This window comes from Mastigoproctus giganteus, chromosome 1, assembly GCF_048544385.1.
Source record: "Mastigoproctus giganteus isolate SK-2022 chromosome 1, ASM4854438v1, whole genome shotgun sequence".
Lineage (NCBI taxonomy): Eukaryota > Metazoa > Arthropoda > Arachnida > Uropygi > Thelyphonidae > Mastigoproctus > Mastigoproctus giganteus.
Window position 1 is genome coordinate 159,617,996 of NC_143575.1, and position 60,948 is coordinate 159,678,943.

Below are 60,948 nucleotides of genomic sequence, written 5' to 3' on the forward strand. Positions count from 1 at the left end.
AGGTGCATTTATTTTTGAATTATTGTTGTCAGATATTTTTTATAAAATTTTGTTTTATAATTTGTTTGTTTTGTTGTCACAATTAAATGGAATTGAAAATAATAAATTCCTTTATAAGTTTTTTTCTTTAGATGGGGGCCCCCAAATTCCATTTTGCCTTGGGTCCCATGAAGATATAATGCACCACTAAGCTGTAGGAAGGTGGGGCTAGCATCTCAACAACTGCAAGCATTGTTGGCTGGTCAAGGGCCACTGTAGTGAAGATGTGGCAGAATGGGGTGGGGGGGCACAAACCACTCAATGTGTTGGGACAGGGGCACCACCACATTTGAGGTGAATGCCATCTGCCATGCTATCCGGAACCACAACCAGGATGCACACAGAAACATTTCTGAGCATGCCACCCAGCAGATGCTCTTGTGGATAGGCCTATCCACTAGACCACAAAATAGACATCTGCCTAGAAAAAGAGTTGCTTGGTCTGATGAATCAAGATTCTAGCTACATCATACCAATGGCCAGGTGTGTATTCAATGGCAAGCAGGTGAATAGCTGGAACCGGAAGGCATGAATGGACAAAAATATGCTGGTGGTATCAATGTTTGGGGGGAATGTTTTCATAAACATTACTGGGTCATCCTACCGAACACACCCTCGATACCAGATCTTCCCTCGGCATTGTGTTGGACCAAATTTTGCCCTACATGGTAACAGTGAATCCAGATGACACTAACTCTTTCGACAAGACAAAGCCCCACTTAAATCTTCCTTTTCCAAAAAAAAATTTAAAAGAACATCAGTTTCAAGCAAGGGTTGATCCACCTATGGGCACAGAGCACATGTGTTTCCCAACTCTGTCCTTATGGATGTGAAGCAAATTAGCAGCAGGTAAAGTTGGATTGTAGCAATGACAAATCATCATTTGTCATCCTGCATGAGATTACCAATGTGTCTGTGCACCTCATGTCCCCAAATCCTGGATCTGCCTTTGGTTTAAAAAAAAAAATCATATTGTGTGAATTGGACATGTCAGAGTATAAAGTGCACTTTCAGGTTGGGAAAGGGGGGAGGAAAGAACCTAACTCTCTTTCCAGTAGATCACTATACTTTACTAAGAAATCTAGAAATAATGACAAGCTTTTTTTTTTCCTTTAGGCAAATCAGTTTTGTGATTTAGAATATAACCGAACAATTTAAGTTTATTTGCCTTAAACCACATGCAAGGGCAGCACATTCATATGGCTATTGTTAATGTGGCAAACAATTTGATAAACTAAGAATAAATAAGAACTATACAACTCATTTTATATTTATAAAATTCCAAATCACCTCTTTTACTCAATATATTAGAAAAATAAATATAAAAATTAAGAAGTCTTACTTTCATAATCCAGTATACTGAAATTCAGAAGAAGAAATAAGAAAATGTATTAGGCCAGTAAATTACAACTGCTGCTAACCATCTTGTATAAGCTTACACTAACCTTAAATGCAGTGGCACACAGGCCCAATTAGAAAAGCTACCTACAGTACTTGTATGTGTTTGAAGAACTGGCTAAATTTGTTAGCTACAGTCACTGTGCTTATAAGACAATTTCCTTGTTGACTGTTCTTGGTAATATAATTACTTCTGAAATGAATAATGACAAACTGAGAGAGTTAGAAATCTCAATCTTTTGTGAACTGTGAGCCACATTTAAAATTCAAAATATCTGGTAAGCCACCATAAAATATGTAGATTATGAAAATAAAAATTACCACTGAAAATTCACCGTAAAGAACCTTTTATTTACACTTTAATTCATATGACTATAACATTCTTGAACTTTTCAAAAGTTCACTCTCCTTATCTTTCAGAAATGCGACCTGACAGCATCTATTGTATTTAGACAATACTGCATGCCTTCCTGAACTAAAAATTTCTTTTTACTCAGTTACAACATAACATATTTCCCCCTCTTGTTCAGAAGAAAAACTCATATCTTCATGGAGTCCTTAATGTGTTCCAGGAAATGCTTGAGATGACTCTGCAAGCTGCTAATAATAGCTCTGTGAGCTACATGTAGCTTGAGAACTACACATTGGGGAACCCTGTGATAAAGTTAAAAATTATTCATGTTTGATTAACCATTAATTTAATGTTTATCAATGAAATTTAAAGAGATTCTTGGCTAATTTTATAAATTAAAAGGAAAAAAAATTGTTACTTGCTGTTGTTAGTTTGAAACAGCCTTAATAATGGACACACATGCACACTGAGCTAATTTCAGTTGCACAGTGCTGGGGGAAGATGTGTTACAAGCCAACATATTAGGCACTTGTCAAATGTTAGCACTCCATCATGGTTGCATACATACAGAACAGAACTTCTTGTGATTTCAATCATGTAATCTTTGTTTAAAAAATCCCTTCCCACCACCAAGACTTGATTAGCAGAACAGTGTGGGAAACCCCCACATTTAGGCATATCCTTAAATCAATCTGAGAAATAGGCCAGAAAATTTCTGTTCAAATAGGCAATTTCTATTAAATAATCCAGTGCAAGCATGTTATCTATGGGTTAATCATGGCACCTCTTATATTTACTTGAATTAACAATTTAAAAAGTCTTGGTTTAAACCTTTTCAGAGTGTGTGTGTCCCTGTGTATATATATATGTATACACACTCACACATATATATGTGTGTGTCCCTGTGGGTATGTATACATTTTTCAAGGTTCTTTCAGTAAGTGTTACCATCACTTATTAAGTTTATAACAGACTGCAGCGTGAAAATAGATTTTAAAATTGAAAAAGGGTGTTCTGTCAGCCATTGTTTGATTGAAATCAAATAACGCAATACATAAAGCGGTGATAGTATTAAAGAGTATTTTGCAATTTTTTTGATATTTTAAAAATGCTGATTTGATTTTTGAAATAATTTCACTCTGAATACTGGGATAACCACAATAAAATAAGAACAAATTAATACTGAAAAGCATTCTTGTGCAAAGATTTCATTCTTACACATTTTCAAAATTCCATGAAAAGAACTTGCTACTCCACACCGTGCTCATAAACTTACTCCCGAAAGGATTATAGAATGCATACACTATTATATATGTGAAGTCAGAAATAAACATATTTCAAAATAATGATGGAAAAAATATATCCCTAGCTATAATTTTCTTCCTTTTCCTATACAGAACTGTGTGTAATTTTTTTTTTTTTTTTTACTAGACTGATAGCTGATTTAACTAACTTTGAAAAAATATTTTTGTTAACAATAACCTGAAAAAATATTTTTGTTAACAATAACCTTACTATACAAAGAAGAAAACAGCAATCAGAATGTGTGGTTTCTGATAGTGTAATATGTTAAAACTACTATTTAAAATTAATCATTGGTTTATTGGAAATAGCTCAATTTCTCTTAAAAATTGCTACCATAAAGTGCTAGGTCATTCCAATCACATGTTGTAACTGGAATGAGCAGTCTTCAGCCATGTTGTCTCACAAATTTTGAGGGTAAATTTGAAAGAATTATTTTTAATGTACTTTTCCTACAATTTGTCTTTAGAGAAACTTTAGTTTCTCTTAAAGACAAATTATGTCTTTAAGGAAATATGTATCCCTGTCATAAAATTATGTGGGAAGAGGTGGGAGCTATTTACTCTTAATCATATGAGTTTAAACACTACTACTAAATAAAAATTTTAATTAACTTATTTTGCTACATTTGTGAAGGAGGAGATTTATATACTGAAAACCTTCTTGACCCTGTGAAAAGTGTTGGACAAATTCATATAGTCTACATAAAAAATTTTGCAAAATAACAAGCTGAATTTATATGAATTAAAACGACTTGATTTATAAACTTGCATAATGTTAAAATTATTATTGATAAATGTGTTATCGGTAAAGGAAGCTTCTTTACCTCTCTATACATTAAAAAAGTTTTCCTCCTAGTAATATTTATTTGAGCTAATGGGAGAAGAGGGCGGGGCAATTATATCACTACAAATGCACAGGTAAATAATTACAAAGGTCATTTCCTGATTAGATTTTGATCAGTGCATTATAACGTTATTATACAAATAATAACGTTATACAATACAAAACTATCAAATATTTAAAAAAACTAAACTATTTACAATCATATCTCTACTATATTGGGACGATGGGCCCCTTCATCAGCTGCCATTAATATACCAAAAATGTTACAATAGAACATCAAATGATGCTGGATGTGGTCATGTATTAGAAGCACAGCACATGGTTGGTGAATGTTAAATGGAAAAAACAAATGGATTACTTGGCAGAATCAGACATGTTGATGATGCAGAGCATGTACATAGGGTGCACGCCAGCATTCAGCACATTGAAAGACAGCTGCCTCCATAACGTTCAACCTCGTTCATGTGTTCACTGTCCAATACATAACCAGCCCAGCATCATTTGATGTTCCATTGTAATGTCAGCTGATGAGGGGACCTGATATAGTTTGTATATTTGTAAATAGTTTAAATATTTGTATAGTTTGTAAGTATTTCAGTTAATATTTTAGTCCTGCTCTTTCGAATGCAACAATATTCCTCATGCATTATGGAACCCAAAGCAAAAGGCCTTTTCCTAAGTGACCTATATAAACACAGGTAAATAATTACATAGTGATATTTATTTTACCTTGAAAATGCCACGTGGTGGGGTAGTCAATGGAAGAGGGGTCACGTACAAGTGGATGGGGCAATTACGTCACTACAAATGCACAGGTAAATAATTACATAGGTCATTTCCTGAGTAGATATCGATCAGTGCGTTTCAACAGGTGTGTCTTTTATGTAGAAAAGCATATGTGGGGGCTGGCAAGCAGGGGGCGGAGTCGCCTCGTTGTTATTATTATTAAATACTAAATAGTATTATTAAATACTAAAACTTTTTTTTCAGACAATGCATACAATGTATGTAATTAGTCTGCAGAAATTATTTAAATAAGTGATACTTTTACTTTTGAGATGCAGATCAAATTATATAAGATTTATTAAAAAAATAATATATTAGCCAATTTTTAGATATTTTTTCTCTAATGCATCACTGAGCTAATATATTCAAAAAATATTCATAACTAATGGTACATTTAAGTAAACACCAGAGGTAAAACTATAAATTCTGCCCCTGCCTCTTCCAGTAGACATACCAAATCAGTGCCAGCCGGGTGGGTAAAGTGCCTACCTGGCAACCCAAAGGTCGCGAGTTCGAATCCTGCCTCAGGCTTGGATCAAAGTACTGCAAAAATCTTGGGAGGTGCATTATAGCCATAGAAGCCGATGCGCCAAAAACTACAAAAAAAAAAAAAAAAAAAATCAGCTGTCAAGCCAGTTTCAGCCATGAACCCTACACCAAAAGTTAATGTGCAACGGTTACTTTGAAAAGAGACCTGTCACGTACCACATGGTACCACATGACTACCGTCAGGTTAATCGTGTGGATCACTTGAAAATTACTATATCATGTCAGCTTATCAAATATCTAATGTTTTTTTGTTTTTTCTTTTAAATACAAGAATTTTAGACCTCGTAATCAGTGCTACATTGAAGACAAGAGGAACTAGGGTTGATAGAGCTACAAAGATAAATCTGTAAACTCACTAAGTACTTTCAAATTCAGTTGGGGAGGGGTGGGGGTTTCCTCAACACAGTTCAGAGCTCAAATTAATCAAATACCATACATGGTAATTTTGAAATTTACAAAATATTCAGTTATCAGCAAGATTTTGTATAGTTTTATTCATTCATGGCTACTGAGATAGAAATAACTGCAGTATGTTTTTTTTTAACCTAAGGCAAGGTGAATGGCCACAAGTAAAATGTGTGAATATACCCATCCAACTAGACAGCTCATTCAACCGGCACATTCTAAAAATAATATATTTAAAGAAGACACTTGTATGAATTGTTTTTTCATCAACTCAGTATCAAAGAAAATGTGAATTAAATAATTAAACATTACATAAAAACAATAATGATTAACAAGACAGTCTACATTTAAAAAAAAAAAATTAACTTAATCATCCGTTATTGTATACAAAATTAGATCAGAAAGTTGTTGAAAAATACAGATGTACCTTAAAACAGAAACTGGATATTTGTAGGAGGCAAAAATTAACATATTTATAAAGGAGCATGATCTTGGCTCTTAAACAATTTATGTTATAAAAGCACAATAGGTAATAAGTTTTCAGTTTTAAGTATGAAAAGAAGTATTTTAAAGTTGAGCCAAAAGAAATAAAGTATAATGTATACACTGGCATGACTAAGTTGACTGTTGGATACACTATACAATGAAATGCCGCAACAAAGTTTAAACACATTTACTGCTTCCTGAATGTACATACAGGCTTCAGATTTTCATCCATTCACCATACTTTTAGAACTTCATCTTCCCCTGCGACAGAAGAAAAACTGGATATTTTTGTCAAGCAACCTTCACCAGAGGCTGATTAATTCAGTCATAGTGAGAAGAAAGCCCAAAAATGTTTCTGCCCTTTGCAATCCAGATTGGCTCAACCCATGGTTTTCAGTCCTAGGCCAAAACCATTGCCAGAAAAGCCAGCAGAAAGTTGCTAACTCCACAATGTGAAGTTTAACTTTATGTTGTATAGTGAAGGTGCTTATAAGAGTAATGCTCATGCAATAAGCACCTTCTAATCCCTGTAGATTCCAGATAATTAGCCTAATCTAAAGATCTAGAATTATCTAGAATCTAAGAGTTATGTAAAAATTACAGTAATTCTATATGTAGTACTACTTAAAAAAAGTTTAAGAGCCTTTAACCAATCATTTACTTATGAAATTTAGTTTATCTTTACCTTCTATCCATGCATCAATACATCTGCTGAAATCAAACCTTTTGATCTGTTCAGTTATTTAAATTTGCTTGCCTTAACTTAATTTTTATTACATTTTTCAAAGATACAATGTAGATTAAATTAATTCTACTATTACATAAGAATTTCTTAAAAACCAGGATGGGGGAGATGATATGAAAAACAGATATGCAGTAATTAAGTAGTAAATAGTTTAATAATCTCATTTTGAGGAACATATCTCAATACTGCATGGGAAGTATACTGGATCACTTACAACATAGCTTTACCTACTATTATTTTATAAACAGTTTTCACAATTAAATCATGACAACCCTTTAAAATACAGGCAATCCTCAACTTTGGTTGAATTTATGTCAATCCACATTTATATTAAAAGCAAATTATCACTCAGTTATTTGTGGCAAACTGACCTGCATCTTTTTTATTATTATTGTATTATATATTTTTTTATATACTACACCAATACAGGCAAAATAAGAATAAAATTTATATGGGTGGAAAATAAAGATTTTAAGTTTTTAAAAAATATACTTAGAGCAGTCTGCTTGCATTTATGGCATAATGCTTACCACAAGTTCTGGTGCTATAATCTGCAGAGTAACGCTCAAGTTTTCAGAGTTCAAATTTGTAAAGAAATATAGAAAGGCCATTATGTTATGAGAACAATAATAGTACTTAGTGAGAATGGACTGTTGAAGTAAAGTAATTAAATTAAACACTATTACATATTTTATATATAAGTATGTAGCTAAATAAATATGCCATCTGTATTCATAACTATAAAAAGTTGCATATCTGACTCCCTGGTCAGGGATGTCATTTCTTTGGGGGGAAAAGTGGTTTCATCTTAGGGTACCTTGTATAGGAACTTAAACTGTTGTAAGTCTGAGGAGTGGCAGTACAAAATTTTAAATTTATGAGCCTATACATTTTCTGTCAGCACCTAAGAAATTTGGAGGGGGGGGGGGACTTATCTTTCAGGTACCTAACATCCCATGACACAGACCAATAAATTATGAAAACAACCATAATATTTTCTTAGTATAAACTACATACTGTCTTGCATATCAAGAAAAATAAAATCAGATCTTAACTAAATACGATGAAACGGAAAAAATATAATTGCTGCTTAAATATATAGGCCATCTTGGCTCAGATTTTCCTTGGTTCCTGTAAACCAGGTACAAAGCAGTAAAAAAAAAAAAAAAAATAACAACATTAAAAAACAGGAATTCATAAATAAATAAATAAATAGCATATAATATACAAGCTCACCATATAATTTGATCAGAAAATACTATGATAATTTTCTTTGAATACAGGGAAGCCTTACTTAATGTCACTGATGCATTCCTGGAAAATGGGATGCTAACTGAAATGGATTTTCCCACATACACAATGTAATAAATTGGAGCTGCATTCTCAACCAACTGATTGGAAACATATTTTCTGGACAAATAAGGCTGAAAACCTTTCCAAATGAAGAACTCCTAAAAAAGACAATTAATCTTTAATATATTCTATAAAATTCATAAAGCAGGAACTTAAAATAGCTATGGAATGACCACACTATTAATCAGAGTTTTTACAATTAGATCAATAAACATTAAAAACAGGGATAATTATTTATTTATTTGTTATTTGATTTTTTTTTTTTAGGAGCATTAGCAACTAAGGCCATATTGCTCCGGGATATGCGGTGGTCATTCCCTGACCTTTCCGCATCCTCCGTATTTGGTGGTGACGGGCTCGAACCCCGGTCTAATCGAGAAGCGTGTGCTACGCACTGCTGCTCCTTCCCACCTGGCTACGGAGGCGCCAAAAACAGGGATAATAACCATCTCTATATCAGGGGTGCCCAACAAGTCGATCGTGGATTTAATTTCTGTCGATCACGATGAATTTTAAATATACAGTCATCCCTCGATTTGTGCACTTTGTGCAATGAAATTTTTGCGATGGTAGATTGTGGCACATTTTAAAGGAAAAAAGTAGATCGCATCACAAATTAAGTTGGCCAATCCTGCTCTATATCAACGACAAACTAGTGACATATACAGGAATGTGGCCATATTTTTTTCATTTAAAGATCAATCTAAAAAGCTGATCTATTAGCCACACCTAGCAGTGAAAAATAAGTGTAATCTGTGCAAAATTAAACAGAAATAAATTTTTTATTAAAGAGTTAAGTATTTTTAACTTTGTATAATATCAATAAACATTATTTACTAACTTTCACAAACCACCACATTCTATACATTAAGTTTAAAAACAAGAAAAATACAGTTGCAACTATAAAACTGTCACAGCTTTCCAAAACTAGCTTGTTCTCCTATGTTAATCAACATCTTTAACATCCTCTCATTTTGACTGGCAGCTATTATTCAAACTTTATTTGCCTTAATTTATTTTTTAAACTTTTTGAAGCGTAGTATGTAATGCTTGGAAATTTTCTTGTAACTGCTGCTTCATTTTGTGTATATAATTTTTTTTCCCAATGGTCTGCAACAATTATATTTTTTGCATGCAAGAGGGAAAAGGATTATTACCAACTGCTCTTTTTATTATATTATTGTTTAAACTAAGATGCATTTAGGGCTTTAGCCCTAAATGCATCTTAGTTTAAACAATTAAGGTGGCATCGTTTTAAGTTATATCTCATATTGTGGATACCTTCACAACAAGTGCACTACTTTGAATAAGTAACACTGGGGAGAAGACTAATGTTACTTATTCTCAGATGGATACCACCACCCAGACGGCACCATTTCAGGGCTATTTTGTATTTGTGTGGGATAATAAATTGACTACCCAGTTGTCCCTATCAGACTTAGAAAAGCAAAAAGGTAGAGGGAAAGTAATAGTAGGAGTGGAAGAGGAAAAGAAATGGTGTAGCAGAATGAAAGGGACAGTAACTCCTTCAACTCACACCACTCAAAAACTCAAACTCCTCAAATAGGCAACGCTTCCCCAGTGGAGAAGGCTGTTGTTACCTATTCTTGGAAACTCCGGACATCATCATCAGGCTACCCCTGGTGCCGTTTCAGGGCTATTTGGCCCTTCTTCGGTGGGTGGGGAGGTACCCAAGTGATGCAATAATGGCAAAATGATTATGAAGTATAACTCCACAATATGAGAGATGTCTGATGGTGTATGATGTATTTAGACTAAGATGCATTTAGGGCTAAAGCCTCAAGCTGCAATCAAGTTTAGACTGTGTATATAGTCTAAACTTGCTTGCAGCTTGCTTAGTCTTCTCCTCAGGTGAAGCGTTACTTATTCGAAGTAGTGCAATACCATGGCAACTCTTTGTGAAGGTAACCACAATATGAGATATAACTTTAAAAAGATGCCGCCTTATAAATATTCTGTTAATTCAGAAATAGCTGTGTATTAATGATCCTATTGCACTTAATATATACATTGTTTTAAATATTAAGGCCATTAAATATGGAAAAATAGATGGAAAACCTACTACATGTCATAGTACAACTAATAATTCATCATGTTTAAGCAAATAGATTAACCATATTATACAATTCCATGCATATTTCTATACATATGGTAATAATTTAATTTACAGATTCTAAGAAAATATTCTGGTGTAGAGTAGCACTTGATGTATCAAGGTATCTGACATCAGTAAAAATATTTTACTGATTAAAAAATAATAATTTTAAGCATGTTTAAATTAATGTTCATGTTTATACTCTGGAATGACCACTAGGTCGGCAAAATTTACAATAAATCATCAATATAAATGTTAATCGTATTTAGCAGACACAGGCATTTTGATTCTATATAACAAAAAGTAAGAGTGCAATGTGCTTATACAAACAATTCACCCCCAACTATTGTATACAAAAGAGAATATTAATATTAGAATATGATGCAAGAAAAAAGGTTCTAAACCATCAGTCAAAAAAAAAAAAAAAAAAAAACCCACTTCACCCATCCACACCCTGCAAGAATTTGTCTAGTTCTACCTTGAATTTATTCAAACCACCACACTCCCATAAAAAGAGATGGAAGTTTGTTCCAACAATTAAACACAAGCTAACTGAAAGCAAACCTCAACACATCTATCCTGCAACCATCCTTCCTCAACTTAAATTTATGGCCCCTCATCTGTAGGCTCAGTAAGAGGAAGAATGCCATATCAATTATTAGCCTTATAGTGTAAATAAGCCCGAGACTTATGCTACAACAGCCAAAAAAAAAAAAAAACAATTCTGAGATACCCTGTGTGTGTGTGTGTGTGTGTGTGTGTGTGTGTGTGTGTGTGTGTGTGTGTGTGTGTGTGTGTGTGTGTGTGTGTGTGTGTGTGTGTGTGTGTCAGAAGTAGGCCTCTGGGTTTGCCAAGCCCTTTTTTTTTTTTTTTTTTATATGAAAACCCCAAACACAAGAGGTATTAGAACCTATAGTGCTTAGTACTGTGCTTGGTTTGAAGGTTGAGAAGACATAAGGAGATATTTGTTGATATTAGACTTGAACTTCTGTAGACTGTAATTTTCAGGAAATATGTATGAAGGAAGGTTTTTCCAGAAAACGGCAGTTGAATGAATAAAGGAGGAAGATGAAAAGTTGGTTCTGTGAGTTTGAAGTTGGACAATAAATGAATGTTGGCTGGTGGCAGCACGTGTTCGGACTGTTTTGAAAGAGAGAGCGGGAATTATAGAAGCCAATTCAGAAAAACAGTGCCCATGGTTGTTGTTGTTATTTGGTTTTTAGGAGCATTAGCAACCAAGGCCATATTGCTCCGGAGATATGTGGCAGTCATTCCCTGACCTCTGTATTTGGTGTTCACGGGCTCGAACCACAGTCTAATTAAGAAGCGTGTGCTACGCACTGCTGCTCCTGGCTACTGATGCGCCCCGTGTGCTCATGGAAGTATCTGTAGAAAAGGCATGCAGCAGAAACAGTACATCTATGAGACAGCGAGCGAAGAGACTCTGTTAGAGAGAAGTCATTAATTAACCTAACTGCCCTCTTCTGAATGTAATCTAGATGCCTAAGAGAAATTTTGGGGGTACCGCTCCAGATGTGAGAACAATATTCCATGGCAGTGCAGATTTCCGATTTGTACAGAGTCAACAGCTGTTTGGAAAAAAAGTAACAACCAGAGCAAAAGAGAAAACCAAGTTTTTTAAATGCTGAGGAAGCAATATTTGTAATATGCTTGTGCCAAGAGAAATTAGAAGTCAGGGTAATCCCCAAAAGAGAGATATAATTTTCCCTAGAAATTGGAGTGTCACCAAAGATAAGCATAGTAGCAGAAGAATCCTTTTTGCAAGATATAAGACAAGATTGAGTTTTAGAAAGATTAAAATCAACTAAACTGTCTTTGCCCCACTGGAGATCGGCATTTAAGGAATTGGTAGTGGATATTCAAGAGGTTGAAGATGATTGGGCAGGGCAAAGTTTCTCAAAATGGAAAGTGGAATGCAATGTGCTATCATCAGCAAAACTATGGATAGGATTTCCAGTCAATTGAAGAAGGTCATTAATATACAAGACGAAAAGAGTTTGAGATAGAACTGAACCTTGGGGGGACACCAGCATTAGTGGAAAAGTTAGAAGACAGCCATCTACCATCACCCTCAGTGAGTGATCAGAGAGAAAACTGGATAACCAATTACAAAAAACAGTTGGCAAACCATAAGATGGAAGCTTGTTTAGGAGACCTTTATGCCAAACACGATCGAAAGCCTTTGGAATGTCAAGAGCAACTGCTTGTGTTTCATCAAACTTTTCCATTGAATTTGTCCATAAATGGGTAACATAAGTCAGAATATCACCAGTGGATCGACAATGACAGAATCCGTACTGGCAATCATTGATCAGAAAGAAGGTTTCTAGTTAGTTTAAGAGTTGGCGGTTAATTGATTTCTCCATTATTTAGAAAGAGTAGAAGTAATTGCAATAGGACGGTAATTGGGTGGGAGGGATTTGTCACCCTTTTTAGGAACTGGCTGGATATGAGCAAATTCCCAAACAGAAGGAAAAACATCTCTGAAATAAGAAAGTGAAAAAAGGCGGCAAAGAACAGGAGTAAGTTCAGGAGCACAGGTTTTGAGAACAAGCTTTCTTAGCATCAAGATTCGTCAAAATCCTTTTGATGGAAGACTACAGGAGGCATTGAATGGAGCATGGTGGGAGGTGTTTACCAAGATCATTAATACAGAAGTTGGAAGAAAAATGGGATGCTAGCAGGTCAGCTTTATCCTTGGCTGAAATGACAACAGAACCAACTGGTTTTGACAGAGTTGGGAGCAGAGATGGGCAAAAGTTGCAGCCAATAGCTTTGGTAAGAGAGCAAAATGCTCGGCTACCAATAGAGCAAGAAGCAAGTTTTCTACTCTTAGCCTGTTAAAAATCTAGTTTAGAGGTGGTAGATGACTTTCATCAACCGGTGAAATACCACCACTTTGCTTATTGGAGGCTTGAAGTGGTGAAACCCATGTTTAGTCTCTAGAGCAAAGTTTCCGGCATCCCCCTCCCCCCATATTTCTCCTTCAACCCATGCATGGTACTAAGTACTATAGGTTTTGATACCTTTCGTGTTTGGGGTTTCATAAAAAAAAAAAAAAAAAAGAAGATTAATAACTGCTTTACAATTGTTGTGAGCTTTGGTGTAGGCAGAAAATGAAACTGAAGATTTGGAAACAAGCCAATTATGATATGCAGTGTTCTCTTGAACCACCTCAGCACATTTATTGGAAAACCAAGGTTTAGATAAAGGACAAGATTTTAAAGTGGAGTGTGGAATAAAGGATTCCATTCTTACAAGAATAATTTTGCTGACACGATCTGAGCAAACATTGACATCAGAAGTTTTGAAACAGTAGTGAGCCCAAGGAAAATAAGAAAAGAAATCTTGCAGGTCATCCCATTTTGCATTCTTGTAATAGCAAACAATATGAGGTTGGGAATAGCCATGAGATAAAGGCTCCATTGGAGAACAGACAATCACCAAGTTCTGATCTGAGGTGCCTAAAGGACCACTCACTTTGATCATGTACTTAGAAGGGTTGCTTGTGAGAAAAAGATCAAGTGTGTTGGCTGCATGGTTAGGGTTGTCCAGTATTCTTGTAGGTAAATGAACACCGTGCAAAGGTCATTAGTAATTGCAAAAGCCTCAGCATCTTGACCAGCTGGGTCGGTGTGACTAGAAAACAGAAGCCAGCTGGAGTTGTGAACATTAAAATCACCAGGGAAAATTATCTCACTGTTAGGAAAGTTGGACTGGAAAAATTCAAGTTGGAAGTCAAAGAGCACCAAGTGATTAGTGGAGTTGGGAGAATGGTAGAGACAACAGATGAATATGACACAATGAGGTAGAGAGATTTTAAGCCAGAGAAGATCGAAAAGAGGAGATTCCAAATTACCAAGTCTGTGATAGGGAATATCGGAACGGTCATATGCACAAGTACCACCTTTGAGGCGAAAGGAATTATACAGCAAATAATTTGGGCAACTGAGATGGGCAGTAGTTGAATCAACCGATTTTAAATCCCCAATTTCTTCACATTCTCTGTAACCAACATACACAAAGGCGTTTCCCCTTGGCTGTATTATGTCCTGTTCCAAAAAGGTCTGCAAAAATTGCACAAGTTGCACATTTTTTTAGGCCATGATCTGTAGGAGAATCATTCCTCAGTCCCCCCCCCTACATCCCCACCCCCGAGTCACAGAACTCCCACTACTTTGTGCCCGTTGTTTTGCTGCTCTAGTCTGGGGCATGATTTCCATTTAAATACAATTTAACTGATTAATATTAAAAAATTAATCAATTTAACTGATTAAATGACAGTACTATGCTAACCTAATGGAGTCATAAATGCAATAATATGTATTATGCTATCAAGTTTATGTTATACCTTATTCCAATGGTTCTCAACTTTTTTGGCCAAGGTACCATTTGGAAGTTCGGCAAGGTATACCCTAAGATTATTGTAGGCATAGAACGCTAAGAAAGGGGTGTTTTTTTCTGATTTTCCCAAGACTATTGTATTATAGTGGAACCAAAAATAATCGCTACTCTTAAAATTTTAAACTAAAAAAATAATAAAATAAGTAAGTTGTTGCTGTTTAAGGGTTTTAAGACACAAGGGCATCAAAGGCCAAGATCTGTCTTTCTGTTGTTTTTTTTTTTTTTAACGGAAATCAATTTTTTTCAGATTTGGTTGTGAAATTGGATTTGCTGAATAAAATTAAACAGTTCATCTAGATTTACAGAGTTGTCTAATATCTGTTGAAGGGTAAGTGGATTCTGATTATTGCATAAACTCTTGTTGCTGAAGCATGGGCATACCAAAAGGATGTGTTTTACTGTAATCTGAACTTGGCATTGAAAATAGAGAGGAGGATTTTTATTAGCTAGTAAATGATAATGTGTCAGATGGGTGTGGCCAATTCTTAGTCAGGCAAGCATTACTTCTCTGTGATTTTTCCTGATGCTTGAGTCCCATGTTTGTGGATTTGGCTTATTTCCTGCAGTTTATTGTTGATTTGATTTCTCCATATCTGGACCCATTCATCTTCACATGCTCTAATAATAATTGGTCTAAAATCAGAGTATGGAACTATCATTGTATTGCTTGGCAGTTCAGAAACTGACTTTGCTCCATTATCTGCTTTTTCATTGCCTTTTATTCCAGAATGTCCTGGGATCCATCAAAGAGTTATTTTAGAGTGGTTTTTTGACAGAGTTTGATTAGAGAGTCAATTTCTAATAGGACAGGATGACGAGAATGATGATTACCCTGTATGGCTGACTGTGACGGCATGTTTGCATTATCAGGGTACCTGCCCAACCACCAATGAGTAATCCAACAAGCTTCAAAATGCGTCTGGGTGGTGGTGCCCACTGAGAATAATAGTAGCCTCCTCTGTATATGTGTTATTTATTTGAAGTGGTGCAATATCTGGTATTCCATTGTGAAGGTAGCCACAATATCAGATAAAATTAAACGATGCCTTTACATTACGTATGTATTTAAATTTGTGGGTAAACTATGGTGTATCTACATTCAGTAACAACTTATGCAAGACTGTAATCAGTTATAACTGATTACAGACCTACAGACCAAAGTGAAAATTTCACCCTCGTTCACTTTACTTTCACCTCTCAGAGCCTGATACACTTCAATCAAGTTTCTTCTAGGGTGCTTAGTTTGCAAGCTCTGTAGCCCAGATATTTGAAGTCTTTACTCACATGGATGCCCTTTTGATGATTCCACCAGGTGCATAGAATGCTAAGAATGCTTATGTTAGCTTAAACTGAATAATCATTAATCACAACCTTCTGCTTCCTGCCCTAGTCATCCTGTAATCCATCTAAGGATCCCAACATGTTCCAGCTCATTCAGTAACAACTTATGCAGGACTGAGTCAAATGTTTTGCTGAAACCCAAGTAAACAACAATTTGAAAATTATTTCCTTCATCCAGCTAGGTTAGTTAAACATGATTTTTCCCCTTTCAAAACCATGCTGTGTTAAATGATCCTGTATTGCACTGTTGATTATTGTCTCCATAAAATTACCCACTTCACTCTTAGCAGCACCTTTATGTATTGAAGATACATTATTGCAGTGGTTTTCAACTGGGGTGCGATGTAATTTTTTAAAAAAATGTTTAAGTTACTTAAACATTTTTTTTTTAAATTTATATATTTATTTCATTATAAAAAGGTACGTCCTTATCTTACCTATGTGAGTAAGAATTTTCTGTGCTTACCACTCTAAAAACTAAGAAGAGGGAAAAACTACAAATGATTGATAAAATGGGAGCATGTATCTCCAATATTCCACCTAATATCAAAAAGATCTGCAAATCACACCAGGTACAAATATCTCATTAAAAAGTAAACCAAGGGTTTAAATACTTTACAATTTATGTTATCTTTTTAATTTTGTGGTGATCTATAACTGATGTTTATTTAGTACCTGTATATAAAGAATAAAATTATTATATACATATATATAATTTGTATTATGAATTGTAATTTTGTTTATAATTATATTATTATAATAACTATCATGTTTTTTTTTTTTTTAATATTAGATATATATATACAGAGAGAGAGAGAGAGAGAAAATCGGATCTAATAGACAGAATATTGAGCAGGGGTGCAACAAAATAAAATACTTAAGGGTGCCATTATTAAAAAAAAAATGGTCGAAAACCACTGCATTAGTGCTTCTCTAATCCAAAGGAATCTTTCCAGGGTCCTGTGACACTCATAATTAACCTTAATGGTTCAATGCACTCCCTTTCCTTCTTCCTCAAAATTATTGGGTATAAGGCCATCAACTCCAGGAACCATACTTGTTCTTAGCCTCAAAAGCTTTTATAATAAATCATCTTCTAAAATTTCAATATTACTAATTTCATGCTTTCCAGCTTCACTTGCACAGTTTATGCTAACCATGAAGGATCATTCTTCTGTAAATACTGATGCGAAGTATCTGTTCAATTCAGAGTTGGGCATCCCTAACCTAGATACCATAGTTTATCTTGGTCCAGCCAGCTGCATAAGCTTGAGGTCTCTGCACTAGTCCCTTTTTTTTTTTTTGGTAGTTGTTGGCGCATCGGCTTCTGTGGCCACCCAAGGTTTTTTTGCAGTACTTTGATCCAAGCCGAGGCAGGATTCGAACCCGCGACCTTTGGGTTGCCAGGCAGACACTTTACCCACCCGGCTAGCCCAGTCGGCGCACCAGTCCTCTGCTATGCTGCTGAAGGGTCAGCTCAGTGTGATGAGGTCACCAAATGTTCACTCTGGGTGCATCTCGCTGAGGGCAGTCAGGCACCAATTATCTCAGTGTGTGTGCCAGGATGAGCGACTGAGCTTCACTGCTCACACACACACACACACACACAGTACATTTGAGAGAGGGTAAAGGGGCTTTATGGTAGCCTACAGTGATTGAGACATAAAGGAGAGCCCTCCATCTCCTTTATGATAACAATCTTTTCCCCGATAGTGACATAGCAGCTGGAGCTCGTGGGGGGGGGAGTCCATAGTTCATGTAAGCATGGGGGGATATCTTATTTCAGCACAGAAGTTCAGTCTGTGCTGAAAGAAGGTAGAGGTTGACTCTTCTGGATATTACTCGAGCATGTAGAACTGTGGCTACAGAAGCTGTGTTCATTCTTGCAGGGAAGGTCCTAGCAGACCTGTTCACAGCCAGGTCATGCCTAATGTGTTGTCTGAAGTGGGATATCCACAGACAAGTTGGTTGGTTGGTTTTGATTTTATTGGCGCATTAGCTACTGAGGCTATAATGCGCCAAGACCAAGTCATATATAAAAAATTTTAAACTTTCAGTGACCCAATTACTTAGGTCACTATGTCAAAATATATAACAATGTATAAAGGATAAATAAATAGAAAATCACAATAAAATGTAAATTTTATATATGAGCAAAAACGTTTATTGATTTTAAAAAGCTAAAAACAGCAGACACATCGTCATTTTCGGATAAAATCTGACTGAGTGTATAAGGCTCAGCTGGATGACTAAAAACGGTAAAATATAAATCACGTTCTTGTCTAAAACGTGGACACACGGTTAAAATGTGATGAATAGTTAAAATGGTGCCACAGTTCTCGCACATAGGACAGTCATCCGCCCTCAGCAGAAAAGCATGTGTAAGATAACAGTGTCCTATGCGGAGATGATCTAGAACAACTTCCTCTTTGCGGTTCCTGCGCAGACTAGACTGCCAGTGTTGGATTACAGGCTTTATCTGATAGAGCTTGTTTGTGACTTGCTCATGCCAAGATTGTTGCCATTGGGAATGTAATTTAGTTTGTATTAGCTGCCTTAGTCTGTATAGGGGACTGACAGGCAATAAGTGTTGTGTGGTTCTGGTGATCTGGCCGCAGCATCTGCCAGTTCATTTCCCCTGATCCCAATGTAGCTCGGAATCCAGCAGAAACGGATGACCACTCAAACAGGGAATGTAACGTCTGCTGAATCCGTGTCACAATCGGATGAGGATTATACCTCATCCCCGATAAAGCCTGCAGTGTACTTGAAGAGTCAGTGTATACCATACATCTTTTGTGCTTACGGGTTTTAACGTAGTCCAAGGCTAGCTCAATAGCATACAACTCAGCTGTGTATATGCTGCATTCGTGGGGAATCTTCCCAGAGATAGTACTATCTGGAAAGATAGCAGCAGATCCTACAGACAACTCTGATTTCGAGCCATCTTACCGATGGCTCGAAACACAGGCAAAAAATCAGAGTAATCGGATCGGCGGGCAGCATAGAGTTGCTGGTAGACAGATGATGAGGTCCCAGACTTTACCCATTTCTTAAGGGAAAAGTCACAGGATGGGATATGAGCATGCCAGAGTGGAAGAGTTTCTTTTGGTGTTTTTGCAACCTTGTCTACCGTTATGTTAAACTCTCTGGGTAGCTCTTGGACACGAATACCAAAAGGTCGATTGGCAGTCTGACGGGTATTGTACAAGTTTTCCCAACGTGGCTCGAAAACGGGTGTCCACGTAGGATGGTCTGGCAGGGATTTCAACTTTAACGCATAGTTTAAAGACAGCTGCTTACGTCGAAGGGGTAACGGTGGGTCATTTACTTCGACGTATAAGCTCTGGACAGGAGATGTTCGAAATGCTCCAGTAGCAATACGGATAGCCTGATGATGGACAGGGTCCAACCATCGGAGGACACTATCTCTGGCTGAGGAGAATACCCGGGACCCGTAATCTAATTTGGTTCGTACAAGTGCACGGTAAAGCCGTAGTAGGGTGCATCGATCTGCTCCCCAACGCATGGAGGAGAGAGAGCGAAGAATATTTAGTCCCCTCGTGCATTTTGTACGAAGTTGACAAATACGTTCGAGAAAGGTCAACTTTTTATCAAACACAAGTCCCAAGAATTTTGTGTCTGACACTACTGGAATAACATTTTGTCCGAGCCTTAAATCAGGTTCAGGATGAAGATTACACTTGCGACAAGTGTACGCAAACGGTCTTCTCCGGCAAGAACCTGAAGCCATTAGCAAGTGCCCAGGAATTCAGATTATCAATGGCTTTCTGCAGTTGTCTTTCAATAACCCTCATGTTGCATGACTGACAAAATATGCTAAAGTCATCAACATAGAGGGCACTGTTTACAGTTGGAGGAAGTTGTTCTGTGATGGAATTTACTTTGATGGCAAAAAGCGTGACACTTAATACTGATCCTTGTGGTACTCCCTCCTGTTGGCTGAAGGAACGAGAGAGTGAGGATCCCACACAAACTTGGAAAGATCGATTGGCTAGAAAGTTTTTAATAAAAATGGGGAGTTGCCCCCTAAGACCAAGGCTATGCAGATCTTTTAAGATGCCAAATCTCCAAGTTGTGTCATACGCTTTCTCTATGTCAAAGAACACCGACACCAAGTGTTCGCGTTTTAGGAAAGTATCCCGGATGGATGCTTCCAATCTAATTAGATGGTCAAAAGTGGACCGGTTCCTTCGGAAGCCGCACTGGATGTTGGAGAGAAGGTCATTTGATTCTAGATACCATATTAAACGAGAATTAACCATTCTCTCCAGGATTTTGCACAGACAGCTAGTCAGAGCAATAGGACGATAATTGGTGGTGACTTCTGGATCCTTTCCTGGCTTAGGAAAGGCAAGAACGATTGCCTTTCGCCAGGAGTCCGGAAACTGCCCTTCAATAAAGATTCTGTTATACAGAAGGAGCAGACAATCCATAGATTTTGGTGAAAGATGTTTAATCATTTCATAATGGATGCCATCTGGTCCAACAGCACTTGCTTTGGAAAGAGTGAGGGCTCTTTTCAGTTCCTCTATAGTGAGTGTCCCGTTGTAGGGATAGAGCCCCTTGGACTTAAAATTAAGTGCTTGTTTTTCCAGTTTATGTTTCAGGACCAGGAACTCTGGGGAATACAAAGATGTTGCGGAGATGTTAGAGAATGTTTCCCCAAGAGCATTGGCTATTGCAGTTGGATCTTCAATAGTGCATCCATTATAATCTAGAATTGAAGAAGGCTGGGATGTATATTTTCCTTTCATTTTCCAGATTTTATCCCAGACTACCTTAGAGTTGGTAGACTGGTTAATAGATGATGTAAAACGGATCCACGATTCCTTTTGACTCTGACGACGGATGTAGCGTGCTTTGGCTCGTGCACGTTTGAAGGCTATAAGGTTGTTCGTGGTAGGATATTGGCGAAATATCCCCCACGCTTTGTTTTGAGCCTTTTTTGCTGTTGTGCATTGTGAATTCCACCAAGGTTTGGGAAAAGGTGGAAACCGGGCAGATGTTTTTGGGACAGCATTCGCAGCTGCTTGGACAATGATTTCTGTGATGTACTTTACTGCGTCATTGATAGGCTCCCGATTGACTGTACTGAGGTCAAAATTTGCCTGATGTTGGAAGGCATTCCAGTCACCGTGATCAAACTTCCACTGTGGTAACCTAAAAGGAAGACATGGCCTCCCACTGTGTAACAAGGTTATCACAGGGAAGTGATCACTTCCGTATGGATTCTCCTCCACTTCCCAAGTGAGTGAAGGGAGTAGAGAAGGGGAGCAGATAGAGAGATCAATGGCAGAAAAAGTACGGGTAGGCATGTGGAAGAAGGTGTTTGTTCCAGTATTTAGAAGGGAAAGGTCATTGTCATTGGGCATACGCTCTATGACTCGTCCCCTTCCGTTGATGTTAGCACTACCCCACAGGGTGTTATGTCCGTTAAAATCCCCGAGAAGTAAGAAAGGGGGAGGCAACTGCGTTAGAAGATCATCAAGGTCTTCCTGGGAGATGTCAGTCCCAGGTGGCAAATAGATAGAGCAGACCGTTAATAAAAATCCCACCGTAAGGCGAATTGCAACAGCTTCTATGCTAGTTGTAATTAGCAAGGGCTGCACTGGGGTCTGGTTACCCACAAGGATAGCCACTCCCCCATGAGCAGAGCCATCAGCAATTCTGTCCTTTCGAAAAATTGTGATGTTGTGCATGGTGGGATCATCATTTGCCTTTAGATATGTCTTCTGCAAGCAAAAGCAAACTGGCTCGTGCTTTTGCAGGAGGGCCTTGATGTCATCAATATTTCGCTGGAATCCACGACAATTCCATTGTAGGAATTTAGCCATTATTTTGGCTAGGTGGGTCCATCAGGTGGCTTCCGAGGTGCTGAGGGCTTACTTTTATCAGTCTTGGCTTTATCTTTTTTGGGGAAGAATGGATGCTGTCCCGTCTCCATTTCTTCCTCCGCAAAGAGTTCCAAGACTGAATCTTCGGGTACCTCCTTCTGCTCGACATCCGTGTTTTCTTGGGTACTAGGGGGGACTTCCCCTTTCTTATTCTTTTCTTTCGTAATTACCTTGGTTACTTGTGGAGCATTAGGAGGTACTGATATAGCAGTGGCAGCTGATTGGTTTTTCTGTGCAGGTTTTTGAGAACTTAAGAGATAACGCGCGATGGGAGTGAAAGACTCCTTTGGAGGAATGGTCATGTCCGTCTGAGTTCCGACGGAACATCTCCCTGTTACCTTCTGGGCGTAGGTAGGTTTGTTGGTATTCAGGGATTTCACCGATTTCCTTGCCCCCTGGTATTATATATTTAGCTCTGCCTTCAGCCGTTGAATTTCTTTTTCTTCTTTCCACCTCTGGCATGCTCGTGAGTAGGCCGGGTGTTCGCCTTCACAGTTAATACAGGTGGATTTTGCGGCTGAACATGCTGTTGTTTCGTGGTCCTTTGCAACGCATCGAGCACATGCAAGGACTCCACGGCAGGCCATTTGAGAATGTCCATACTTCTGGCATTTAAAACACCGTAAAGGGTTCGGAACGTATGGACGCACTGAATTGATGTATCCAGCTTTAATCTCGTCAGGAGGTTTAGGAGAGTTAAAAATCAGGATAACGCTCCTGGTTTTAACAATTTTTCCATCCCTTCGCGCAGTAATTCTCTTGACGGCAATAACTCCCTGTGGTTTTAATTCGGAGCAGATTTCCTCCTCGGTTACGTTGAGAAGGTCCCACTCCGAAATGATGAATTGAGTGTTCTGTGTGGTGTCACTGTTATGGGTACTCCTCCGATTGATGTTACTCGGAGTAGATGTTCCGATTGCCTGTCATTTTTAGTTTCAATTAAAAGGTCTCCAGAACGAAGCCTCTTAACTGATTTGGGTGAACCTGCTAACCCTTTTTGAATAAAAAAGGGCGACATTTTACCAATCGGTAAAATGTCCATTGGTAGAATGCATGATTAAGAACCTTGGGACTGGCCCTGATGGTAATTCGGTTCGCTGCCTCTTTTTAGTAATAATGCTATCTGCATCTTTGTCAATGGTTTCAGATAGGGACCGGGTTGGGGCCCCTGAAGAAGTTAGTTTATCAGGATTCATGTAAATTTTAAGTGGTTCAGTGTCCGGGCTCCCCACCCACCACGGAGCCCAAAGGGACGCCCACTACCCAGCATGCAATAAATGCGCTCAGGAGTGGAACGGCAGGGCTACCCAGACACTATACCCGCACCGCCGCCAGCCTGAATCCTGTCCCTCGGACCATGAGGATAGGGGCGTGGCATTGACACGGTTGACCCTCGCAGGCGAGCCTACTATCCGATTGATTCTAGCCGGGCCTTCCAGGACCTCCCGTCTTGTCGAAGCAGGGGCCAAAGTGGTGTATTGAAGCTGGGCCCCTCAACCACCAGGATCCCCCTTTCCAAATTTCCATGGGTCGCAGCGCACGGCAAACACGCCGGGTTCCATTGATGTAAGCCTGGAACCTGGGCTGTGGGCGTTGGATCCCAGTGATGCTAGTCTGGAAGTCCAGCAGCATCACTGGGAGGTCCCCTCACCACGTACAGGTGCCCACGTCGAGGGGTCCACAGCCAAGTTTTGTGCATCTTGACCAATGGCCTGGTGATAACATCTGAGCAGACACGGATTGTTCTGCAACATGGCAGAATCAGTGGAATAATTTTGAGAAGGGAAGACTCTTGTATATTTTCCTCCCCTCCATTCTTACTGTCGGCCACAGGCTTAGGACATGGCCACAATCTGGGCTGTGGGCTTGTTGCACCAGACATGGCTTGAGGTCCAGGCTTTTTCAACTGGGCTTACTTCCTTCAGACTTTTGCTCTTCTGGAGAGCTGGAGACCAGCTCCACATTATGCTTCACTCTCCAGTTTATGTGGACTTGAGGCTCAGCATGAATGTTGTGGGGGGGGGGGGACTCTTGCTCTGTATGATGATACTGTGTCTTGCCTTCTTAACAGTCAGGAGATGTTCAACCAGTTTTTCTGGTTCATTAGAACATTTTTTTTTGGCAAAGAATCAGCTTGTTTATAGTAGAGACCAAACTTCCTTGTGGTGGAGTTATGTTGGCCTGTCCCCAACGTGAAGACAATGGTCGCTACTAGTTTAGAATCACTTGGTTATAGTTACATTTATATTTAAGTTGACCTATGGGGTTTCTGTTATTGATGTTTAATTTTACCAACCAACTTGCTAAGTTGTAAATTATAACAGATGAGAGCTTCAGTAGCATATAGGTGGGAGCCCAGGTGGCAGCTTGATGCAAGTTCACTTAAACGTGAATGAAAATCTCTGACCTAGATTAAATAGGCTGTAAAATCTGCTCTTTGTACGAGTGTAGTACTATACAGACTAGGAAATCCTTAAAAGAGGACAAATAAACTAAAATCATGAATGACTTGGGTTCATAGTGCATGAAAGAAATTTAGTATTGCAGCAACCAAGACAGTTACTATGCTGCTGAAAGGCAGCATAGTAACAAATAAACTAAAATCATGAATGACTTGGGTTCATAGTGCATGAAAGAAATTTAGTATTGCAGCAACCAAGACAGTTACTATGCTGCTGAAAGGCAGGAATTGCTACCTAATCACCAGTTAGACTGGGTATTTCTTTGTAGAATGCGAGACTGTTTAAGTATCTCAGGTTGTGGCCTAGATGAGCAACTGTTTTATAAAACATGTTAAATATCTTTAGAATAAAATATCAAGACTCTATACACTAAGCTTTGGAAAGTTATTAAAGTGGATTGAGGTATCAAGAGTCAATCCTTAAATCTGCTTTATGAATGTGCCTTTGTATCCATAATCATGTATGTCTGGGAGCGTGGTGTGCTAGAGTTGGGAATGTCTCTGTATGAAGGCACCTGCTTTCTGTTCAGCATTTTGCTCTTTTGGGTGTGACCCAGGCATGCTAAACACTCTCCACTGAGGCCTTCCAAGTCATTGCTGGAAAAATGCCAGCTGACCTCATTTTCACTCATGCTGGGCTGCTTTTTAAGGCCAAAAGAAATAATCCTGATAGTGTTCTGGGGGATCGAATTGTTAAGTAATTATGTTGAATTAATTGTAATGGGTAGAATCAGAGCAGTGGTTTTCAATCAGGGTGACGCAACAACATTCCAGGGGTGCCACGTAATTTGGGTTTAACTTACTTAAACTTATTATTTTTTAATTTATATGTTTATTTCATTATAAAAAGGTGTACAGTATCTTTTTAATTTTGTGGTGATCTATAATTGATGTTTACTTAGTACTTCTATATAAAGAATAAAATTATTATATACTGTATATATATAATTTGTATTATGAAATGTAATTTTTATAATTATATTATTGTAATAAATATCATATAACACATATTTTTTATTATATATATATATATATATATATAATAAAAAATATATATATATAAAAAATATTATTAGTATTAAATACACTAAGTAGATGTTTATGCATAGAAATGAACTAATGAAAATACGGTGTACCCTGGGAGCGATATACATTGTGAATGAAGGGGGAAGAAAGGAACTGGAAAAAATAATTGTAACTATAGAAAAGTTTTATTCAAAATTTAAAATTGATATTACCACGTGGACTTTGACATACAGAACATGTCGGAAACAGAAGTAAGAGCATTGCTGTCTTTTTCATGATTTTGGTGGATGACCTCTGATGAAGACAAAAATTATGAAAGACACTGCAATGCTATCTCCAGCTAGGTCGTCTCTTCAAAAAAATTCATTTGGTTTACTTTTCTATAGTTACAATTATTTTTTCCGGTTCCTTTCTTTCCCCCTTCATTCACAACGTATATCGCTCCCAAGGTACATCGTATTTTCATTAGTTCATTTCTATGCATAAACATCTAATTAGTGTATTTTATACTAATAATATTTTATATATACATTATGGCTGTAGGGTACTTTTGCGATAGCAGTGACCCTGATCCATAATTCATGTTATTGTAATTCAGTCTTATCTATTCTTATTTAATCTAATTCCTAATTTTCTTTCCCCCTATAGCATATAACTTCTCTATTGTACTATTCTTGATGATTATATATATATATATATATATATATATATATATATACGGATATATACAAACAGAGAATTGGCTCAAAGAGGCAGAAAATTGAGTAGGGGTGCCACAAAATAAAATAAATTACTTAGGAGTGCCTTTATTAAAAAAAAGTTTGAAAACCACTGAGTTAAGAGTATTGAAGATTTACTGGTCGGGAGGAAGAGAATAAATAATGAATTGATGAAGATATGGCAAGAAAGATGGATCACTTCTAATAATAGAAGAACAAAATTTTCCTTTATTCCTCAATCACCATACCAAAAGGAAAACCTGATTACAATTTAATGTGCTTGGATGTTCCTGCTCCTGAATCATGGCTTCAATGTTAAACTTAATTAGCTGAGAATGTCTGAATCAACATTATGTTTATGTGGAGAACCCAAAAGGGGCATCCATATAATGCTGAACTGCATGAATTATGTTGACCTTACAGCCTGGATTTGGGGGAGGGGAGTTATGCCTTTGTGTGAAGCAAACCTCTCCATATTGTCCAGTGTCCAGTTATATTTTGTCTTTTTTTTTTTTTGTTTTTATCAATATAGTGTTTAAATGAATATAGAAAAATAAACTATGATAGTTTTTAAACAATGGTTACCTCTCACCTTCATGTTAGCAAGGATGGTAATGCCATGTGGTGGTGGGGGAGGGAACACAATGCTCCTTATTGCATAGCAGCTAAATGTAGTTGGAGCATACTGTGAGTAAAGGTTACTAACCATTTATTCATTATTTTTTAATAATTATGCTGAATTAATTGTAGCATTGTAACTAACATTGTTACTATAATGTGAATTAAATGTCAATTAAGATGATATAAGGTGTATGTTGGTCTTGGCTCAGGCGGTGCCCAAAGCATTAAGTGTCTGAAAGTAGCCTCAAATGAATTCCTTGTCTACAGTAGAGTGTGTTTAGTGTCAAACGGCACCAGGGGTTCCCCCCATCTCCAAACAGCACACTGAGAATAGTTTAATAATTATAACACATCCAGACAATGGCAGCCCAATGGCTAGAAATAGCTCGCTAACGTGAGATATCTCTGGCCATTGAGCTGAAAAAGATTCAGCATACAACATAACAAGATACGCAAAAAAATCATGCAAATGTCAATACAGCAATTTGCAAAAGGTACATTGGAATACATGATGCACTGCTATACTATATTCTGTCACAAATAAAGTATAGCAGATCTCACCAAGTAGCACAACTCTCAACCAAAAACAAGAAGCTTCATCTATATAACCATCAAGAATTTCCTTGCCCTAGAATATTGGGTTCTTAGATGGCTCAATAGTAAGCTTCACTTTCCCCATACAATATCCAGGCAGTAGCTTTATGAAAACTTAAAAACAAAGTCTCTGCAACAGATGATCAATGAGTCTGGAGTCATGCTTCTTGCAAAGTTAATCACTTCTGCATGTGATTCACCAAACTTAGCCAATATAATAGCTGCCCCCAACAGGGAAAATTCAAGAACAGAGCAATTCAAATCCAACCTCTCCAGGCTCAAACAAATGGAAAGAATGTTCCCCAATGCATCCCTTCACCTCATATATCATCACAACATTTATTGCAACAGGTTAATCAACTATGAAGCCTACAGGAGTCAAACCTCCAATAAAATGAAGAGAAATAAAAAGAGCACCCATAACATTGCAATAGGTTATGGGAGTCACTGACCCACCAGATTCCCACTGCAACACCACAACACGGGACTCTATGCCTCAACCAGGTGAAAGAACATGGCACTGGACCGTGGAAGATTGGAGATGGGTCTCCTGGTCCAATGAGTCCTGTTTACAGTTATTTCCAGCAGATGGGAGGGTGCGTATCTGGTGGAAACCACACGATGCTATGCGCCCCATGTCAACAAGGAACTATTCAGGCAGGTCGATGGTCGGCAGTGGACCAGGGCGTGTTCAACTGGCACAGCTAGATGCATCTCTGAATGCTCCGGGTTACATGTCCATCCTTGCAAACCATCTGCATTTCTTTATAGTCATTATGCACCCACAGGGCAATGGACCTCCCCACAGCCATGGTGACTAGAACATGATTCAAAAAGATTCTGCAGATTTTACCACCATGGAATGGCCATCCCCATTCACTGGACTTGAACCCTGTAGAGCACCTTTGGGATGTTGGGGAAAGGTCCATTCGAGCTTTGGATCTTCCACCCAGGAATGCGATGGAATTATGGACAGTGGTGCAACACGCATGAATGGAAATACCTGTAGAACACTTTTGTAAACTAGTGGACTCAATGCAAAAGGTGGGCCTATCCGTTACTAGGTAGGTATCCGATGATTTCTGTCCACTCAGTTTATATCCCACAGGTAAAAGTGTAATTTTAAAATTTCACGTTCTTAATGGTTTTATAAACTTGAGAATGGAAGAAATCAATAGCTTCATGTAATGTAGTTTTTTTTTCCCAAAATAATTAATGAACATTTTATTTTGTAAAAAAAAAACAACATTAACAACATTTCTAAAATTTCATTAAAAATAAATAAACTACATTTAATAAGTATTGCAATCCATTAGTAAAAGGTTAAGCACTAGTATATACAGGGTGTCTCAAAAATACAGGCATAACTTCAGGAATAAGTTTCTCATATGTAGACAATAAAAATATTTTATATCAACATAGTTCCAGAAATGCTTGGTTTCTGGGTTTTGAAGGTCTGTCTATGACACTTTAACTGTTAACATCACCTTATAGTAATTGTTCAAAATATCCACCTTCTGCCTGAATACAGGCCTCACATCGATGTCTTATGGATTTGCGAAGACGATGCCAAATTCCTGGCATGTTTCGTATTGTCTCACAACCTGCCACAATTCAATTGCGGAGAGTTTCCACATCAGCTACTGCAGTCAAATACAGCAATCACTTCTTGTGGCCCCACAAGAAGAAATCTAATGGGTTTAAATCAGGTGAGCATGGAGGCCAGGCAGTTGGTCCACCCCTCTACTTCAGGAGTAGTAGATCTTGGTCGTCCTCTGTCGGCAGCATGAGGTGTAAAAGTCCCATGTTCACAAAGGCGGCAATGGATACCTTCAAATGTTTTCCTGTCTGGACATCTTCATTCTGGGAACCTTTCGTGGTACAAACGAGCCTCCAAAGCATTGCCATCTGGCAAACCTACATAAAGTGCATATCTGCTTGCTCCTGATTTGAGTTCATGGTCGGAATAGAAAACCCACCAGATTCTGTCAGTACCTTGTGATGAAGGAAATCACCAGCGGAAGATAAGACATTCCGGTTAATAACTCGTGAACCAAGCATTTCTGGAACTATGTTGATATAAAATATTTTTATTGTCTACATAAGAGGAACTCATTCCTGAAGTTATGCAGTGTATTTTTGAGACACCCTATATATTCACACACACAACAAACAGAACTCTAAAAAACAGAACACTTCATAGAAATAAAAAAGAATGTTGGATACCTGTCAGTTGTAGCACGGCCATTTTTAATATAGTTGGAGAAAGACATTACATGGTGATTTTCCATAGAATTATACTTTTAGTAATGATCACTCTTAACCACATGAATATTAAGATAATTTATTTAGTTAATAACTAAACTGCTATACATTTACGTGATGTTTCAGGAACCTTGCCAGAACCCATCATCAGACCATATATTGGCTGTTACAGGGCAAAAAAAAAAACAATATTACATAATGTGGGCTAAATTTCATATATAAGTTACTTCATAAACTTCATATATAAGTTACTGATTAAACTATATATTATAATATAGGTCAGAATTATCTATACAAATGAAAGATAAAAAAGTACAATGTAAAAATTTTTTACAATTAAAGTTACAGTTAAACATATAATTAAGGTTATAACAGAATTATAACGTGTAGCCTTACCTGTTTTCAACAGATATTTATACAAGATGATTTTAATCAATCACTGAAATCCTAATAGTAGAGTGCTAGGTGGGTTATTCTGGATCCAGTGATTCTTGTTGGATTATAGCCTTGAGGTGGATGGCCTAACCTTGTTCTTTGATCTTTAAGGGTTGTTTGGCTGGCTGGTTTCTAGGTGGGGGTTGGTAATTGGGCTGTTTGTTTTTTGGAGAATTTCTTTCCTGTTTTTTTGAGGTCTTATACTACTGTCTTTTTAAATAAGTTAAAAGTATTGTGGACTAAATTGAATTCCTTGTTTTCTGTTCTGTTAACGGAGGTGCCTGCAATTTTATATAGAATGCTTCCTTAAATTTTCTCCTGTTGTATTTATTGTTGGTCGACGGAAAGAACTCTAGTATTGCAGAATTGCCATATATCCCCACACTGAAATGCATGCCGGGCGGTGTCAGATTTTTTTATTCCTCTGTACTGTACATCTTTTTTTCTGTTCCTTAATTCTGGAATTAAGTCTTCTATAAGACACTCCATGCATGTTCCTCTACACCCACAATCTATTTGATAAATAGGGTCTCTGGGATTGTTAACGCTGTTGGACTGATGTTTTAGAACCTGTTTTATGGAGGCCAAATCCTTGAACAAAGTGCTGATTCTGAATTTTCTTGCTTCTTTTCCTATCTTTTCACTAATCCAGGTATGTATGGTAAGCAGATTGTTGGTTTTTTGATATTGCTAAGTCTTAGACCTTGCTTGAAGGTCTTCTTGAAGGGAATCCATTGTTTAAGGCTAGATTGGTTATATCTTCTAGTTCCTGTTGTAGTTCTTCTTTTTTGCAGGTTCGGTATGGTCTTAGAAGAATTTTAGAACTCAGATTTTTGTTGAATGGGGTGGCAAGACTTGTAGTTAAAATGATCCCTATATCTGTAGACTTCTTGTACACTTTCATTTGAAACTTTGCAGGTTTTCTGTTGATAAGGAAAGATAGTATGCCATTGTTTTCCATTTTCATTTTGAACTTTATCTTCTGGTGGAAGTTGTTTAGAACATCAAAAAATTTTTGAGGGTCTTCCATTCTGTGGCCTCAGATTACTATTATGTCGTCTACGTACCTGCTCCAGAATTTGTTTCACGAGTTGTTTTTCTAAGAATTCATTTTCCAGGCACATCATAAATATTTCTGTCACGAGTGGAGGAGAGGACATTTCCCATGCACAAGCCTGTGAGTTGAGTGTAGAAAGACCATTGAAGGAGAAATATGGTTTGCCTATCGATAGGTCAATAAGTTCTATTATTTCTGAGACCATAACTATCTTAGGTAGCCAAGCAAGACTTCTAGAAAACCCAGGTTTTTTAGAAGCCTTTCTTTTGTGTCTTCTAGTGGAATCATTCTGAACATTGAGTCTACATTTTTTTATTATTATTACTAGCCACATAGTGCAAAGAAGCCTGAGGCTTATGCTGCACCAGCCAAAAATCATCAAATGATACCAAGATGTTTTCTTTGATTTCCACATCTTTCAATCTAGTAATTAGGTCCTGGTTCTTTGCTATGGTTTGTGATAGGAGGTGTACTAGCCATTTTGAGATCTTCTAACCTGGATGAAGTCTGCTACTAATAATAGGGCTGGCTGGGAAACCTGGTTTGTGGATTTTTATGATTGCAAAGATGTATGGTGCTTCTGAGCTGCTGGGATTCAGTTTTTTATGAAGATCTTCATCTATGTACTCAAGGATGAGCATCAATTTTAGTTTGTTTTACTTTCTTTTCTATCTAGTTAGTGAAGTCAGTTTTCAATCTTTTTAAGTGTTGGTGTCTTTCAGTAGGCCTTGAACTTTATCAATGAAGTCCATGTCCAGTCCACAACGACTGTGGCATTTCCTTTATCTGCTTTTGATATGTGGATGATTTTATCTCTTTTCAGGTCTAATGATGTTACAATATTTTTCAGATTAAGTCTACATTTAATATGGTTGTCTTTCGATGGTTGTTAAATTGTTGACTTGCTTGTATATCTTTCAGTCCGTATTCTGGAGTAACTGTATGCCTTTGTTTAGTATGAGCTTAAGTTAATGGTATGACTGGAATGTTCAGGGTTCTGTCTAGGGGGGTTGCTAGGTAAAAAAATGGATCAGGGATCTGATTCCTATTATTACTGAAATTATAGGATATGAGATTTTACTATTGAGACGATTAGTTGTCTACATGTGTTTTTAATGTTATTAATCTGTTCATATTAGAGAAATCAGCTTCTAAGATGATCACGCTTAAGTCTGTTAAATTTTTATTATATAATCATAAGTTTCCCTATGTCTAAACTAAACTAATTTGTTTTATGGCACTTTGTAATACTTTTATTCGAGTAATGTTAATAATCTTAGCAGAAAAGTTATTTTTAATGGAGTCTTTTATGTTTAAACTAGCTGGAATGAGTTTTTTGTTCTCAGCATGTAACAAAGATTTTAGTTCTACATTTTGGTTTTGTTATATTAATATTGAGATTTTCGAATTCACAAATTTTACAGACTTTGGTTGAACCGTACCTAGATCTAATATAGTTGGGGAACGACGCTACATGATTTTCCATAGAATTATACTTTTAGTAATAACCACTCTTATACCATGTAAATACTAAGATAGCTTATTCAGCTAATAACTAAATTTCTATAATTAAGGTGTTTCTGGAACCCATGATCAGACCATATAAACAGTGGAATCCCTTTTACACATAAAGAAAATAATAGTTGACAGCCCTAGGACCTTCAAAAAATCTAGCAATATCAAGAAACAAACAATCTAATCACCATACGTAACTGGCATTAGTGAAGAGGTAGGAAAATAAGCAAGAAAATACGAAATCGGCACTTTCTTCAAGGGTTCAGCCTCCATAAAACAGATTCTAAAACATCAATCCAACAGCCCAACAATCCCAGAGACCCCATTCATCAAATAGACTGGGTGTGGAGGAACGTACATAGCAGAGTCTTATAGAAGACTCAATTCCGACATTAAAATGCACAAAAAAAGATATACAATACAAAAGAATAGAAAAATCTGACACCACCCTGCATGCATCCTAGTGTGGGGATATACCACAATTCAACAATACCAGAGTTTATTCCACCGATGACACAACATGAGAAAATTCAGGAAGCATTCTACATAAAATTGTATGAAGGTATATCTGTTAAAAGAAAACAAGGAATTGAATTTAATCCACAGTTTAAAAAGACAGTGGAAGAAGACTTCAAAAAACAGGAAAGAAATTCTCCAAAAAAACAGAACAGTCAATTACCAAACCCCATCAGGACAGCAGCCAGCCAAACTACCCTCAAGGATCTGAGAATGAGATTAGACCAGTGGTGTCCAACCTTTTCCTGTACGGGGGCCGTATACAAAATTAGATTTGTTATGCAGGCCGCACAGAGTGATTCGAGAAAAAATTGTGTCACATTTTCTATATCTTGTTACTCGTAAAAGGAAGTTTCTATTTTCATGTTACTGTTTTCTCTTTTCAAGCTATATATAAAAAAATGCAAGTTCCCAGCACTTTTATGTGCAACAAATCTATGTTCAGTGATTTCTTTTTTATATTTTATTAAAATTATAAAAATATGACTTACTTTTGTTTGTTTGTTTTTTTTAAATACTTTACTTTTTTTTCTGTTTGAAATACTTCACTTTTGTTTAAAAAAAATACTTTACTTTTGCTTTTAAATGCTCATTTTAGAAAATTTGCCACTTGAAAAGGATCACTGCTTTCAATATTCAGATTAATAAATAAATATAATGATAAACCTAAAATTGAAATATTTTAAAATTTTATTTAAGTACAATACACAATAACATTTACTGGACAAAACTTAACATTTAATGAGATGATTGAGGCTGGATATTTTTAAATAATTGTTCAAAATTTGGTTACAAATTTGTGACACCAATCTCAATAAATAATGAAGATTATGTCCTGATGGTATTTCTCGATGGAGCTCCAGGTCCTGAAGGTATTTCTCCACTTGTTCTCAAAACCTGCGCTCCTGAACTTACTCCTGTTCTATGCCACCTTTATTCACTTTCTAATTCCAAAGGTGTTTTTCCTTCTGCTTGGAAATTTGCTCATATCCAGCTAGTTCCTAAAAAGGCTGACAAATCCCTCCCATCCAATTACTTCTACTCTTTCTAAAGTAATGGAGAAATCATTTAATCATCAACTCTTAAACTATCTAGAAACCTTCCGTCTGATCAATGATCGCCAGTATGGATTCCGTCAGTGTCGATCCAGAGGTGATATTTTGGCCTATGTTACCAATTTATGGACAAATTCAAGTTCAAGTCTTCTTGAATTGAATACAGAAGTTCAAGTCTAATGTCAACAAATATCTTCTTTCGTCTTCTCAACCTCCAACCCAAGCACGGTATGAAGTACTATGGGTTTTCATAAAAAAAAAATTTTTTAAAATGATCGTCTGTTATTGTTTCTTTTTAAATATTTATTTGATTTTACGAGTGAAAAAAATCTGCTTGCAAACATATGTTGATCTGAACAAAGTAACCATTTTCCTGACATTTTCTTTTATTAGCAGAAAATATTCAGATGGGAAAGCCTTGTAGAATTCAAATAGTTTATTTCTGCAGTCTATATACTTATTTTTGAATCATATTTTGGCTTGAAGATCAATAATTTCAAGTTGCAATCTGGGATTGTAGTTTTCAGCCATAGGAGTAAATGGGTTCTGAAACAAAAGCTTATGTTTTTTCATGGGATTTTATATCAGAAAATCGACTTTCAAACTTGTCAAAAAGTAATTGTAATAACGAAAGGCAATGATTCTTTGGAAATGTGTTTCTCCCTTAGCTCAGTACAACATTCAAAGTGAACTAAATTGTCTTGCTCAACTGGGATTTAAATAATAACTTATTCTGAAATGATTTGATGTCACCAAACAAATCAAACCAATTTTCTTTCCCTTGCAGTTTTAAATTAAGACCATTTAAATGGCTAGAAATGTATGTATGAATTGCAAGATCAAACAGCCACTCCATATTTGATAGTTGTTTTATTGGTTTCCCTTTTTCTGTGTTGAAACATTCAGTGATGTTTCAACAGCCACATCAAGTCCATGCAATCTTGTAAATTTTAAAGTTGAAATAACCACATTTATAATGTGTTGGAGATCCAATACTTTTCCCAAAAAGAGCTTCTTGATGCACAACGCAGTGAATGCAATCTAAGTTTCAGCTCCAATATCTGTCATTTTCTTGGTTATTCTACCCATAAGTCCAATGTTTTTACCAATCATATTTTTTGCACCACCAGTTGCGACTCCTACCAGGTTTTTAATATTTAATCCCAACTTTTCGATAGATTGGCAAAAATTTTCAAAAAAGATTTTCACCTGTAGTTGCTCTGCACATACTCTGTAGATCAGCTAAATCTTCAACTGGTACAAAATTATCATTAATTCCACGTATGAAGATGAGTTGGGCTGTGTCATTTACATCAATATTGTCATCCAGTGCCACACTAAAATATTTCATTTGTTTTCCAAAAGTTGTTTGAACAAATCCTTTCCAATATCTTCTACTCTTTGCATAATTGTTTGTCGAGACAAACTAATGTCTTGTATCATTGTTCGTTTCTCCGGACAAATTTCTTCCACAACTTTTAAAATTCACCAACATTGAACGGTTTACTTGTTGTTTGTTTGTTGTTTGGTTTTTAGGAGCATTAGCAACTAAGGCCATATTGCTCTGGGAATATGCGGTGGTCATTCCCTGACCTTTCCGCATCCTCCGTATTTGGTGGTGACGGGCTCGAACCCCAGTCTAATCAAGAAGTGTGTGCTACGCACTGTTGCTCCTTCCCACCTGGCTACGGAGGCGCCAACGGTTTACTTTCAAAATCGATCAAATATGCATCTTGATAACTGGCACCTACGGCAAATAAATTTTTTGACTGATACGTTTTCAGTATGTTTTGTTGTTTTGTTGTTTTCTTAATTTGTTTTGTAACTTTAACACTTTTCTTTTCGTAGCACTCCTTTATGTTGATCATAAGATTTATGATTGGAATCAGTGTAGTTTTAAATTATATTCTTTAAAAACTCACAGTCTTCTGACACACCAAACACACTGCTTTTTCTTGGTAATCAATGAAGAAATACTCTTCAATTCACCTTGGATCAAAAACATGACACTCCAAATCGATTTTCCCCTTTTGGAACATTTTTAAGAATGAATTTTTTTTTTTAAATTCAATACAAATTAATAATTAATTCAATGCAATGAACAAGCTATATCAAAATACATAATTGTATTTAGCGTACATATGACTGCACTGAACCACATGTACATGTTTGATACAGTCGAGCTGGACGCTTGCATGCTTGTACATGCAGTGGCAATTGATGCTGTTTAATTCACTTTCTGCGTGGGCCTTATAAAAATTATTTGCAGGCCGTAGGTTGGACACCACTGGGTTAGACCATCCACCTCAAAGCTATAATCCAATAAAAATCACTACTTGGCACCCTATTATTGGATGCCTGATTGAAATCCTCTTGTATAAACCTGTTGACAGCAACTTTTGCCAGAATGCACAATGGATATCAAGATGCTTCGCAAGCAGAGGGCTGACAACAGGTAATAATTCTGTTTAACCTTAATTATATGTTTAATTGTAAAACTTAAGTGTAAAAATTTTTAACCTGGTACCTTTTACTTCCCATTTGTATGGATAATTCTGACCTATATTATACCTGTATAAATAGTTAATGTATAATATAAAGTATAATAAGTAACAGTTATATATGAAGTTTTGTAATTTAGCCCACAATATGTAATATAAATTTTTTTGTCCTTTTTTTTTTTTTTTTCCTATCCAATTTGTTTTTTTGTCAATTCACCTATGAGTAAAATAATGAAACCAATGAATGCCAGAACCCATCATCAGCCGATATATGGTGTGATGATGGGTTCTGGCAAAGTTCCCGAAATGTCACCTTAATATATAGGAATTTTGTTATTAACCGAATAAACTATCTTAATATCCATGTGGTATAAGAGTGGTTAAAACTAAAATTATAATACTATGACCAATTCTGTTAACACTTGGGGGGGGGGGGGTTACGACCAGGTTATAGCACGTATTGGATACAATGAAGGTCCCAGTGTTGAGAAGAGTTGTTAGTATCCACCACAGGTACAGAGGAAATTCTTGCAGACACTGACCACACATAGAAATCAAAACTTAAAAGCCAGTTGAGATGGTACGTCTGTATCTACCAGCTCAGAGTTTATCAACAGCAATGTTAATTTGAGAAAATAAATTAAAAAATCCACCAATGAGTGAAATAATGAAATACAGATAAGCAACTAAAATAAATTTCTAAGTGAAAAACTTCAAAAATGACTGTTGGGATGGTATCTCTCTTTTACCAGCTTAAAGCGCATCTTAAATTAAAAATACTAGCTTCAGGAAAAAAATATACAAGATCACTGTAACAAATGCTAAAAATTGTGCACCACATATAAGGAGAAGAAAATGAAAATAGTTTAGACTTTTTTTTCGGGGAAGGGTACAAGGCACAACAGCCAAGAAAAATGCACGGACCCAAATATAAACGCAACAATAAAGTATATAACAATTGTGCTTCAAATCTAATATTGAAGCTGCCTAATAATTACTAGATATAAATTGACTATAATACAGGCAGTTTTCACTTTACGATTTTTTTTTTTTTTTTTCCAAACTATCAAGTATCAACAAAATATGTATTAATTGCAAAAAATGAATGTTAAACATTCATAAATACCGCATTTCAAACCACGCAAGTAGCTATACAATACAGTGTACCCAGCTTTACAATATTAATCCATTCCAGAGACACCATCGTATTGTGAAAATATTGTAATGTGAGCCCAATAACACATTGTTTTTTGATAATTAGTTCCACGACCTTGGAAGTTGAAATTTTCTCTATATAATTCTCTAAAAGGTCATTTTTATAGTGCAAATTTCATAGGCTTTATGCTTCTAAGAATATTAAAAAATCCTTGGAGTGCACTTCCCACATCTCTCTCTTATCTTTACTTCACTTTTCATTCCTAGACATCAGTTAATGCATACTAAAAATTAACTAAAATATGAAATAAAATATAAAAAAACATGCACCAAAACACTGTTATATGCAATAACAAATGGCCCATAGTATGTGGGTTAGCTGCAAATAACCAATAAGCAGTCCTGGACTGGACTAAGGCAGCAGAGGTAACAGAGTGTGGAAGGATGAACCGTGGCAGGTTCATTCCAATTTAAATACCACAATAACTCAATGACATCTCTGTGTCAAGGTGAGGAAATGCAGCCTCATATAAGCATTGTCAACTTGCTGCCTTGCAGGATGAGCTGTTGGATCAGCAGACTAGGGGAAGACAACCTTGATATCAAATCCCTCAGATTGAGGGTTGAGGCTTGGAAAAACACTTTACCACTAAAAATAATACCATTATTGCAAAGAAGCCAGGTGGACTAAAGGGAAAACGACTTAAGTGCAGAAAAAGGACTATTCATATTGGTACATGGAACATTCATCGAGCTCACACAAGACACAAGAGATAAGTGACAGAAGCAAAAGAGATGCACCTTGATATTCTTGTCATGATTGAAACAAAGAAAAAGGAATGAACAGATTGGAGAATATGCTCATTACTAGAGTGGGGTTGAAAAATCAGAAAGAGCTAAAGTATGTGTTGGTGTTGTAGTGGGTAAGAGACTAGAAAGATTTGTTAAGGACTATGATCAAATTAATGAAAGATGCATTAAAGTCATTTTCAACATACATGGCCAGGAAATGGTTATGTTGGGTATATATGCACCTGATGCTGAAAAGTATAAGTTCTACCTTATGCTTTATGAACAAATGGATTTGGTTAAGAAGAATCAACAAATAGTTTTGACAGCAGATCTAAATGGATGTGTTAGATCAAAAAGGAATGATGATGTAGTGGATAGCTTTGGAGAAGAGACTGTGAATGAGAAATGGTGAGAGACATCGATTTCTGTAAACAGTACCACATGAAAATTCTTAACACCTTTTTTTAAACACAAAAACATTCATAGATATACATGGGAGTGACCATCACTCCAGCAGAAATCAATTATAAACTTTATAATTACTCACCAGAAGTCAGTATGGACAACAAAAGACTGCAGGGTAATGCGAGGTGCCAACTGCTGGTCAGATTATTACATGGTGATTGCTGATATATTATTCAAATACCAGAATAAGTGACAAGTGAGACTTAATGAAATCAGTAAAGACAATAGGGTTGTACAAAAAAATATTGCTGTAACTACTGTCTCACAACAGTATTAAAGATCTTTACCAGAGAAGACTCCAGAACCATCTATCTCACATTGGAGAAATAGAAGAGGCGAATATCTTATAAAACAGCATTATCTTATAAATATCTTATAAAACAGCATCTCCCCTTCCCCACCTCCATCGCCAGTGGGCTACTCCGGCGAAGTTGACTGCAGGTCACCTAATGCAATCATGTCCGACTCCGCCACAGTTCTCCTACGCCGAGAAGCTCAGGTGCAAACTGATCAGGTCTTAGAGCAGCATGAGGACCTCATGTGTCAGAATTGTAGTAAAATGGGCAAGAAGTTTATCTTATTTGAAAATATTCTGAGAAAGCTCTGCACAGAGAATACAACCCTAAGAGAGTCAATACATAGGCTGGAAGACCTACAACATTCAAAGCACCATTCTGTGTCCTTGCTGCTGGAATCCATCAGTAAACCCATCCAGGATACAGACTCCTTACCTATGCAAATTGTTCAACATTCAAAACAAATGGTTTCTGACTCCCGCATCGTGCGGCCCCCAACAGAGCCATTACCTGCAAACCTTTCACCTTCATCCCCTGCCCCGGAATTTGCGAAAGCATGGGGGAAGAAATCAGCAATAAGCAAAAGTAATGTGCCCCCCCAAACAAGGCAAGGCCAATCTTAGTAGAGAAACCTTTGTTATTGTTATTGTTGTTATTTGGTTTTTTTTTTAGGAGCATTAGCAACTAAGGCCATATTGCTCCAGTGCGGTGGTCATTCCCCGACCTTTCCACATGCTCCGTATTTGGTGGTGAGAAACTTTTGTAAGCCGAGCAGATCAGAACTGTAAAGCTGTTATTGGCTCTAACCCTAACCCACTAGGTATTAAAATCATGCAACGTAGATGAAGGAGGTCTAAACCATCCAGCATATTTATGAGTCAACTATCCCCAGAAACAACGGTGGAACAAATTGAAACCCTTCTGAAGCAGCTAGGCATACCTGGTACCTCCATCAGGGTTCCCACCAGGCATCCAAGCTATGCCTCTTTCCGGATCAAGATCAAAGATCCTAATATAGAAAGGTATCTAAACACAGATATCTGTCCTGCAGGTCTCCTGGTGATGCCATCTTTTGGCGACCATAATGTGCAACCAGGGGCACATGCTATCTCGAGACCAGAGGTGGGCAGGGTGCATCTCTCTGCACAGACAGGCAGCAAACCAGACTGTACCTTTCAACCTAATGAAAGAAGAGCAGCCACGGTGCTGACTAAATCCTGCAATCATCTTGTCAAGTCTGATAATCAGATACAAGTGCACATTACTAGAAGGGTGGGTCCTAGTGCCACACCCTCCTCAAGAGGAATCCACCTCCAATCAGCCACCATCCTCAAAGAAAGGAATCCTAGAAACTTAATCCAGATCAAGCCTGTCAACGATAAACATGTGAAATGCTTCATGCAGAACATCAGGAGCCTGAAGAACAAGCTCAATGCCCTGATTGACATACTTCTAAGTGCGGATTACGACTTTGTTATCCTTATTGAAACCTGGCTTCGTCAGACATGCACATATTGTCTTTAACCACCAACATCAGTTATCAGTCTGTTTTGGCAAACACGAAAGATAGGCGGAGTCTTAATCTGCCAAAGGCAACAGTTCCCTCTGATCAAGGCTAGTAAATTGTGCATATCCTGGTAACGATTTTGAGGCTGCACTGGGCTGCTATCTAGTCGATGGACTACAGTTGCTAGTATTTGCAGTTTACTTACCCCCCACCCATTGCAGACCAATGCATTACTAATTTTTCTGCTTGGCTCCTGACCTATATCCAGTGCAACCAGAAAGTAATAATTCTCGAAGACTTCAACCTGCCCCTGCCTGCTGCATCAACGCTCCTCGGTCAGTTAATTTCGGGTCTGTCGAGTCTCAACATCCATTGCATCTGTGTTCCCCCTCTCGAGGATAAGCCACATAACAGAGAATCTTTTCCAGCCATGGGAGTGTTGAAGCTGCAATCAGTTCTAATTCGGCATTTCCCTCTGACCACAGGCCAATTGAAGCTTCTCTCATCCTGTGAAAGAATGCTATAACCAACCAAACCAATCAACCACGACTGAAAAGATCAGGAAAACTGTATATGATCCAAAATACCTAAAAATTAAAACAGCAATGGATCTCTTTAGGCTCTACCCCTGGTGAACTCTCAGTGAAATAGATATAGAGGAAGCTTCGTTTTGCCTTCAGAAATGGTTGTCTTTCATTGCTAGAGTGGCCATGTCAAGAGTTTGCGTCATCTGCCCACACTCGAAACCGTGGTGGTCCAGTACCTTTATGCACCAGTTTAAAGAAAAACAATGGCTACATGCCCAATTCAAAATATCACCCACAGAAAGATCATACTCAGCGTACTCAATAGCCAGATATAGTTTACAGAAATCCAAGAAGCAGGCTATAAACTTGTTCATGGAGAAGAGAATAGCGGGTGGCCAGCGATCCTGGTCGGCCAATCATATCCGGTCAGCAGAATCGTTAGACCTGGCCAAATGGTGCGATCATGTAACACAGTTCGTCAAAACAGACAGTGCAGCTGCGGACTCCCCTTGGAACAGTGCACACTACGACATCACTAATCTCACTAACGTGACGATTGGTGAAGAGGAGCTAATCAAAGCCATCAACGCCTGTCAAATAAAAGATCAATGGGAAGTGACTATTCCCATCTTTTGCCTTAAAGTTGCCTCTTACTTCATCAGCGACGAGCTGACAAAATTGTTTAATAGAATTTTACAACAGGGAGTCGTCCCAAACGCTTGGCCAAACTGCTGACTATAGGCCTATTTAAATCTCTTCCCCTTTTCTCAAATGCCTGGAGAAGTGCTTGTTTAAAGTAGTTGCCAATCAGATCCTTTCCCAGAGACCTCAGCATACACATTACGCACTCTCACAAAGATCGCTGATAACATGCATACAGGCTCTGAATTTGAAAACCCTTCAAGCCAGGGAGCAAAGCTATGTTATGCATGCTGTTTTTCTGGATCTGAAAGTGGCCTTTGACAGTGCAAGTTAAACCACTTATGTGCCTCCTGGAGAACTACTACGGTTTCACGGGCAATGTCTCGAAGCTACTCAGAAATTTGCTGACCAAGAGGTGCCTTACCTTCCAGCAAGGGTATAACTGCATCACAAAACAGGTGGAAGTTGGTATACCCCAAGGTGGATCGTTGTTGGCACTGCTTTTTTCAGCAATATTTATTCCATTAATGAATGAAATATCTGTCGTTTATGGCCTACACTGACGACATTGTATGTTACCTTTCAAGCCCAGCTAACACCTCACTGGACCAGGCAGAGAAATTATTGAATTCTATCATCCTGAACAAATATCTGTCCTCTTTCTGTGAATACTCTACTTACTTTGGGCTTAAAATAAACCCTGAAAAGTCCAAATATATCATCATCTCACCTAGAGCACAAGCAGACCTCAATCCAGCAGCCTCTGTGCAGCCCTCCATTGCGGGGCATGTTCTCTCGCCACTCATTCAGTAAAATTCCTAGGAGTGGTAATGGACGAAAACCTAACGTATAAGGAACAAATCCAGAAACTGCATTCAAGAGCATTACGGGCTTTCTGGGGTATGAAACTTGATCTCTGTAGAGCGCACAACAAGGAAACAGTCAGAAAATTTCTCCTCTACTATTTTAGTTCTATCATTAGTTATGGTATAGAAGTTTGGTCGCCTGCTCCTATGTCCAGTCTGAAGATACTCTGGAATTCTGGGTCCTAAAGTGGGCCAACAATTGGGCTCACCTACCCTATACAACATCAAAATCACAGCTCTGCATAAATCTGAGATACACCCCGGCCCAGCACCTGGCATATGTGAGGAAGCTCACAATGGCGCTTAATCTATGCTCCGCTGCTCTCAACTTCATTAATATCTGGGAAATCGTAGGCTGGAAAATCCCTGGTAGAGCTCTCAGAAACCGTCCAATGCTCTGTTCTAACCTGCAGAAGCTCTCGACCTTCAAGAGACACAAACAGCATCATCGGATTGCTGAACTCCGCAAACATTGATTTCGATATGTGGTCCAGAGATTCTGCCTACAGAGAAGAAAAGCACAAATCCATAGTGAAGTGCATTCCTACAATTGTCAATTCCCAATGAAAGTTTCCAGACTGTCTCAATGTGTTGCAGCTTGTATATAATAACTATAAAATCTATGTACTATAATGCAATATAAGCTCTGTATAATCAATCTATTATAATAACTATAAAATCCATTGATTGGAATACTAGCTGTGTATATTGCAGTGTCTATGTATTCTATGTATTTGCTGTGTATCCACGTAGTTTTTATGTACTGAATGTAATGTGTACAGTTAATTGTAAGATTCCTCTGGTTTGCCTGTAGCGGAAATCGTTTCCTACATTTCTATGAATAAAGAATTTAATTATTATTATTAAAACCACCACACACACAAGGCTGCTAACGAAGCACTAAGCCTAATAGATCACAAATATAATCATAATTGTGATCTATTAACAACAGTATTGGTGGAATGAGAAGGTAGTGGGTTTGGTGAAAGAAAAGAAAAGAGAATACAAAAGGTGCAATAGAGAAGTTAAAAGGAAAACTGCTGAATCCAAGAATGCAGCATGAAAAAAAAGATGCCAAGAAACTGACATCTCATTAGGAGGAACACAGTCATCTGAAGCTGGAGAGCACTGAAAACAAATGAATCTCGATCGAATAAGAACTTAACAGATATGCCAACATAGGAACATCATTATAATAACCTCCTAAACGAAAGACGATCTCAATATCAGCGCATAATTACCCCTTCACCAGTAAATAAAAGGGAGATAGAAATTACAAAACGTCAAGTTCTCAACTGTGCAAAATTAATGAAGAACAAAAAAGCTCCAGGCCCTGGAAACATAGCAATGGAACTAATTAAATATGGACCACCAAGTGAAGAAAGAAAGTTATATTCCATCCATACATAAAAAAGGAAATAAGCTGGATCTGGGGAACTACAGAGGCTTAAGCAATAATTGCACTATGTCCAGACTATACTCTGAAGTGCTTCAGTTAAAATTACGAGAGGAGGAAAGAGATATGATAAGTGAAGAACAAAGTGGATTTAGGTCAGGTTGCTCTTGTGTGGACAATTTGTTTGTTCTACAACAGCTAGTGGAGAAAGAAAAGCAAAGAATAAAGATACCTTCTTCACCTTCATCGATTTAGAAAAGGCTTATGATTCTGTTTCAAAAAAGGAATTATGGAAAGCCCTTCAAAATATGCCAGTTGATCCAGAGCTTTTGGAACTGATTAGGGAATTGTACAATAACAATGTGCCATATATTAAAGTTGGGAATGCTTTATCTAACCCAATCTATCCAACAAAGGGGCCGAGACAAGGATGCAGCCTATCACCTTTATTGTTTAATGTTTTCTTAAAAGTGCTTTACAAGAAGAAAAGAAGCTGTTATGCAATAGGAGTACCAATTAATGACAAATATCTTTGGAATACAAATTTTACTGATCATCAGGTTATCACTGCACAAGAAATTTTATGATTATTTATACATGTTGAGAAAATTGCAGCTTGCATATGACCAATGTGGCCTCAATATCAATTTTACAAAGACAGAATACCTAAGAACAACAGAACATCCTGCTGAATTGAAAGTTACACTGTCTATACATCTAAAACCTGTTGACTTTTTCAAATATCTTAGATGTAGATTAACTTAGGAAGGATTGGGGAAAGAGGAAGTTTACACATGAATTCATCAAAGTAGGAAGATTCGTAGTGCCCTCAACTGTATATGGTGGGACGACAATATCTCTCGTAGAACTAAAAAACACATTGGAGAGTTGTTAGTGGAAGCAATACCTTGCTATGGCTGTGAGGTGTGGACACTGAAAGAGGGGTGACAAAAAAGCTTAGGGTCCTAGAGATGGACTACCTATGTCAGAGTGCTAGGGTTTCTAGGCTAGAGAGGATAACGAATGAGGAAATAAGACCTGCATGCAGATATAGAAGGAATAGAAAATAGGAGAAGATTGAGATGATTTGGGATCTGCTGCGCATGAATGAAGAGATATGGCCTAAAATTATAAATGAGTGGATACCACAAGAGAAGGTGAGGATGCCCTAGAAAAACATGGAAAGAAGGTGCACAGTCAGCCATGAGAAAGATAAATTTGAAAGTTGAAGATGCCCATGTCCACCAACTTTGGAAAATCAGAACGACAAGGTGGCGATCTGCCGTATTAAGTCGAATAAATTGATAGTTAACAGTTTATTACAATTAGTATTTGAAAGTAACAAATCCGTTAATGAAAGTTTTAGAATAAGTCAATTTATAACTCGTACGTGACATAATCTGTTACAATAAACAACAATATATATTTTTCAGTTTGGCCCAATAAATTTGTTTCAACCAGTGCAATACCACCATTTTGCTTATTAGAGGCTTGAAGTGGTGAACCCCATGTTTAGTTTCTAGAGCAAAGTTTCCGGCATATTCTCCCATACTTCTCCTTCAACCCATGCACAGTACGAAATATTATAGGTTTTGATACCTTTTGTGTATGGGATTTTCATAAAAAAAAAAAAAAAAAAAGAAAAAAAGAAAGATTTTTATCTTTAATTTTATTATATACAATTATTAATTAAATTTTTTAAATTATTCACACATGCAAATAAACAGTGTAGTGCATTTCATTATCAACTCAATCTTTCTTATGTTTACCATGTTGAACTCTTTCATTGTGAATATCCTGACTAATAACTCAAAATACCATTCAATGTTTTTCAAAGAAACGAGACAACAGTAATTTTCTTTAAGAAAATTTGCAGAAAAACCAGGTTTCTACATTGTCACAAGAGAGGAGAAAAAAAAATATTAGAATGCAAAACAATTCTGCTGATAAATCAAAAACTCCTATATTTTTCCCATGTAACTTTTTATTAGGCTTTATTTTTATTGTCACTTTTCTCTTATTCTCAGGATTATAAAGTAATGATTCCAATTTTGCATCACCGGGAAGTTAATTCCATCATTATTCTACCTTTTTTTTTATTACTTTATCTCGTTTTACTTTCTAATAATTCTTATGCAAATATAATTAAAACTAGCTTTTCAGATGGCTTAAATTTCAAAAATTATTGTTTGTTTGTTATTTGGTTTTTAGGAGCATTAGCAACTAAGGCCATATTGCTCCGGGAATATGTGGTGGTCATTCCCTGACCTTTCCGCATCCTCCGTATTTGGTGGTGACGTCAAAAATTATCATTAAAAGTGATCAGCACAATTAAAATGGAAAATACTCTTAATTCATTTGCAAGCACTGAACACAAGTTAACTAATCTGAAGTTTTATTTACAAATATTGAAACAGCATCATAAACAACCTTATCAAAAAATAATAATAATAAAGTGGGAGCACCTCTGCATACATACAAATACCATTACCCATTTCATAAAGAAAGTGAAAAGGCATTAAATTGTGTTTTCTGGTCAAAATATGCATGCCGTATAATTGTCAGGGGAAGCCTACATACAGCTCCAAATTAACATGTTAACTGCTGTGAAACATGCACTTGTATTTCAGCTTTTTGGTTTAACAGGCTTTGAGATCTGCCTGCTATTTCATGCATTGTTTATTCATTTGTGATCAACCAAACAGCACATGTTTCTTCCTATACATGGAATCATATGGACATTTCAAGTAGGTGACCTGGGGAACCGAAATATAATTTTTTTTTCTAGTTTTGTGAAACCATAAAATAGATAATTAAGCTGCTTTATTGAACACCCCTTTTCATGTTTTCTTTATTATATCCTTGAGGAAGAATTATATGGGCTGTTAGAAAAACAAAGTAACACAAATTAGCATTAGTAGAGGCATATGATGCAAGAAAGCAAGCTTATGCAGCATCAGCCAAAAAAAAAAAAAAAAAAAAACCTCCCTCTTCACCCCTTCATTCATTCCAAATGCTGTCCAGCTCAACCTTAAATTTATTTAGGCTATCAACTTCCACAACAGAAGATGGAAGTCTGTTCCACCAATCAACTACCCACTGGCTAAAGGCAAATTTCTGCACATCTATTCTACAACTGTCTTTCCTCAATTTGAATCTGTGCTCCCTTAGGTTCTTAATCTGAGCAATAGGAAGAATTCCATCAGCATTCAAGCTTGCTCAACCCATTCAAGGCCTTATACACCTCAATCAGATCACCTCGGAGGTGCCTACTCTCCAGACGCAATTTGCAGATTGTTTGTTTTTTGTTTTTTTTAGGAGCATTAGCAACTAAGGCCATATTGCTCCGGGATATGCGGTGGTCATTCCTTGACCTTTCCGCATCCTCCGTATTTGGTGGTGACGGGCTCGAACCCCGGTCTAATCAAGAAGCGCGTGCTACGCACTGCTGCTCCTTCCCACCTGCAATTTGCAGAACTTGAGCTTTTTCTTGGTAAGAGCATCCCTTTGTTCCCCCTCACCAGTCTTGTTGCCCTTCTTTGTACTCATTCTAGCAACTCTTCATCTTCCTAAAATGAGGCCTCCACGCCTGTACACAGTACTCTAGGTGTGGCCTGACCATTGCCTTTTATAACGGGATAATCACCTCCCTGTCCCTGCTAGCAAAATTCCTATATGTCATTCACAAGGCTCCATGACCTGCCCTGGCAGCCCATCTGCACTGCTCAGCAAACATCATATTTGACTGCACAATTAGCCCCAGGTCTTTTTCACTTTCCACTTCCCTGAGTGTAGTACCACACAGCTGGTACGTTTCTCTTGAGTTATTGCTATCCATTTGCAGTACTTTGCATTTGTCAATGTTAAACTTCAGTTGCCACTTCTCAGTCCATTTGTCCAACATATCTAGATCCAGTTGGAGTACCATATTGTCTTTACTGCCGTTAACAACCCTGCCAACCTTTGTACCATCTGCAAACATGGACATTAATCGTGATATACCTTCATCAATATCATTGATGAATACACAAAACAACAATGGGCCCAGCACCAAATCCTGGGGAACTGCACTAATAACATTTGTCCAAGAAGAGCAGTGTCCGTTTATTACCACTCAACCTTCATATTCCATTGTAGCAACTTACCCTTGATGCCATACCTCTCCAACTTGTACAGCAATCTTCCATGTGCAACAGTATCAAGAGCATTCCTGAAATCCAAATATATGATATCAAAATTATTTTTGGCATTCAGTTCCTTTGTGACCACATCATGGTATCCAATCAAATTGGTCAGACTAGACTTCTCCGTAACAAACCCATGCTGTGTCTGAATTATTACTGCTGTCTTGTCTAAATGATCCTGCAATACTTCTTTAACCAGTGACTCCATTATTTTCCCTGGAACAGAAATTAAACTAACAGGTCTGTAATTACTCGTGTCACCCTTTGATTTTCCCTTTGTGAATTGGAGATACATTTGCACATCTTCAGTCCATGGGAACTTCCCCTGAGTCCAAGGATGCTCTCATAATTATATCGAAGGGTTTGCTTACTTCCCTTGTTGCCTCCTTTAATATAACTGGATAGATCCCATCCACCCCAGGTGCCTTTATGTTTAACTTCAACAATTTCTCCTCCACTTTGCTCTCAGTTATTACAATATCATTTAACTGCCTGTTAAGAGTTTGATAAACTTCTGGCACTCCCCTCATTGAATAACTACTCATGTGTGAATGTAGATGCAAAATACTCATTCAGGTTATCAGGTACCTTAGCATAATCATCAATAGTCAACCCATCTATGTTAAGTGGTCCAATCTGATTCATCCCTTTCCTTCTAGAGCAGGGGTGGGCAACAGCCGGCCCGCGACGATGTTCAATCCGGCCCCCTCGGTAAATGCATAAATATAGAAAATCCATACCTGACTACACTCGCCGTAAACGTTCGGCTTAATTCGGTTCAATCGGGAATCGCGGCCAGTACAACAGTAACCAAGTGATTCTACGCAGTGTCAAAGAGTTATTTCCTAATTATTATTGTAGCATCGATCGAACGAAGTTCCTTTGGGTTTGAATTCTTATTGAAAAAAATAATATTGGTGCGAGATATTTTATGTTTTATGCCTTTTCTAATTATTACAATTTTTAATTTAATATAATTTATAGCCCATAAAATGAGCCAATTAAAAAAAAAAGAAAAATTGATGCCGAATGCCGCATTTTCAATGATAATTGGACATTCAGATATTTTTTTTAAAAATACATTAATAATTTGGTAATTCAAGTAATATAAAATTTTTTAGGTTCTGATTTTTTTTATTAAATCGTTCAATCTATTCCGGCCCGCATCGTGATGCGAAAATTTCATTCGGCCCGCATCATGATACGAAAATTTCATTCGGCCCGCTGACGAAAAAAGTTGCCCACCCCTGTTCTAGAGTTTACATTAAGTAAAAAACTCTGCTGTTTTCATTGCATCCTTTGCCAAGGATTTCCTGTAATCTGCCTTTGCCTGCCTAACCTCTTTTGTGACTTGATTACAGATTAGTTTATATCTGCCATAGGCTTCTGTGTCACCTGATACTTTACATGCATCCCATACATTTTTCTTCTCTGCCACAAGCATCATTAGTTCATCTGACATCCATTTAGGCCTAAACCTTAAAGAGTATTTCTTATTTTGAAAAAAGCCTAGTAGCCTCCAAATTTAAATCCCTGAAAGCTTCCCATTTAGAATTCAACGTTGGTAACATCATCAGTTGATCCCACTGTACAGAATTTAAAAAGTCTGTGACCCCTGTAGTTACCGTTACGAAAGCAAAAGCCCTTCCCTTCCCTTTAGCCTTGATGGTAGTTACATCTTTAAGTAATTCCCACAGCAGTACATTGCGATCACTGTCGCCCAGTTGTTCCTTTATCTGCAAATTCTTAATGCATGAATAATCACTGCTAATAATCAGATCAAGAGTATTACTCCCTCTGGTTGCCTCTCGAACATGTTGCTGTAGAAAGCAGTCGTCCAATAAATCCACAAAAGTCTTGCTAGTGTGAGAGTGACCAACATACAAGTTCCAGTCAATATCTGGAAAGTTAAAATCCCCCCCCCCCCATTATAAGACATTCTGATTTACTAGCCCACTGTCACTTTCATCAATCGGTGAAATACCACCACTCTGCTTATTGGAGGCTTGAAGTGGTGAAACCCATGTTTAGTCTCTAGAGCAAAGTTTCCGGCATCCCCCTTCCCCACCATACTTCTCCTTCAACCCATGCACGGTACTAAGTACTATAGGTTTTGATACCTTTCGTGTTTGGGGTTTTCATAAAAAAAAAAAAAAAAAAAGATTCATTAGGCCTATAACACACCTACTCTCATTTTCCTTTCCTAGTGTTATGTCACACCAAACAGATTCAACATTGCATTGTCCACTTCCTTAGATTTTATGTGTTTCTTAACTAACAGCATAACCCCTCCTCCGTTCCTGTCCTGTCTGTACACATTGTAGTCCCCAAATTCCAATTCTGCATGCTTATGTCTGTGTGATCCGTAGCCAGGAGCAGTAGCACACGCCTCTTGATTAGACCGGGGCTCGAGCCCATAACCACCAAATACGGAAGGTCAGGGAATGACCACCGCATATCCCCAGCCTGGATAAAGGGTGAGGGCTGGTGTCAGGAAGGGCATCCAGCCATAAAATTGCATGCCAAAATAATAATAAATAAAAAAATTAAAAAAAGAGCTGACCCCATATATAATGGAAAAAAGCGAGGACAAAAAAAAAACATATATGTCTGTGTGACACCACATCTCTTATATTCCAACAATATCTGCCTTTGATGTTTTGACTAGCACTTCAAGCTCATCAAATTTATAAACTATATTCCTAGCATTGGTGCACCTGTTTCTTCTCTAATTTACTCTAACACAGCCCATGTATTTATTTGTTCCACTGACTCCCAACAGCTCTGGAAATTCCATTGCCATGCTTTCCAGGCTGCTGCTCATTCTAATAGAAGCAGTGAAAGAACCACTTTTGCCTCTGCCACTGTTAACCTTTTAGTCTGTGTATCCCCCTCCCCAAGCTAAGAGTTTTCCGATCCACCTAACACTGCCTCGATAGCATCAACAAATATTCTTGCAACCTTTCTATTTAAGTGTATCCCATCCCTGTAGAAGCAGTCTCCCCTGTCAACAAGCACAGACTAGACTGAAAAAAATTCTACCCCTTGAGCTTTGCACAATCTCTCCAGGGCCGAAGTGATCGACAAGACTCTCATCATATACTCCCTCCTATCGTGTCTGGACAGAACTGCAAACACTTTCACATTCAACCCTAACTATTCTGCTCTACATCATCAACTTTTGCCCCTGGCAGACATACATTGGTCTGTTCCACCTATCCTTGCATAGTATATTGACCTGTAGTAGTGGTGGCACATGATGCAAGAAAGCAAGTGTATGAGCTTATGCAGCATCAGCCAAAAAAAAATTACAAAACAATCCCCTCTAAATATTTGTCCAGTTCCTCCTTAAATTTATTTAACCTATCAACTTCCACAATGACAGATGGAAGTTTGTTCCAGCAATTAACCACCTGCTGGCTAAAGGCAAATTTCCGCACATCTATTCTACATCTGTCCTTCCTCAATTTGAATTTATGCCCCCTTAGGTTCGTAATCTGAACAAGTGGAAGAATCCCATCAGAATTCAGCATGCTCAATCCATTCAAGGCCTTATACACCTCAATCAGATCACCTCGTAGTTGCCTAGTCTCTAGCTACTGCAATTTGCAGAACTTAAGCTTCTCCTGGTAAGAGGATCCCTTCGTTCCCCTCACCAATCTTGTTGCCCTTCTCTACACACTCAAGCAAATTTAACTTATAAGAAAATAAATATATGACAAAGAATATTTTAAATAAAAAAAAATATATTTATATTCCTAACCAAATATTCAAATTACAGTTATATTCATAAACTTTTATGCTGGAAAATTTTTTAAATAATAATGGTGTTACCCCAGTTACTGAGTGATCAGCAGCAGGAATGCAGTAGCACACGCTCATTGAGTAGACCAGGGTTCAAACCTCTGACTGCTAAATATGGTTGATCTGCAAACATGCACTGGACCAGCATGGCAGATTATGGTCCATTTACCTCAGCATGAATTGTTGAGGAGGCTTCCATCCCGCAGTGGGTTGATAATGGCTGCAGTTTACCAATTTTTTTTAACCCAGTTAAAGTCCTTGTAAAAACATATCAACAAATTACTATTTTTTTTTTTTTTTTAATATTTATAACAGACACCTACCAACATTTCATTTGTTATTTGTCAGTTTCTGTTCTGGGACAGGAATAACAGCTCTCACTGGCCATTTTTATTTATGTGGGCTTTTCAGTTAGAGGGCCTGGCCTGGGGTATTCTAATATTATCTTGCACTACAGTTATTATTTTCCTTCATAACTTAACATAGTGACAACTTCACAAACTAAGTCTGTGAAAAAACTGGAGAAATAAATGACAAACAGTATATGACATGTGATGTGGCAACTTGTTCTAATGACATTAGAAACATTTAACAAAAAAAAAAAAAAAAAACCTTCTTCCATTTTCACACAAGTGCAGAGGTTACACACACAAAAAAAAAAAAAAAAAAAAAAAATTTTGGTGGCCTCACATATCAATTTTTTTTCTTGCAGCAGTTAACGTATTGAAAAAAACCACCACAGTTAAATTTTTAACCAGGGAACACGTACATATTGGGGTAAAAATTATCCAGTGAACCTTGAAATCTTGTTTCAAAGTTGTGGAGCACAACTTTGAAGCAAGCATACACAGCCTTTCCCACTCTGCAGTATCCTTTCAAGAACATTTCCATCTAGATACCGTGAATATCATTAGATGGAGAAGAAATTTGAGTTGCCCTCTGAGAACTTCCAACTTTGTTTAGCACATGCCTAAAATTTAACATATGTGTATATTAAGGTTCCCAACATTTTTCAATTAAGTAAAGTAAGGAAAACAGATTCAAACTGAGATAGTTCTTGAAAATGTTTTGCAAGAGCATCATTCTGTTGCTTTTTTGTGGAGACTATTCATAACGATTTTTTTTTTTTTTTTGTAATGTAATGCCTGTTATGTGCACTTAAGTTTTAATTAGTAGCATCTGTAATTTTTAAAAAAAGCTTGTGAAAACACATCATGTATTCCTTATCCTTGTATTAATGCTTGCCTAACATATATTTTGTGATTTAGTTTCCTATCTTAATGATAAATAATTTATGCATGGGATAAATTCTATGCCATATGTATGCCACTCAAGTTTCCAATTGCATTCTGACAGGTTGGTCAATTTTATCCAATGACCATACACAACACAGTCTGAAACAAGATTTTTATTAAATTACTTTTTCAGCGAATAAATCAAACACATTATTACTTTCTTAGCTGCGATTAACATGTTCATGTGATTATCTTGCTTAATATTTATAGATTGAACAAATAAAGCACTTACTGAATGTGAGCATTAATAACATTGCAATTCCCATTCCCCAACAAAGCAAATACTTTGTAAGTTTGATTTTCATCCTTCATCAAACTCTTTTTTTTTTTTTCCCCATTTGCTAACCGTTGTATGTTACTCTGTAGGCTGAATTTTATTATAATAAAAACAACACTAGTATCAAATATTTATCTATTCTACTGTAAACTGTTTAAAAATGAACTACCACATAGTTCATTAATAAATACAAGAAATGCCAATTTCAGAAGTGTCACTTCAAAATTTTCAAGCAAACCATAATCAAATAATTAAAAAAAAAAATTTTAAGGAAATTAGCTATTAAAAACAGCACATAATAGACATCAAGTCATCAGAAGGAAAATGCAACAAAGTACAATGACACACTTTAGGCAGTAACTTTAAAATCATAAGTCTTGTTCTTCTAAAATTTCAGATCAAAAATGTAACCTGATTACAATTGCAGTTTTCTCAACAGGAGCCTTCCTTCCTTCTCATAACTTCCTCAAAAAAAAAAATAAATAAATAAAATACAAACAATAAATATATACATATATATACACATACATATCTAAACTTACTGTACGTTATTAGGCAGTCTGCTTGCTTTTGGGACGGTAACAAAAATCTTACAATCATGTGATGGAATTACCAATTTGTGGCAACTTAGTATGTGAACTAAGGGTGGTTGACATATCCTCTCCTATAGTGGTAACCACTGTACGAGATTTTGTTCCTCCAATAGTGTTCATTTTAGCTATAAAACTAGTGCAAGCTGATCCAATGCTGTTGCTGTGATTATTAATCTGAGTTGGCAAATCACTGGAGTTTGTAATATCTGAACCCTGTGGAGGTCGTGGAAGCCTTCTCCGTAACCATGTGTGACGTAGGGCTGCAGATGGTGTCATTCTTACAACAGGATCCCATTCTAAACACCGTTTTAAAAAATCTATGAAAAGTGGATCATCACAACCTTTGAGAGCTGTCACCCATTCCTTTGTTCCAGGAGGTCCTCGTAATTTTCCTCGACGTGACCGGCCTCCATTAAGAGCAATTGTACCATCAGGACGCATGGTACTGGTACAATACCGTGGATAACCTTTGGAACTAATGAAATTCTTGGCACGCTTTGACTGATCCAGAAGCTTTTGAGGAGGCATACCTAAGAGTTCCATAATACATGCAAGTTGGTCTGACTCATCCTCTCCTGGTAATAAAGGATAGCCAGTTAATAATTCTGCTAAAATACACCCTAAACTCCACATATCTATTGGCATTCCATACTTTGCCCCTAGAATAACTTCCGGTGCTCTGTAAAACCTTGACTGGATATATGTATATACACGCTGATGCTCATAACAACTAGAACCAAAGTCTATCACCTTAATACCACTCCTTCCCGGCTGTTTTAACAATACGTTTTCTGGTTTTAAATCACAATGAATAATCTTATTTCGGTAAAGAGCATCAAGACACTGAAGAAGAGAATGTGCAAATTTCCGAACAAGCTGAAGACTAAATCCCTGAAACTTATTCTTTTTTATCAGTTCATATAAATTTATACTTAAGAGCTCAAACGTGATGCACATGTGGTTACGGAATGTAAAATTTTCCAACATATGTATAATATTCATTGAATTATCTTTATCTTGTTTTCGTAGATGGTCCAGAATTCGAATTTCTTCCTGTGCCTGCCTATGAAAACGCTTCTCATTTCTTACCATTTTCAGTGCTACATGTTGATGATTTTTATGATCATAGGCCTTGACTACATGCCCAAAACTACCTTTGCCTATAATTTTTAGCATCTCATAGCGATAAGCGATGTGATCGTGGGGAATATGCAAATAAGATCCTTGATCATCATCATAACCGCAATTGTTCGGAGCCCCTATCACACCCTGTCGCTTTTTTGCATTGGCACCTAAGAAAAAAATCTGAGGGTAGGTGAAAATTTCGTGATGTTCATATGGTGTTAATTTATGCATATAAAGTTTCATTACCTGCTCTGCAGTTGCCACAAGGATTTTAGGTTTGGCAGATGAACTTTTGTTACTAGAGTTATCTGAACTGGAAGCTGGACGGGGCTCAGGTGGCTGCGAAACCACTGGCCTCGAGATAGAGAGGTCGCCATTTTGCACACGATGTGATTGGTCGTCGCTAAGCATGCTTCCCTGCACACTGACCTGGAAGCCAGTCTTGAAGCCACCGATAGTCTGACTTTTGATGGGAGGTAATAAACTTGTGGTTGCATTTTTTTCCGAGATCTTAGGAAGGAAGGAATCGTTAGGTGCTGTGCCGTTGACATTGGCTATTAAAGATTTCGTCCGAGAAAGGGGCATGCTCGTATGGGATCTCACCCTAGTACACATACTGTTAACGCCCGAACTGTCACTAGCTTAAAGCTAGCCTGGACATGTACACTTGAGCATCCAGATGCTGGCATTGATGGAATAAGTAGTTTCACAAACAGCATCCACGGCTACACATTAAATCCGTTATCGGCGACAAACTTCGCCCGATAACCACCTTTCTCCGTCACTAGCCACTGACTGACTGTTGCTATGCTCCTTTGTTATCATTTGGTTACGTCACAATATGACGTTTACATTTCGGCGAATCATATTACAGTTTATTCTCAGTCACAGAATCCCAATCAGCTGGCGAGAACACTGACGCCAGACACTAATATCATAAATATAAGGATCTATTAAAAGAATTAAAAATGAATATTTGCATCCAATATTCTGCTTTCTAAGTTATTGTCACACTTATATTGTTCTCTTTTCTTAAATGAAAATTGCATAGCATTGTTCAAATAGAATCAAAGTTATCACTGGACAGCCTTTGTGGAATAAATCACAGAATAAAAAGTATTTTACCTAAAGCTTCCATTTTCTGCAGCGATTATGACCTCACGGAGAATAAACACCAACGTGTTGTCGAATGAATGTTTATCACCATTTGACTGCCGTGTATAACTTTCGGTGCTAACTTATTGGATAATCTCTACCTTTAATTGGCATATATCAGGCACCACAGTTACATGCTCATCTCTATGAAGGCTCATAAAAATCTGTTTCAAGTAGAAAACTTTCAGTAATTACTTTACAATCACGTTCGTGTAGAATACAAGCCATCACCCGCTGCTCTAGTAACGGCAATAATCACTACACGTCTCGGGGATACTGATATGTGTTTGGCGGCTGCCTGCAGCGTGCGGCTATACCGAGAGAGTTCATTCTACCCACTGGGGTGGGAACGATGGTCTGGCAAAGATAGGGTTGACGTCCTTGATACTGCTATACAGCGAACCGAGGCTGCAAAGAGCTTTGGCATTTCAAATTCACGTGGCTCGGGAGGTTCTAACACTCTATTCAGAAGATAGGCGAGTGTATGTATGTATATATATATATATATATATATATATATCCTTGCAAAAATCGAAAAATAGCTATTGGTTTGTTTGTTTTTTTTTGTAAAAGGAAAGTTTATAAAATAAACCTTGCAAACTTTAAATTATTTACTCTTGTAAACTAATGAGTTCTTAACAAAATCTCAGACCATATTTAAGCTGCCTACATAAAGACAACAAAAAAAAAAAAAAAATATATATATATATATATATAATAATAACAATAATAAGTAAACACCCCAGGGGCTGACATCTGGTGAATATGGGCTTGACAAACCCAATGTCCTGAGCTGGATATCATCATTCTTGCTTTGTTGGTGATTCCCTTCTACTTCTGACTCTCTCTCTCTCAGGGTAACGCGGGAATTTTTTTTTTTTTTTTGGCTGGTGCAGCATAAGCCTCAGGCTTCCTTGCATCATACGGCTAATAATAATAATAATACACATTGTACTTAGTAGTGTAATTAGGTCTCTAGATTCTCCAGTTCTGCGAGGAGGATTATTACGCCTCTGACTGTCCCCATGTGAATTCTGGCATGTGCGCTACTCACGCCTCTAGTGGTATTCTGTAAAAACTTTAAAAAACATGTATTGATCAAATGACTCACATGCTGCATACATGCTACGTGACTTATAAGTATTAACGGCATAAGGACGCCTCCGTAGCCAGGTGGAAGGAGCAGCAGTGCGTAGCATACGCTTCTTGATTAGACTGGGGTTCGAGCCCGTCACCACCAAATATGGAGGATGCGGAAAGGTCATGGAATGACCACCGCATATCCCCGAGCAATATGGCCTTAGTTACTAATGTTCCTTAAAAAAAACAAATAACAATAATAATTAACGGCATTATATCAAACCTGTAATCGAATATCAGTTAAGTATTTACAGCACCCGAGCCAAATTCATTTTTAATGATCGCCAAAGATCTACGAACTTAATATAATGAAAATGTTTTTATTTTATTAATTTTTTTTCCTACTGATTAATTATATATTAGAATTGGCTTTTTAACTTCCACATTTGGACATTCAAATACATACCAAGATTCTATCATGTGCTTTGAATCGGGTTAACAAGCATTACAGTACACCCTCGATTTAACGAACCCCGATATAACGAACCGGACAAATAATAATACAGTAATGTACAAGGTGATCCAAAAGTCAGTAAACAATTAAAGAATCGATATTTTAGTGAATTTTTGACGTATGGTAACGAGATTAGCGCAGAAATGCATTTTTTCCCCTGAAAGAATGTCAAAAGTAGTTCCAAATATATCCACCAGGTAGCGCTGTACCGTGAATGACGTCGCGAAAGTGTCTGCTATAAAGGCACTGCAAGAACAACAACTAAGCAGTTTAGTGAACGTTTGGGAAAGAAAAGAAGCCAAGCGGTCATGTTATCATTACCTGATAAAGCACTGTTGGTGAAATGTTATTACCTTAACGCTGAATCTGCAATTGCAGCTTTGCGATCTTTCCCTCAGTTGAAGGGTATGCGACGTGGTAAGGGTTCAATGACTGTTGCAGAACTAAAGATGATGATTAAGAAATTTGAGACAACTGGTTCGCTACAAGATCGTCCTCGAAGTGGAAGACCATCAACATGTGCTACAACTGCTGCTGCAGTTGCGGGAGACATGGATACTCTAATGGTATCATTATCACATGGAAAAGCAAGCTCTCGTAAAGTTTCACGTCGAACTGGCGCATCCCATATGAGAGTGTGTGGAGAGCACTAAGAGTAGTCCTCCGTAGATATCCGTACAAAATTCAACACCTTGAAGAACTTAGGCTTCCCGATTTTGCAAATGGGAAGCATTTGCGTTATGATTCTTTCAGGGAATTGAAGAACGTAACAACTGGCTGTCAAATGTTTTGACAGCCAGTATTAATTATAATAATAATTACTTATTTCCATTATTGTTTTAATAATTCCCTACTTTTATTTTTATAATCAAATTCAGGAAATTGTTTTTTATTCTTTCTGAAAACGTGTTCAAATAGCTGTTTTTCCAGATTACAGATAAGAGCGGGCAGTGAGTTGCGAGCTGATGTGACTCGGGACACTAAATTGCAGGTCTACAAACTCGCTTTGTTTTGGTCTCAGTCTGCCTCATGCTATCGGTTGGTCTGTAATTTCTGAATTGTGACTTTTATTTATTAAATAATTTGCAATCCTTACAATTTAAAATGGCATCAACTGATAGGGGAGTTAAAAGAAAGTGTGTGAACTTAAATGTGGCACAGAAATTAGAACAAAGAGTCTCAGTAGCACGTGTTTGTGAAATTTACGGCATAAAAAAACAAACTTTTCCTGAAAGCAAAAGGCCAAATTGCAACATAATCTTATATTGTACAGTACTGTATATTGTATTAAAGCTTTTTTCACATTTAGAACAATAAAAAATGCCTTCCCCCAGGTTACATTCAATTTAACGGGCTTTCGGCATTAAGGGACACCCCTTCTCCCTTATTAGTCCGTTAAATCGAGGGTTTACTGTATTTCGTAAAATTTACCATATCCACCACTGCCGATTAGAACTTATTTCAAGTACAGTAGAGCGTCAGTTATCCGGAATAATTGATGTTCGACTTCTTCCGGATAATCGAACGGCAAAAGTTTTCTGGTAAGGGCCTCCGTAGCCGAGTGGTCAGGAACGGGAGTGCAATAGCACACGCTCTTTGAGTAGACCGGGGTTCAAGCCCCTGACTGCTAAATACGGTCGATCTGCCAACCCGCACTGGACCAACGTGGCAGATTATGGTCCATTTCCCTCAGCATGAATTGTTGAGGAGGCTTCCATCCAGCAGTGGGTTGATAATGGCTGCACTTTACCTTTTTATATAAAGTTAATCTTACCTGATTAAATGAATTGGTAAAATTCCAGATTAGGGTACTCCGTCCAACATGGTGGCTAGCAAAACAGTGATTGACAAGTTGTGACTCCGCTCACTTCCTAAGTATATGCCTAGGGTGTTTATCCCCCAACTTCCCGCTGTTTTTAGATCGCGAACTCATTTTTCGATTCAAAAACAGCTAGATGGGAGGATAAAACCCTAACCATTCTAAGCACCCCGGGCCTCGACCAAAACAATCAGAAAGAAACGCCTCCACAATAATCAGTCAATCACAGAACTGAATGGGAGGAACCTTCACCTGTCAATCTCTTCTTTCCTCACCATGTTGGATGGGGTACCATAATCTGGAGTTCCGCCAATAAATTTAATCTTATTTGAGATTAATAAAATAAAATAAAAATATATAAACCAATCTCGGAATACAAACATCCATCCAGGCATTTTTATACAAAACAGGAAAATTAGAAAAATTTTTAAATGCTCTCGGTTTTTTCGACTTACCGATAACGAGCACTGACAACTCGTTTTTTTTCTAGGTAATGCTTTCCGTAATAAGCCCGACTCGTTAACATTATAAACGTTTTCTTTCTCGTAATTTGCTATAACTGAAGCAAACTTACTTTTACAGGACACCGCTGCCGATTCGTCTTCAGAAAGTTTCTCGCCTTGAACATCT

The 60,948-nt window shown here is 37.3% G+C and overlaps 1 protein-coding gene across 1 annotated transcript; it reads right to left on the reverse strand.

Annotated features, from left to right (window-relative positions):
- Positions 1-1,871: 1,871 nt before the first annotated feature.
- On the reverse strand, positions 1,872-56,652 carry LOC150091213 (dual specificity tyrosine-phosphorylation-regulated kinase 2-like). The gene is made up of 3 exons (XM_090382826.1): positions 54,575-56,652; positions 8,203-8,359; positions 1,872-2,091 (listed from the first exon to the last, which is right to left on the reverse strand). The coding sequence occupies exon 1, from the start codon at positions 56,363-56,365 to the stop codon at positions 54,629-54,631; it is 1,737 nt and encodes a 578-aa protein (XP_090238952.1). The 5' UTR covers positions 56,366-56,652; the 3' UTR covers positions 1,872-2,091; positions 8,203-8,359; positions 54,575-54,628.
- Positions 56,653-60,948: the final 4,296 nt, after the last annotated feature.

What these genes read in the sequence shown, in the direction of transcription:
- LOC150091213 (XM_090382826.1), bottom strand. Translation starts at nt 56,365, where the DNA reads ATGTGTACTAGGGTGAGATCCCATACGAGCATGCCCCTTTCTCGGACG.